Source organism: Thermobia domestica, chromosome 7 (genome assembly GCF_964235325.1).
Source record: "Thermobia domestica chromosome 7, izTheDome1.hap1.1, whole genome shotgun sequence".
Taxonomy (NCBI): Eukaryota; Metazoa; Arthropoda; class Insecta; order Zygentoma; family Lepismatidae; genus Thermobia; species Thermobia domestica.
Genome location: NC_137460.1, coordinates 126,251,631 through 126,323,719, shown reverse-complemented (window position 1 = coordinate 126,323,719; position 72,089 = coordinate 126,251,631). Strand labels below are relative to the sequence as shown.

The 72,089-nt window shown below is 37.4% G+C and overlaps 1 protein-coding gene and 1 long non-coding RNA gene across 2 annotated transcripts; one reads left to right on the top strand and one right to left on the bottom strand.

The window, feature by feature from the left end:
• Positions 1-34,026: 34,026 nt before the first annotated feature.
• On the bottom strand, positions 34,027-45,131 carry LOC145688939 (uncharacterized). Its single transcript, XR_014132021.1, has 3 exons — positions 44,919-45,131; positions 38,310-38,448; positions 34,027-34,173 (listed from the first exon to the last, which is right to left on the bottom strand). It is a non-coding gene; the product is annotated as an uncharacterized LOC145688939 (long non-coding RNA).
• Positions 45,132-59,492: 14,361 nt separating this feature from the next.
• Positions 59,493-67,627, top strand: LOC145689331 (glutamate receptor 2-like). Its single transcript, XM_081763476.1, has 3 exons — positions 59,493-59,510; positions 64,307-64,566; positions 67,426-67,627. The coding sequence occupies exons 1-3, from the start codon at positions 59,493-59,495 to the stop codon at positions 67,625-67,627; spliced, it is 480 nt and encodes a 159-aa protein (XP_081619602.1).
• Positions 67,628-72,089: the final 4,462 nt, after the last annotated feature.

Sequence of the window (72,089 nt, the reverse complement as noted above, 5' to 3'; positions counted from 1 at the left end):
ATGCCCTCTTCTCTACTGACTAAAGAGTTTAAACTTGTAATAAAACAAGGCTATGAAATTATCACTCATTGGATTTTAAATTTCTACGATCAATCACTCAAGCACCGCTCTATTACAATAACGGTGGATCTGACCTTTCTAATATAAATAAAATAGAGTTTGCTTGAGTGTCTGTCTCTCTATCTGTGTGCGGCCCGTGGACCAGACGAGTGGACGAAAGTTTTTAAAATTTGGTCGCGGGTATCTTGGTCTAGGCCACAGATCAAGACGAAGAGTTTTTTTTTTCAACCGGGACCGGCCTGGGAACCAGACAAGTTGGCAGAGAGTTACCAAATTTTGGACACGGATACCTTGGTTCAGGTCCCAGACCAAGGTGAAGCGTTTTTGACTAAATTCGAACCAGGAGGGTCTCAGGAGGGCGTTAACCCAGACATGTAAAAGTAGTAGAAAATGACCGATATTAGTGTCGTTTTCATAGTTTTCGCGGTCGCTGAGATCAATGGTGATACTTTCATTAGCGATGATTTTCTAATTCAGCCACCATTGTATGTGGGCCGGGAGTCACCGGGGTGGAGAATTGCGAGACATGTAAAAATAATGGAAAATGACCGATATTAGTCTCAAATCAATAGTTTTCACTGTCGCTGAGATGAATGGTGATACTCACACAGGCGTTGACTTCCAAATACTGCCCCCATCGGCTGCTGGCCAGAGGCATGGTTTTTTTTCAAAATTGGAACCAGAGGATCATAGGGGCTTTTATCGGAATATGTAAAAGTAGTAGAAAATGGCAGATTTTAGTGTCACATTCATAGTTTTCGCGATATCGGCTGGAGGCCAGAGGCGATTTTTTCACAATTCGAACCAAGGGGGTCTCAGGGGATCGTTTACCGGGACATGTAAAAGTAGTAGAAAATGACCAATATTTGTGTCGAATCCATATTTATCGGGATTGCTCAGATGTATAGTGACAACCCCGATAGTGTTTACGTTCAAATTCAGCCCCCATCGGCCTTCCCAATGAAAACACATGTATATATATTATTTTGTTTTCCATGTAGTTAACATTAATGTCGTAGTAGATTAAATGATAAAATTCGAATTAGTAATTCTGTTTTACATTGCTCCATACATACACAGGAGCAAATCCCGGGGGGATGAAGGGGACATGTCCCCTCCAATCTTGGAACTGGGGAGATTGTCCTCCCCAATAATCCGATTTGAAATGTGTTTTTTGGGAGAGAAATTTGATTATTTGTGTCCGATCGCTAGAAAGGAAAGTGAGATGAAATTAATGTCCACTCAGAATAAGCCTCAAATCTGCCCGCCTCCCAATGTTGAAGACAATTCTGCTCCCCTGATCCTCTACAGCATTGTTTCTCGGCTACAGAAATATTTTGAACATCGTTATATATGTATATATATAATATGGGAACGATCTTACCCGTCCCCCCCTCCCCTAAAGTTGAAGACAGATTTGCGCTGTTGCATACATACCTGTCGTTTCTCGTTTCTTTTTGTCCATGAACTCAAAATCCTGGACAAGGCTTGCATAAATTTCTCGCCGTGCTTTTTGCTTTTCAATCCTGTTCTTGAAAGAGTCTGTTATCTTATCCCATATGCAAAGTCTACATTCCACAAGTTCAATAACGGTTAAAATATCGAATGGAAAAATCCCTGCCATCTCTAAAAATCTAAGCAAAACTAGAAAGGTAAGAATGCAATAATATACAACCTTTTGATCCAGTCACTGTAGCTAAAATGCAGAACTCTATCAGGGGGTCGATCCCGGTACAAAGGGGAGAGGGAAAACTTGGATACATAGCTTTGGTCTTTGTTTTCAATTGCCATTCTACACATTATTTTTTAAAATGGGAGATTTGGGATAGTTTTGGAAGTGAGAGAAAAAATCTGTAACAAGTGAAGCATGAAGTCACATCCCTATTGTTGAGATCACAATCAAGAAAATGCCAAGTGAGTAACTTGTCCTTGGAGCTTGGGAAAGAGTGTTTGATTGTGTTGGTTTCGTTTCAAAATAATAATTCTACTTTGACTTGTCAAAAGATATTGTATTCAATCACTGCTTATTGAGTGGAACCGGGAAAAGTAATCTGCACACAATTCTAATGAAAATAAAAGGAAGTAATAATAATCAGGATTTTTTTCATATGCTTATGTTCACAGTGTATCAAAATTTGAAAATTACGCTTAAATTAATTTCCAGAATGTATTGAAATTTAAATGCATTAATAGATTTAAAAATATACCATCAAAGAGTGTGTGTGTGTGAGAGAGAGAGAGAGACAGAGAGAGAAAGAACAAAAATTAAAAATTAGTGGAAAATAATCAAGAACTTGGTTATCTAAATTTTCTATATTATATTTGGTAATAGCTATTTAGAGGGAAACCAGTACTCTTCAAACTTCCCACATTTTATACTTATTTAATAAAGGGAATTAGCTACTCCAAAACAGAGACCGTAAAAAAATAATAAGCTGTTCCGAAGTTGTTTATAGGACAAGATAATAATAATATTATTATACAATTATAATAGAAAAAAATGGAAACAACAAAATTCCAAAGACAAGAAACGAAACAAAAATATACAGCGCCTTGTCACTCACTCTCTTCATCTAACCCACTGGCCGGCCGACATTATCGGCCACATGTGCATCCAATCATAAGAAAACATTGCCACCGACAAAATCGGTGTCGGCGATACCGCCGACATTATCTGGGGCTTGGCCGACAGCATCTGCGTGTCGGAGGATCGGCCGATAATATCGGCGGCGTGTGTAAGCTACGATTTGAGTACATTGAAGTCGATTTCACCGCCAACATTATCGATGCTTCCACCGATATTATCGTTGCCGTGTGCAAACGCACTAAGACTTCTCTTTGATCTGTATGTAAACTTTTGTCAGTTGATGCAAAAAATAAGTGTGTTTGTTCTACGCTCTACATTTCGAAACTGATTTTATAAGATGAACAGACTCCCCACACTTGAAAACAACATAGACAGTTTTTCTGAAACTTTCGTACGTTGTTAGCTGCAATATTCCTGTACAGGTAATTATTCGCGGAGATGTTTACATAGAATCAAGGAAATCTTTACGATCTATGAACAGAAAGAAAACAGACTTTGTTCTTATTTGCTGTCAATCTGCATTCCATCGGTTTCTTTTTCTCCGCGGACAATCCTAAGTTCACGCACGTGACCTAGCGAGGGAAGAGAGAGAAAGAAATCTACCTGGTTAGATTCCTATCTGCTGTTCTGCACTGTTGCAAAATGCAGCCAATATCTTAAACAGCTTTTAAATGGAAGAAAATTAATTTTTAATTAGCGCGCTATAATATTACCTTAGCAAGAAAAAGTAAAAGTGAACATGCAATATTAATACTAATAAACATTTGGCCGAATTTTGAACTCCATAAAATAAATAGTTTTTATAAAATTTTGGAAATAAATATGCTATGTTATTATATATATTAGGGATGGCCAAAAATTTTCGGATCCGGATATCCCGGATCCAGTGAGATCCGGATCCGGATCTTGCCGGATCCGGACCTAGATCCGGATCTCGGATCCGAATCTCAGATCCGGATCTCGGATCTGGGTCCGGATCTCGGATCTGGATCCGAAATTCGAATCTCAGATCTTGATTCGTATCCAAACCTACATCTGAAATTGTGATCTTATAAAATTGAATATCTAAAATTCGTTAAAACCTTTTTCGGATTCACTGATATAGTAGGTTGCTGTGCTTTTAAATGTTTCCGTAACACGTTTGTGCTACCTTTGTTCTTTATTTTATTTTAACCTTGCAATATTTACATGTTGCACTTTCTGTCGAAGTCGCTTTAGTAAAATGTTTCCAAGTTTGATTTCTTCCCATTTCAGAGTATAATGAACTGTCTGAAAACTGATGTAAATGGTAACAAATTCTTCTGTTTAGCTCCTCTTCGAAACTTAATGTTAGCTTCACATTGATAATATTTATTTTATTCTCAGAAAATAAACTTTCTCCTTTTCTCAGATACAAATGAAATATCTTTTAGATAAGGCCCTTTTAATCGCAGGAATACTAGACAAAACAAACTCTTTATTAATAGTAGTTTCTGACTCACTAGAGTCCAACCATCAACAAATGTAATAATGAATGTCTTTCACTTCGAAGGTATATACAACAAAAAATATAGAATGGTTGGCGTGAGAATTTCAGGAGAGCGATAAGGTTGTGTTCGTTGTATGACTTTATTACCTAACTTATGGCTTGCCCTTCTGAGGTCGGTCGTTTGTTGAAGGAGTAAATATAAAAGAGATTTCTATTATTTTTTCTTCACCCTCCATGTTTCTTTAAACATACATTGCAAGAGGTAACCAAAAAATATCCATGCGTCGTATCATTGAAGCGTTTTGTGTTTTGTATATTAAAGTGTTCAAAAATATTTAACATATTTGCATTTGTTCATGTGATCTCAGGTTCAATTCTCGGTGGGAACATACATGAGAAAATTGAAAGCTGAAACAATATGAAAATAGTATTTAAAAGTCAGGAAATTGATATTAAAACTTTAGCTATATATTGGGACTGTAAGGCTGTAGTTAAATTAACCCACACGTTTCGTGAAGATATATAACATCGTTATTGTTTTTTCACTATAAGCTATCAGATACATCCTCAGAGGCTACTTTACACTGTAGTAATCAACAAATGAAAACATTGGAAAAGGAATGGAAGGAAGGTCTCCAGAGCCTTAGATCAAGGTACTAACCTAGCATTTGCCCAGTATAACTGAGAAACAACCCTGGAAAATCCTCAGTCAGAATGGCTGGTCTCCGAATTCGAATCTGGTATTATCCAATTGCGAAGCAAGAATCATAACAAGTAGCCTGAGCTCGCTCCGTATTATTATTATTATTATTTAATTAATGTAATGTTTTAAAATTAGTGCAAATTAAACCGTACTTTATTTATTGCTGATGTTATAGTTAATACGTCTACATGAGACATCAGTCCGCTATCAAGAAAGAATACTAGAACTGGAATTCAGGAAGCGGGGGTAAAGAGATTAATGAGGATGAGGAAACTATGTACGATGCAAAAACTGAGTAATTATGACTTCGTCACAGATATATTCACTTACATACGTCAATTAATATTTCTCTGATACAGTGCACTCTTACTTTCTATAGTGGCAGGAAAATGGCCCGCTTTTGTAAACGAACACACTAAGCACGTGGGTATAGGTGCAATGTCCGTGCAAAGAAATATAGGTAAAACTAGAAAAAAAATAGGGAAAGCGAGGAGAAATGATAAACCGCCCTTCAACTTAAAAAAAAAAAACTAAAAATAACTAAACTTAGAGTTACGAAAGACGCGAGACGAATTTTATTGAAAATATTGTTTTTCCTTAGTGATTAGTTCTTCTAACTATGAACATGAATTAAAAAGAAAACAAGTAGCTAGCTCCGAGTTTCGCAAACTAGTTGAAAAGAAAATATTGGATAAAATTTAATAATAAAGAAGGCATTTATGATAATTAAAACAAACTAAATTCTTGGCACGACAGTCCTTTGGTTCCTACCAGCGGCCTTACGTTCAAAGTGGGGATGTGTAGTCAATGCATCGACACCCGAAGTCCTTATGCCGGCTTTCTAGACTGGAGTCCGCTACCTCTTACTTAAGATAACTCCCCCACGATGCTGGGTCAACATCGAAATTGTTGAGTGCCTCTCCGGAAATTGAACCCATGACCACGGGCACCGAAGGCAGGCTTTCAGTCTTCTATAGACGAAAAGCTATAGTTACACACATTATCTAATACAGAAATAAGTTCTGATTCTCTAATAGCTGCTGATGGTGATAGTCAAGGTTCACCGAAGCATGAACCCAAACCCAAACTGAGATATTGATGTCACTGGAACGCCTGAAAAGTCATTGTGGGTAAGTGAATTGCCCGGATGTCCGGAATTGTCAGGATGAAGGGCGTTGGTGATGTGAAATGCGGGGCTGTCAGAGATACTACTTATGATAATTGGATTTATAATCTATGTTGCCATAAACCCTCTTCAAGAACATAACTGTTAATCTTAGCTTTGAAAATGTTACATCAGGAGTTTTATTGCTATTTTTAGGTTGCATTAGGAATTATCGGATTTATTTTAACGCTTAATTTTTACATCTCTTCTAATTTACGAATATTTAAATCGCAATTATACCCTTAAGGTCAATTAGTGATATTTTAAATCATGAAATGAAATGAAATCTTTAAGTTTAACGTCCCGCGGTTATGCCGGTTAGGCTAAAGGAGACGGTGATAATGAGAAATGAGTGAAATGGTGGAATGAAGGAAGTGGGAGGAAACGGGAGAACCCCGAGAATACCCACGAGCACGATGTTTGTCCACCACAAAGTCCACACGGCGCGTGCTGTGATCGAACCAGGAACCCCAATCACCGGAGGTGAACGCTCTACCACGGAGCCACCGCACCCTTCATTTTAAATCATTTCGAACCAACTTTATATACGGTTAGTCTTACTATATTTGAATAATTGAGACCAGAAGCAGTCTACACGCTAAGTCCAAACTAATCTTGGCCGACCTCCTGATAAACCACGTCTTTCAGAAAGGTGAATTGTGGCAATCCGATACCCACATGAGGAAATCTTCGGTTCAGTGTGAAAGCTTCCATAAGAACCAGCACTCTCATCAGTGAAATGTGCTTTGGTAATTTTTATTCAATGTGAAAGTACCTAACTTTATTGCTAAAAAAATGGCATTTATTTCAAACAAGTCGCCATTACAGTTTTCGTATTTAAACACAACACTCATGAAAAGTCATGTTAAAGCGCGACTTGCCCCTGAAAAAGAATATATATCTGTTTTTAGTTTCTCGTGTTCCCCAAAGTACACCCGGACTTAGTGCAAGTGCCTTCCGCTCGCACTACCTAGGTACAAACGGCTACGATCATGGTACTAGCACTTGTTTCGGTTTCCAGATCTCAAATATTTATCTTTCAGCCTGATTCTATGTATGAATCCGAAATTTCAAATCTAGATAAGGGGCACCAAAATTCATAGTTTATTCTCGGTGCTCATATTGTGATTTATTAAATAATTATTAAATCTAATTGTAAGTTATACATTTGATATTTTGAGCAGACTGAGCAAGATAAATATACGTAAAAACTAGTCAATACTTATCTTAACTGTTTATGTTTTCTTAACTGTCAATGAAATAGGTGTATTGAGGAATTTTAAATATTCGTGTTTTGTATTCCGGTTTCAAATATAAATATGTATGTATTTCATCTCGGTCCTGCAACCGGGTGGACTTAGATTCGACATTCGAACTCTCATCCGGATCAAATCAGATTATTTTTTAGTTAGGCAAGCATTTAATCGTTAGTGTAGATGGAAGGAGACAAATAGACTTGCCAGTATTCTTCTTAATTTTCTGTTTTCTTCTTCACTGTCAGGACTTCGTGAAATTTCTTTCGGCGAATTTTTGATATTCAAGTTTATCACAATTTGGGTGGGATGTGGGTTTGGATAAGAATCAAGATCTGAGATCCGAATTTCGAACCCAGATCCGAATTTCGAATCCAGATCTGAGATCCGGACCCAGATCCGGATCTTCGAATCCGACCAGATCCGGATCCGGCCATCCCTAATATATATAACGTTACCCTCGCGTTCCCCCTCAGTTTTACCCTTACTATATATGAGAATTAACATTTCCCTTTATACTTATTATGGACATAATAAAATGGATACTCAGAACAGTTTTGGTTTTCAAACACTAATGCCAAGAAGCAAGCATATCTCCATGAAACAAGCATATCGTTTTCTTTATTTCTTTCTTTCTTGACTCTTCGATCTAGTCGATCGCCTGAAGGCAAAACATCGCACAGCAAACAAGCTGCTTCGACACGTGCCAACGACAGAACGAAAGTCTTGAGTTTAGTACTCAAACTACACTCAGGCAAAAAAAAAGCAAAATGCCCGCACGCTTCTGTGCCTTGTAACATTGTGTTAAAAAAAACACAAGGTCAGCTGTCAGACACCTGATAAGACTTTTATACAAATCGTCGTTGTTTGAAGCCTCTTTATTCCTCATAAAAACAATATATCCAGATTCGCGAAAGCCCACAGAGATTGTATTAGAAAGTTAAATAAATATCTTTATCATTCAGATCATTTATTATTATTATTATTATTATTATTATTATTAGTAGTAGTAGTAGTAGTAGTAGTAGTAGTAGTAGTAGTAGTAGTAGTAGTAGTAGTAGTTGAATTACCACATAATATTTTTCGTTAGTCCTTACAGCAATTAATACTTAGCAGCAGAGGTAAAATTGCTTGGGAATGCAGGGGACGCCGTCCCCCACCTCCAAAAAATGTGTACGGCGTCCCCCCAGTTCCTAAGAAGCTACAATGGGCAAAGATAGGCATGGGGGACGGCGTGATGTCATGCCGCTACCTACCGTTCCCCTACCTTTTCAGATTCACTTTATCTTTGCTTAGCAGGAAATCGATACAAGAGTTAGTAGGACAGCCACTCTTTATTGATAAAAATCGTAATTTGGCGTTATTAAAAACACAATTTCTGTGTCTAGAGGTAGAAGAGAGGGGACCATGGAAGTTACTATTGCCACGTACAAAAATGAAACCTGTATTCAACACTGACTACGTATAATTCAAGGATTTTTTTTAAAGCAAAATGCTTACACCTTTTCAAAAGTAAAATTAAAATAATTACTAAGAAATACATTCATTGAAAAACTCAGGGGTGGCAAGTCCACCGTTTTAAATCTGCTGCAGAGCGTTCGAGTCCAAATTCAAGTAAAGTTAACGCATGGAAGACCCAGGCTCGATTCCCGGTGGGAGTTCATGTGATTCGGATTCGACGTTAATTAGTAGGTCCACGTTTTATATAGCTTCGCTGCTGAAAGGGACGTTAAGTTCAAAATCAACTCAAGAAAAGTTAAAACAATGAGAATGTTTTCTATTGTTTTGTCGTATGCAATTCTATGTTAAATAAAACTACATACACTATTTGATAATGGAAGCATCGTCAGAAATACAGTATCCAATAAATAAAACTTTTCACGGAGGGTTTATCTGAAGATACATACAAATATTGAAAATAGTTTAAAAAGGTGCATAATGCGGAAATACTATTTTATCGCGTATGAACTTAAGGCTTCTAGAACAGCAAGTTCTGACCAGATATTAACACCGCAGAACCAGAATATGATCAAGGGATGGACTAAACCAGCGTTTCCCAACCGGTGTGCCGCGGCACAGTGGTGTGCAGCGAATGGGTCGCTGGTGTGCCGCGAGGAAATCGGAACAAAATTATTAATTCTATAGCAATCAAATTGCAAGACATACAGAAAAAGTATATTTGTATTTCAAATTACTAGGCCTACTATGAATCTAAAATTTAAAGTTTCATACTGTGTTACTTTTCTGTAGAACATTTTTCTGTACATTTCTAATTTTGAAAAAAAGTGTTATCATTGTTATGACCATTATTGCTTCTTTATTGTTGCAGACTATTTCGTAACTTGAAATTTTAAAATATTATTCAATCCTTCCGGCAAAGTAAACATGCATACGAATTACCTATATTTGTGTTTTAAAAGTAAAAGAGGTTCGTTTGTTCGTTTGTTATTTAGTGATCCTCCTTCTTAATGAAAGGTTGGATACAGTTTTCGAAAAAAAAATGTATTTTTAACAACTTGAGCCCTATATCTGATTGTAATTGTTTTCTATTTTTAAATTAAAATGAAAAATAAGCATAATGATTTACCACGGGGAAAAAACAGTGGTCTAGCTTTCTTCTCTGTGAGAAGGATGTCAGTAATCAGAAAAAAATACTACAGTATTTTATATTTTCAAATAATAATAATAATAATAATAATAATAATAATAATAATAATAATAATAATAATAATAATAATAATATGTGTGCCGCGAGAATTCAAGTTACCCTGGTGTGCCGCAAGTTGAAAAAGGTTGGGAAACGCTGGACTAAACCATAGTTTCCAACTTTACCCAGTGTAAATAAAGTAGGATTGAAACCCACTCTATCCAGTGTACACCTGAGCGTCATGGGGGGAGGGGGGCTGTATCCCTATCCCCTATAAAATTCCTCTTGGATCCGCGCCTGTTGAAACTAATTCATATTTCATAACTTCATACACGGCACGATCAAGCACTGAATCTATTGAAATCTTACTACATAAAATAATTATCAAGTGTCTACACTTTTTCTATTAAAGCTCATAGTATATTCCATCATAATATAAATTGTCACTCATGTAGTGTGTGCTAATATAACTAGGGATGCGCACGAGACAAGATTTGTGGCTGTCTCGTCTCGAAAATGTGCTGTAAAAGTGATGTCTCGACTCGAAAAATGTATATTTCTCTATTGGAAGTGCCATGTCTCGACTCGAATTTTGTCAGGAAAATCCTGTCTCGATTCGTCTCGTGCGCATCCCTAAATGTAACTCATGACAAAAATGTTTTGTTTTAAAACAAAATTAAACGGTTGAAGTGGACTCTGCCGAGTAGAAGACATCCAATTTATTAAACCGCCTCGCAACTCACTTGGCAGCACACTTAGGTTACACTCTTCACCTTTTTCCCATGCTATCTAAAGTATCGGCTAATCTTAAATTCGCATTGCCGATTCGGGTTTTCTAACAAGAATTATTATGTTGCAACTTAATTTGGATGTGAAATCCTGACTTAATTAGCATTTAAGAACTTCGCAGTGTGCATTAAAATCATGACAGAAATATAGTTAAATATCAGTTCTAAATTTTATGTCTAGCTTGCATCTAAATACTGTGCTGTCATTTCTTTCAATGTTGGTAGGAGCCGAAGTTCCAATTGATCCCAATTTTTCGCTTTAATTCCCTCTATTTGTTCATAAAATTTTATAGAAATATTATTAACAAGCAACACTTCTGAAGTGTAACACTCCGATCTTCATAAAATTTGGAAGGTAGATACTATACATGAAATAAACGAATACGTTTTTCTTATTTTCTGCGGAGAAAAGGGTTTTAAGGGGCAAGAGACCCCACCCACAATTTTGAAAGTTGACGCCCCAAAGGCAAAAACCAAGGAAACCGAAGTAAACGAAATTTCACACACATATTGCAGATATAAAATGAGGGAACACGTGTTTCGTATTTTCCTGGAAAAAACGGTTAGGTGGGGACCGGATCCCTCCAAAACTTTCATCACGAAATATCGAAAGTGATGATAGCAATATGACAAATGTGTGTAAAGGACACAAAGAATTGCAACGAAACTTTGTGTATGAACAACATACCAAAAAATAAAGGCACACGGTTTTTTTTTATTTTGTGCTGAGAAACGATTTCAGGGGGCAAAAGCTATCACCCAAAATTTTGAAAGTTAAGGCCCGGAAGGCCAGAGGAAGTGAACCAAACTGAATGAAATTGTGCACAGATATTGTCGACATAAAATGAGGAAATACGTTTTTCTCATTTTCCTGAGAAAAAAAAAAAGAAAACCGTTTAGGTGGGACACACACACCTCCAGAACTTTGATCATGAAATATCAAAACTGCTAATAACAGAAGTGTTTGAAGGACATGACGAATTGGAACGACACATTGTGTAGGGACAATACGCAGAAATAAACGAATACGGTTTTTCTTTTATTTTCTGCGGAAAAACTGTTTTAGGGGGCAAAAGCCCCCATCCCAAGTTTTGAAATTTGAGGCCCAAAATGCAAGAAGAAGTGCACCGAATTAAATGAAATTGTGCGCAGATATTGTAGACGAAAAACGAGATAATTGGGTTTCGTATTTTCCTGGGAAAAGCGGTTGAGTGAGGCACGGACCTTCTAAACCGTTGATTACGGAATATCAAAAGTGCAAATAAGCATACGCAAAAGTTCCTAAAGAATATGGAGAATTGGAACGAAACTTCGTAAAGGGACTATTTGCAAAACAGTATATGAAACGTGTTTTAATTTTTGCGGAAAAACAGTGTTGTGGCCTAGGTCCCATCCCAAAAAAAAAGGAAATATTACCGTAATAGCTCAGAAAGGAGTGGACCCAAGCAAATCAAATTGTGTGTAGACATTATATGTAAAATAAGGGCTCTCGTGTTTCTCAAGTGTTCCTATCCGTTTTGCTTCAAATTTGGCATACCAATAGCAAACTGGAAATAAATCGACACGTGTTTTTCTTTATGCTGAAAAAACATTGCAAGGGTTAAAGGTGCCTTCTGAAATACTATAAAATGCGCTATACTGTTTGTGTTTGCTGTTACTTGATCTGCCAAATTTGAAGAAATCGGATGGAGACACGACACTTGTGAAACACGAGAGGCCATATTTTACATATCCAATATCTACATACAATTGCTTTCGCTTCGGTCCACTTCTCCCGCGACTCAACGCCTCGGTTCAATTTTTTTTTCTTTCAGGAAAATACGAAACACCTCTACAATATTAGTGGACATTTCATTTACTTCGGTCCACTTCTTCTTGTCTTTCGGGGTCAAATTCCAAAATTGTAGACGGGGGCTTTTGCCAACCAAAACCGTTTTTAACCAAAATTAAAAAATGTATTCGTTTATTTTTTGCGTATTGCCCATACTCGCAGAGCTCCTCCGTGGCTAAGCGGTTAGCGTACGCGCCTTTGGCGTGGGAGACCCGGGTTCGATCCCCGGCGGGAGCTCATGTGGTTCGGATTCCACGTTAATCAGTAGGTCCACGTCTCATATAGCCTCGCTGCTGAAAGGGACGCTAAACTAAAATCAACTCAACTCAACCCATACACGCAGTTTGATGCAATTCTTCATGTCCGTTACACGCATCTGATATACTGTTACTAGATATTTTGATATTTCGTGATGAAGGGTTTGGAGGGATCCATGCTCCACCTGGCCGTTTTTTCCAGGAAAATAAGGAAACTTATTCCCTAATTTTGTGTCTACAATATCTGTCCAAATTTCATTCACTTCAGTTCACTTCTTCTTACCTTTCGCGCGTCAACTTTCAAAATTTTGGTTTTGGGTTCTTTTGCCCCTAAAACCGTCTTTCCGCAAAAAAGAAAAACATATTCTTTATTTTTTGTCCACACAGAAAGTTTTGTTGCAATTCTTCATGTCTTTTACACACATCTAACATATTGTTACAAGCATTTTTCATTTTTTGTGATCAAAGCTTTGGAGGGGTCGGTGCCCCACCCAACCGATTTCTAAAGGAAAATACGAAACCCGTATTCACTCATTTTATGTCTACAATATCTGTGCACAAATTCACTCCCTTCGGTTCACTTCTTTTTGCCTTTCGGGAGTCAACATTCAAAATTTTGTTTGGGAGGTTTTGCCCCCCAAAAACCGTTTTCCCGCAGAACATAACAAAACCCGTATTCATTTACTTTCTGCGTATTGTTCATACACAAAGTTATGTTGCAATTCTTTATTTCCTTTACACACATCTGACATACTGTTATTTTTACTTTTGATTTTTCGGGATCAAAGGTTTGGAGGGGTCTGTGCACCACCCTACTGTTTTTCCCAGGAAAGTACGAAACTCGTACCCTCATTACACGTCTGCAATATCTGTGCACAATTTCATTCACTTCGGCTCACTTCTTCTTGCCTTTCGGACGTCAACTTTCAAAATTTCGGGTGGTGGCTTTTGCTCCTGAAACCGTTTTTCCGCAGAACAAAAAAAAAGTATTCATTTTTCTGCGTATTGTTAATACACAAAGTTATGTTGGAATTCTTCAAGTTGTTTGCACACATCTGACATACTGTTGGTAGCACTTTTAATATTTCGTGATCACAGGTTTGGAGGGGTCCATGCAGCACCCAACCCTGTTTTCCAGGAAAATAGAAAACCGTATTCCCTCATTTTACGTCTACAATATCTGTGTAGAAATTCATTCACTTCGGTTCACTTCTTTTTGCCTTTCGGGCGTCAATTTTCAAAATTTTGTGTGGGAGCTTTTGCCCCCTAATACCATTTTTCAACAGAACATAAAAGAACCCGAATTGCTTTATTTCTGGCGTATTATCCATACAAAAAGTTTCATTGCAATTCTTCATGCCCCTTATACACTTTCTACATACTGTTATTAGCATTTTAATTTTTTGTGATCAAAGGTTTGGAGGGGTCCGTGCCCCACACGACTATTTTCTCCAGGAAAATATGAAACCCGTATCCTTATTTTATGTCTACAATATATGTTCACATTTGCACTCACTTCGATTCACTTCTTGGGGCCGCGGTGGCTCAGTGGTAGAGCGTTCACCTCTGGTGCTTGGGGTCCCGGGTTCGATCCCAGCCCCCGCCAAGTGAACTTTGTGGTGGACAAACACCGTGTGCGTGGGTTTTCTCGGGGTTGTCCCGTTTCCTCCCACTTTCTTCATTCCACCATTTCATTCATTACTCATCATCACCGTCTCCTTTAGCCTAACCGGCATAACCGTGGGACGTAAAACTTAAAGATTTCATTTCACTTTTTTTTCGATTCACTTCTGTTTGCCTTTCGAGTTCAACTTTCAAAATTTAGTGTGGGAGCTTTTGCCCCCTAAAACCGTTTTCCCGCAGAACTTAGAAAAACCCGTATTCGTTTACTTTTTGCGTATTGTCCATACACAAAGTTATGTTGCAATTTTTCATGTCCTTGACACACATCTGACATACTAGCACTTTTGATATTTTGTGATCAAACGTTAGGGAGGGTCCGTGCCGCACCCACTCCTTTTTTCCAGGAAAATAGCAAACCCATATTCCCTCATTTTATGTCTACAATGTCCGTGCACAATTTGATTCACTTTGGTTCACTTCTTTTTGCCTTCACGGCGTCAACTTTCATAACTTTGTGTGAGAGCTTTTGCCCCTAAAACCGTTTTTCCGCAGAAAAACCCTTCTCCATTTTTTTTTTTTTTTGCGTATTGCCCGTACATAAAGTTTCATTGGAATTCTTCATGTCCTTTACACAAATCTGATATACTGTTACTAGCACTTTTGATATTTCCTGAGCAAATGTTTGGAGTGGTCCGTGCCCCACCTAACAGTTCTTTCAGGAAATACGGAACTAGAATTCCCACATTTTATTTTCACAATGTGTGTGAAAAATTTCATTCACTTCGGTTCACTTCTTCTTGCTTTTTCGGCGTCAAATTTCAAACTTTTGGGGTGGGTTCATTTGCCCCCCTAAAACCGTTTTCCTGCAGAACATTAAGAAAACGTATTCTTTCATTTTTTGCCTATTGTTCATACACAAAGTTTCGTTGCAATTCTTCATGTTCTATACACACATTTGACATATTGTTACAAGAACTTTTATTTTTCGTGGTCTAATGTTTGGAGGGGTCCGTGCCCCACGCGGCCGTTTTTTCCAGGGAAATACGACATTCGTATCCTCATTTTACGTATTCAATATCTGTGAAAATTTTTATTCACTTCGGTTTACTTCTGCTTTTCAGGGGCCGCCGTGGCTCAGTGGTAGAGCATTCACCTCTGGTGCTTGGGGTCCTGGGTTCGATCCCAGCCCCCGCCAAGTGAACTTTGTGGTGGACAAACACCGTGTGCGTGGGTTTTCTAGGGGTTCTCCGTTTCCTCCCACTTTCTTCATTCCACCATTTCATTCATTACTCATCATCAACGTCTGTCTCCTTTAGCCTAACCGGCATAACCGTGAGACGTAAAACTGAAAGATTTCATTTTTTCTTCTGCCTTTCGTGCGTCAACTTACAAAATTTTGTGTGGGAATTTTTCCCTCTAAAACCGTTTTTCCGCGGAAAATAAAAAAACAATATTCATTTATTTTTTTGTCCACACATAAAGTTTCGTTGCAATTCTTCATGTCCTTTACACACATCTCAGATACGGTTACTAGCACTTTTGATATTTCGTGATCAAAGGTTTGGAGGGGTTAGTGCCCCACCGAACCGTTACTTCCAGAAAAATACTAAAACCGTATTCCCCCATTTCATATCTACAATATTTGTGCACAATTTCATTCACTTCGGTTCACTTCCTTTTGCCTTTCGGGCATCAACTTTCAAAATTTTGGGTTTGAGCTTTTTTCCCTTAAAACTGATTTTTTCACAGAAAATTTAAATAAATGTTTTCCTTTACTTTTTGCGTGTTGTCCATAGACGCAGTTTGATTAAATTCTTCATGTCCTTTACACACATCTGACATGCTGTTACCAGCACATTTGATTTTCCGTGCCACGTTCCGTGCCCCACCTAACCGTTTTTTCGAGGAAAATACGAAACTCGTATCCTCATGTTACGTTTGCAATATCTGCGCTTAATTTCGTTCACTTCTTGCCTTTCGGACATCAAGTTTCAAAATTTTGGGTGGGAGCTTTTGCCCCTAAATCCGTTTTTCCGCAGAAAATTTAAAAAGGCCGTATTCCTTTAGTTTTTGCGTATTTTCAATACAAAATGTTCCGTTGCAATTATTCATGTCTTTTACACACTTCTGACATACTGTTACTAGCAGTTTTGATATTTCGTGATAAAAGGTTTGTAGGGTGTCCGTGCCCCACCCAACCGTTTTTTCCAGGAAAATACGAAACTCCTATTCCCTCCTTTTACGTCTACAATATCTGTGCACAATTTTATTGACTTTGGTTCAGTTGTTCTTGCCTTTCGGGTGTCAACTTTCACAATATAGAGTGGGGCTTTTATATTAAAACTTACGTAACTTTATGTAACTTTTTCTTTTTTATGAGATTCTTTTTTTGGGAGGTGAGGAGAGAAATGTTTTCCTCTGATATGTGTCTTTTGCCATTCATCTTTTTTGAACTGCTTAAGTAAGATCATTTTGTAACTTTTGATGTCATCCATCTCCGTCATGATAATATTATTGTCATTTTTAACAATTTGTTTTATTCCCTCATTTGCAGTCTGCCACACTGATATATTTATTACAAAATTGAGGTTTGGTCCAACGCCTTTCGAATTCGGAACCAACCCAACCGCCGAGCTTTTTGGGTTGCCTGCTATTGCAGGAAAACGAGAATTGCAGGTGGTAATGCACTTTTGGAGTCGTGTATACAACCTCATATTGTGGTATAAGTTATTTATCTGTGAAGAATACAGAATGGGTAAACTACCCTTGAAAGTGAGATCTTTTGGGAACGTTTCTCTCGAAAAGGATTCAGATGACTTTGTTTGTATTTCGTAAAAAAAAAAAAAAAAAAAAAAAATCATTATTACCCATATTATTAAATGGTCTTGAGAAAGAATTAGGAGGGATAGAGGAAGGTCGACTGGTATCGGACACCTTAGCTTTCTTTAGTCTGTCAGGCTGAAAAATAGCTATATCCAGTTACTTAATGTACAAAGTTATACCTTGATATCTTATACTTAACATGTTAAAGGTGCTTTGACAAGTAAAAACTAATAATATATATTTTTGTAGAAAGTAAGAGGTAACACAAATTAGCGTGCTTAAAAAATGGAGGGTGGTATCGGACAAACGTAAAACTATAGATAATTGGTGTTTCGAGGTAATGTAATAACAGAACAAATTACAATTTCTAGCTGTTTACTTTCAGCAGTTCTTACACACAAAATTACATATTTTCATTAGACTTTGAAACACACCGTACAATAAAAGTAAAAAAAAAATAGGTATTAAACCTTTTAGTCTCATCAAGAATCGTTATTTTTATTTTGACACAAATCAGGATAATAAAACAGTCTGTCTTCAACATTGGAACCAGTTTTTACATGTTTTGCACTATATCCAATTACCAAAAGACCCTGTAGATTATGATGTTCAGTTTTTCATCAAGTTTGTAAGTTAGTTTTAAAAATTCTTGTTTGCTCAGTGGCATTAGTTGATCCGAATTGTCAGAGGGAAAGATCGCCGAATTGTCAGAGGGAAAGATCGCCGAATTGTCAGAGGGAAAGATCGGGTCATAGAAAATAGTGCATTTTTAGACCTGGAGATTCGATTTATGTAAAAATCGACGAGGAACAGTGGCGGCAAAAGAGAAGAATCAGAGAAATGTACTGTATTACTATTGGAGCGTTGAGAAAAGGGCTAGGAAAAGAGAATTGACAGTGATTCAAAAGGACATAAGAAAAGAGGAGGATATTTGCCGGCGTCATGAAAGCTGTATAAATTCTGGCAAAATGTGGGAACTCAAAGTCAGGATATCACTGAAGGTTGAGAGCTATGTTAGGAAGCAGGATCCTAGGAGCAAGAAATATGTACGTAATAAATGACAAAGGAGTGACGTATGAAGTCGGATGCAACAATCGTACAATGCGTGTATGGTAATGTAGGACGACACATACTAAAGCAGACGACACATATAAGATTGAAAATTATAGTGATTAAAAGAGTAAATGTACTTACATTCATAGCAGGTGTTCAAAATGGCGTCCCCTGGTTTCGGTGCAGATAAGGCATCGCCGTAATAGGTTTTGTCTCATCTTCTCGAAGGTGCCTGGTTTCGTGCTAATGATATCACAGGCAGCGAGGATTTGTGCAAGGAGGGTTTCTTCGTTCTGTACAGGTGTGTCGTAGTTGAGAGATTTTACATAATCTCACAAAAAGAAATAAATCGGGTTGAAATCATCGGATCGTGCCGACCAAGAAATAGGACTTCCCCTTCCGATGTGGGAAGGAATAGTCAAGGCACTGGCGAGCAGCTACTCCAAAGTGTGCTGGCGACCCATCATGCTGAACCCACATACGTTGACGAACATAAAGAGGTACATTGTCTAATAATTCAGGAAGTGTTTCTTGCACAATGAACGCAGACAATGATGCAGTTAAGTGAGGTAGTAAGAGATATGGTCATCGATTTGGTCTTGTTACCGACGATGCCTGCCCAGATATTTACCCAAATCTCTGTTGATGTCTACGCACAATAGTAACATGGGGATTTTCGTCGGCCCACACATGATTATTCCGGCTGTTGAATATACCCTCTCTCGTAAAACAGCCTTCATCTGTGAAGAGTATCGCCGCATGAAACTGCGGGTCGTGCAAACAGTGCTGCACTGGCCATTCACTAAACACCACACGGGGTGCGAAGTCTGTAGGATGCAGGTCTTGAACTTCCTGTGGATGATAGGTGTGTAGTTGTTGTTCACGGAATACTCTCTAAACAGTGCTCTGATCAACCCCCACTTCATGTGCTAATGCTCTAGTGCTTGTCGAAGGTTGTTCTGTCACACCATCAAGAACCTCTTCTTCAAGGTCAGGAGTCCTGATTGTTTGTCTCCTTCCGCAGTCGTGACGTAATGGACGCAAGTGTTCCGTTTCCCGTAAACGCCGAAATAGCCTTGGAAACATGGAGTACTTTGGATGTCGAATGTCTGGATACCTGTTGTGATACAACTTGTAGCTGCATGACTGTTTCCATTAGCTACCCCATAAAAATCACCATATCTGCAAGTACTTCAAACGTGAACTCCATTTCACTCCCGTACTAATCCCGCTACCGACTAAGAGCACAGACAACGTACAGGTACAGATACTGAGAGACTACCCACGGAATAGAAATACGCCTTCTTCAGTTTAGTGAACGAAACACTTGCCTGCGAAACGATGACCTAAATGACCTCCGAGTATTGTAACACAGTGGGCGTACGGCTACAGAGACTCTTGTTTCCTACGTTGGTGTGCAACAAACAACGTAGGTAAAGTATGATATTCATGCAAGGATAGATGTCGAATATTGTTTTTAACAATACGAAAGGTGTTTTGGTGTGAGTTACTAAATAGGGCTTTCAAGAAAAGATTTATGTAAGATTGCGTGTGGACAATACTACTTGCCACAGTGTCAAGAAAGAGGAATAAAATGCAACTTGAGGCTATTGAAAGCCAGATCTGGTGATATTTACAATAATTGGTAGAACACGGACCTAGGAGAAACCCGGAGACACCAGCACACTATTTCATCGAACACGAATCCGTACATGATTTGGAATCGACTCCAGGACTCCCGGAATCAGATCTGAGTGCTTAACCACGCAACTACGATGCATCAATTCATAATATTAAAATGTAATATTTACATATCAACAATGTTAGAGCAGTAGGGTATAGGAGCTCTCTTGTGTCTAGTAGTAGCGAAGTCCAGTAGATGATGATGCTGATAACTCACCTTCATTTTTACTATCGGTAGCTAGTGCAACCTACTTCGATGCTAGTGCAGCCAAACAAATACCACTGTGTACAACCTGTAATCATATTGTTGACTCCCGATATTTCAAACGGTTCTACGTACAAGAATTACAACTCAGTTTCCACGTCGGATATTTGCCTCCGGCACGAAGAGTATGTCCACTTAATTTGTACATACCCTTACGCCGCCACTGTTCCTCATCGATTTGTATCTGAATCGAATTTCCGGATCCAATAATTCACTATGTCCTTTGGCCCGACCTTTCTCTGACAATTCGTTCTCTAGTTCTATTTATTTTTGTTCTATTTTGGTACATTTTCGGCGGGCTATAGCTCAGAACTGACACATTTTCGGAGAACAACTTCTTACCTCAAGTCACTTCTTTTGTCATTCTTTATCATCACATGAAGTTTGACCTATCATTAAAGGTAGATAGATAGATAGATAGATAGATAGATAGATAGATAGATAGATAGATAGATAGATAGATAGATAGATAGATAGATAGATAGATAGATAGATAGATAGATAGATAGATAGATAGATAAATAGTGATCAGAAAAATAGAAACACCTGTACTTGGCAAAACGTCAGATGTATGGGTTGGCAGTGGTGTCGTGGTGGTGGTGTGTGAGGTCGGTCTCCATACTACGTCAGGCGCAGTGGAACACCAGTATCCAGTTGCTGCAGCAGACGGTGGTAGTGTAAAATGGGAGACCTCTCAGATTTTTAAAAAGGGCAAATTGTTGGTGCGCGGTTATGTGGAGTGAGTGTGACGGCAGTGGCTACTGTGTTAGGTGTGTCGCGTGGGACAGTGTCGAAGGTGATGACGGCCTACACAATAGACGGGAAAACCACGTCGGGGAAGCGGAACAGTGGGCGGAAAAAATCATGAGTGACAGGTAACGCCTGGTATTAAAGCGCATTGTCACGCAGAACAGTCGTGCCACTGCAGAGCAAGTGACGGAGGAACTCAATCAGCACCTCCTTCACCCTGTTTCGACAATCACAGTCCGCCGCGAATTACATGACATGAACTTACGGGGTCATGTTGCACGGGTCAAACCGCTCATCATGGACCATAACGCTTTCGTACGCCGCAAATGGTGCCGCGACCATGCAACCTGGACCGTTGAGAACTGGAAACGTGTGATATGGTCGGATGAGTCATACTTCACCCTATTCCCAACCACGGGCTGTGTTTATGTGTGGAGAACGTCCAAAGAAACTTATGATCGGCAGTGTCTCCGCCCAACTGTGAAACATGGCGGCGGCTCGGTGATGCTGTGGGCTCCCATATCATGGGTTTCATTGGATCCTGTGGTCACACTTAGCGGACGAATCACTGCCAACGATTATGTCGCAATTTTAGGAGACCACTTGCATCCTATGGTCCGGATGTTGTTCCCGGACAATGACGCCATCTTCCAGGATGATAATGCACCCATTCATACAGCTGGCGTTGTTGCAGCGTGGTTTGAGGAGCATCGGGATGAAGTTCAACACCTCCCCTGGCCCGCCGAATCCCCAGATCTCAACATAATTGAACATCTATGGTCCGTCTTGGAAACACGACTCCGGCGACAATTTCCACCTCCATCCTCTCCCACAGAACTGGCCGATGCCCTGCATGAGAAATGGTGTGAAATTCCACTTGCTACCATTCACGACCTCTATGCCTCCATCCCACGTCGCATCAAGGCTGTTCTGAAGGCGAAAGGTGGCCCGACACCATATTAATCTGGTATGTTGCAATTTCGTTCAGGTGTTTCCATTTTTCTGATCACCATCTGTATATATATATATATATATATATATATATATATATATATATATATATATATATATATATATATATATATATATATATATAAGCAGCAAACGATAAGGAAGCATATATTTAGTGAGAAGATAAAGACAAAGGAGAAAATTGTGTTAGAATTACATTAACACCCCCACACACCCATACATAATTTCCATTTGTGACATAATCTCATCGTATCCCGGTCACCCCATCTCTGTTCGAATCACTTCAAGCCACGAGTCTGTGCGATTTAGTGAGTAGCTAGGGGTCATGGGTTTGTCTGAGCACTACGACTTGTGGATCATAGATGTGACCGTTCCCAGGCCTTTCGGATTACGGATCACTAACTTTCTGATTCTAGAACGAGTTTTATCAATAGATTTTAGTTTAATAAAACACCTGTAAATAAAACGTCGTAACTATTATAAAGTGATACTTACTAATACTAAAATAAAGACACAATATTTATCGTACCACAAGATTTTATTTTTTCTGCATAATTTGTTTCTTTTTGTAGGCCTCCATGCGAGGGAGTTTTGGTTATGAAAATGACTGGCTTATTATCATAAAACCTGGATGGAATTTGGAAACTTTATTTGCTGGTATTTACATTCCCATAGACTGTTTTGTGTTGTTGGGAATACAACCACTGTCGCCAGGATCTATTTTTACTTTCTTTGAAGTGTATCGAGTGAGTCGTGTTTACTCTTTGACCGTGAAAGAAGTTGGGACATGGTCACCGACAGGTTACCTTCAATTTACCAAGGAAACCGTATGGAGCAGACGGAGAAACTTACAAGGACTTGTCATTTCTGCAGCTTGTTATGAGGTAATTTGATATTTTTGTCATTCAAAATGTCTATTTCAGACTTATTGGTGTTTCATTTATATGTGGTAGACTATTTCAAACATGTAAATCCTCACTTTAAGAGGATTTGCATATCCCGTTTTCTAACTATGAAGATATTTGCGATCATCCAACGATCTTACCCTGATTTACGTACGTTATTACAAAGTACAATTAAATGTAACTTGTGCAAAATATACGATTCTACGTTGCAAGAGCTTTACCTACCAATTATTTGCAGTAAAGTCAATATTTTTTTACTGTAAACAAATGTTGCTTGGAAGCAGGAAACCAGTTTATACAAATGTTACTTAGTTCGTACACATAGTAACGTTATTTAGAATCCTTTATGCAGTTTCACTGGTCATGTGTAGTGGAAACATAGAGATTTACTTTGCGATGTTTTGAACACGAGTCACAACACATTCCATAGGCGTCAAAATGCCTCGCTGTTAAGAATGACTATGAAACAACGCAAAGCAATACTGTATGAGATTCGCCGTATAGACTACGCCGAACAAAATATTATCTGAATTCCGCATTCATTACGAATATTAGCGTACATCGCGTGATATACGAAGGCTCCTGATCTTGGAGATTTAGTTCCAGTGTTTTGAATAATAAACAGTAGTGTTTCCGTTATTTTCTAAGAAAACACACTGTTGCCTTCCTTAGAGAGAAACTTATCCTAACAGAAAGAGTGTATATTTATGCATGACAACAGCACTCTTCAACTTTTCGACAATCACGAGAGAAGTTAAGGGATCATTCAGAGTTCATTTGCATCGAATGACTCTTTCTATCTCCAGATTTGAATCCAATTGAACCTAAAAAGGCTTATATGGTTCAACAGTAGGAGGAGATGCGTCAGAACTGATACCAAATATTACTTCAAAAGATGTCATGAAACTGTAGAAACACTTTCTTGAAACAGTGTCTTATTGCTCGAGACATGTATTTAGCATTGCCTCTAAACTCAAAAATTTACTAACTTTGAAGTGACTTCAAGAAGCATTAGTGTGTTACTTTTCTGTGAGCATTTGCGTAAGTTCCACTTTTTATTGCATTTTCTGAAAAGCAACAAATTCACTCCTGACTTCTTTGATTAGTTATTAGTTACGCTACTGAGATCTAATGGGAGAGTAGCACAGGTGATCCAAAAATTTTTAAACACCCAAATAAAATCCAAATCGTTCACAATTGGGTAAAAAGGGAAAAAAGTGATAACAACAGATGAGGGGAAAATCTTTTGAGACACATGGCACCATCGACCACCGTCTTGAAATCCGCCATTGCGGGAATATTTTTAAATGGGGACCCTATCTTGTGATAGATCAAATAGAACTGAAATGTATCCAGTAATCCAATGGTGAAATGTTTTGGCTCTTCGGCCAACCGTTGCAAAGTTTTAACCGATTTTCTTTTGTTTCCGTTGACGTAACACGGAATGGCACTAACAAGGAATGAGCCGATGGAAATCGTGTTGATCTCAGGAGAGCGCAGCAGCAGAGAGATCGCAGACTATTTCAACGCTCGTCACCCAGAACGGAAGCCCATTTCTCATAGTGCACTGTAGAAAGTTATAGTGAAATTTAAGGAAACCGGGTCTGTGGAAAACAAACCAAAATCAGGCAGGCCTCGCACAGCGACGGACGAAGCTACATTCACTGTGTTGACATCATTCGCGAAAGTTCCTACCCGCAGTACCCATTGCCTATCCTACGAAAATGGTGTACTACGTAGTCCATCCTGCGAATCGAATATACGCATAAGTGGCACCCATACAAGATACAAGTATTCCAATATCTAACCGAAGATGATCCAGACCGTCGAGTCGAATTCTGTGAGTGGGCCGCGGAAAAAATCAGAGAGAATCCTCGATTCGCATATGACGTGCTTTTCTCGGACGAGGCCAATCTTTTCTGTCTGGCGAGGTGAACAAGCAAAATCACCGATATTGGTGTGACAACAATCCACATTGGTACGATGATTCTCGGATCGTTGGCTCTGACGAAGTGATGGTGTGGTGCGGTGTGTGAGGTTTCCGTGGGCAATCGAGGGCAATTTAAATGCAATTACCTACCTAACATGCTTGAGAATTAGATCCTTCTGTCCGTCGCATTAGAGGATGACTTTTTCAATTAATTCTATCAACATGAGGGAGCACCGTCTCATTTTGGATTATGTGCTCATGAGCACCTCGATACGCAATTCTCACAGAGATGGATAGGAAGGCAAGGACCTATGGAATGGCCACCGTGTGTATGCTACAAAGATCAGGGACATTGACCACTTTCAACGCAGGAGTATTGACGCGTGTGTCAGCATATCTGAGGACACACTAGGCAGGGTAATGGATGCCTGGCAGCAGCGGATACATTTAACAAATGCTCAGGAGGGACGGCACATTGAACAATTGTTGTAACTGACCAGTGGGCCACATATTTCGCAGTGTTATCTCCAGGTAAGTGCAGAAAATCGGTTGAAACTTTTTCAATGGTTGATAGTAGATACAAAAACATTTCATCACTGGATTCCTGGAAAAACATTCAGTGCTATTTGATGTATTATACGATAAGGTTCCCATTTAAAAAAAATACTTCCCGCCATTTTAAGATGACCGATTTCAAGATGGCAGCTGATGGTGCGATATGTCTCAAAAGATTTGAATCGATTTCTGTTATAAAGGCGGATGTGTATTTTTCGGGAAATGACAAAAAAAAATGTTTTTCCACGAGTCGGTGCGGTTGATGAAAAGAGGTAAAATTTGTGTAAATATATATGGTTACTGATTGTTTATTAGCTATGTAGGTTGTAACAGTGAATTATGGTTTACTCTTAAAAAAAAAGTATTAAACTTTGGACAAATACATCCTTTTAACAGAAAACATGGTGACATAAAATGTGAAACCAGGGTTTTTCTGAAATATATCTAAAATTTTAGACACTGTTAAATTGGCAGTATGAGATACTATTAATAATAATTAGTAATAATAATAATTTGAAAAGACATTTTTCCCAAAAATTATTTTTAAAAAAAATATTTAATCTCCGTTAGGATAAGTTTTGAATTAACTCTTGTCGTCACTGTTTACCTTACTCTGACTTTAAAGTACTTTGAATCCATATCGGAAAATACTAAGATTAATGTTGGAATATATCTTGGCCACCTACAAGCTAAATAAAAATCCTACAAACCTTAATACTGTTCCAGAATAAAAGGTGAAATTTTCTCACGGTATCTTTTACGGGATCTAAAACTGTGGCTACAAAGTTGAGACTGATCTTCACCCGGTATAACGCCAAAGTAGGCATTTATAAGTTTAGGTGGATTTTATTTGTGTTGTACGACGAGACATAATTCGGAATTCGAGTAAGTAGCATTGCATATGAAAATATTATTTTATTCTTAACCCTAACGAGTTTTGTTTTAGTTTTATTCCCCAAATTCCTGAGCGTTTGTCCAGATTCCAGTACAGATGATAGACCGACCAACGGGGCACATTAATATATTATAATATAGTTTGGGTACAAAACCTCGCGGACCAAAACCTCGCCTGGCCAAAACCTCGCCGCACAAAATCTCGCCGGGCCGAAACCTCGCCTGGCCAAAACCTCGCCGACCAACTCGCGAGCCAAAACCTCGCGTCCCAAAATCTCGTCATACCCAAAATTTCGCGTGGCCACAACCTCGCAGTCCTGATCACGTAACACAGAATCTCGCCTGGTCTAAACCTACGCGGAACGTAATCTCGGCTGGAAAGAAATATCATCAGTATAAAACGTCGTTACGACGATTTCTTCGATGTAGATTGCTCTATAAATTTTTATATGCATATATTTTGTAATTTTGCATTAAAATAATGAGAAGAAAAATTCTAACGCGTGCTTTCAAAATCTATCCTAAATAAAAATGAAAATGACTATGTTTGTGTCATACTTCTTGAGCCACCCGACCGATCTCGATAAAATTTTCAACATATATGAGGTTCGGACCTGGGATGTATTTTATAATTTCATTTTGACGGTACAACGGAGGGGAAGGTGAGATATTTAAAAAATAAATAAAACTTAATAACTCTTGAACCACGAAACCAATCTCGATCTAATTTGCCACACAGATCAGGTTAGAGCCTGGGATGGTTTTTATTATTTCACTTTGAGGGGAAGGGGAGACATAGAGAAATGCATAAAAATGAAAGTTTCTGCGTGTGTGACTTAATAATTCTTGAACCACTCGTCTGGTATCGATCAAATTTTCAACATACATAGGATTTGAGCCTGAGATGGTTTTTATTTCACTTTAACGGTGACCTTCGGAAATTCTAACAAAATCTAATAATATATATGAAAGTATGAAATGATATCTGGGATTTTACGTCAAACGGTTATGTCTTGTAAGTTAAAGGAAACGTAGGTGATCAGGATGAAGGAAATGATGGAATGAAGAAAGTGGGAGAAAACGGGAATACCCCGATAGAGCCCACGCTCATGATATTTAGTATCTTCTTCTTCTTCTCTTTATTGTTATTATTATTACTTTTATTATTATTATTAATAACAACAACAACAATAATAATAATAATAATAATAATAATAAGAAGAAGAAGAAGAAGAAGAAGAAGAAGAAGAAGAAGAAGAAGAAGAATGGTAACTTGCAATTGCATATCAAAAAAATGAAATGAAGTCTTTAAGGTTTACGTCCCACGATTATGCCGCTTAGGCTAAAGGAGACGGTGATGATGAGAGATGAGTGAAAATGGTGGAATGAAGAAAGTAGGAGGAAACGGGAGAACCCCGGGAAATCCCACGAGCACGGTGTTTGTCCACCACAAAGTTCACTTGGCGGGGGCTGGGATCGAACCCGGGACCACCAGAGGTGAACGCTCTACCACTGAGCTACCGCGCCCCCCGCAATTGCATATCAAGAAACTCATTGAGTAAATTTTAAGGAAAGGTTTCATTCTGCAAGGTTTTGGCCAAGCAAGATTTTGGTCCGCGAGGTTTTGGGCGGCGAGGCTTTGGCCACGCGAGATTTTGGGCGGCGAGGTTTTGGCCGCGAGATTCTGTCCGTATCCCATTATAATATATCATAGTATAATATTTGAGTATTTTCAACACGTTCCAAGGAATACACTACCTTTTAACAGAAATCGTTGCATCTACGTACTTCTAAAATACTCAATTTAAAAAGAAAAAGTGAAAATCGTAAAAAAAAATGTTACATACGCCCTTTCAACATAAATCGATTCATTTCTCCCCTCGTCCGTTATCATCTTTTTTTTTCAATTGCGAATAGTGTGAATTTTATTTATTATTCACACTTTTTGACCACCCTGTATATTTTCAAAACAGTATATGTTAATTTATTCTACAAATGTTGTCAGGAGCGTCGAACTTTGGAAATTAGAGGGGTCATCTAATTTATAGTCCATTACAGGGATTCTGGGGTATATACCCGAGTTTTAGCAAAGGGTCTTTACCTGGGAAATTTTGAACATTGACTCTCGTAAAAATGCAGTTCGAGGTATTTTTGAATGAAAAACTTTTTTAAAAAACAAAATTCTGTAATAACAATACGATGGCGTAACAAGCTACTTCTGGGGTTCCAAGGATCAATCTTGGAACTCGGCATGTCATTTTACACTCTAACCATTGGATTAAAAGGAAAGGAAGGATTTTCAAAGTGAAGTTAGTTAAATAGAACAAACTTGAGAGTGTATTTAAGTATAATGATAATATGTGTATCTCAGCTAATTAAAAAAAAAGTTTGTCATTAGAACAAAAATTAAATTTTTTTATCCCCTACTCCCGGCTTGATGAACAAGAACGGGTTATTAGCATTTAAGAAGTACAATGAAAGATTAGAATTTGCCTCTTTTTGTTTCTCTCTTCATTTCTTTTTCTTTCCTTATTTTTCTTCTCCTTTTTGTGCGGGTGCCGAGCACCCTCACAAAAATTCTAGGAATATTCGAGCACTGGAGCATCCCTGAAAGATGTAATTTGTTTGTTTCTCAGATCGTATTTATTTCCTTTTTTCCTTATATCACTCCCAATATTACTTTAATTTCAGTTCAATTATAATTGTATTTGTCGTGTCGGATAAAAATATTTCTCTATTATGTAACGATTACTTTTCTCTTGGTTGTTTAATTTCTAGCTTCGAGCATTACCTCAATTTGAATGAGCAAATCACACACTGATATTAGAAGTCGAAAATTAAGTATAATTTCATTTCTAGCACATATGTATTTAGTTAAGAACTAACAATATTCAAGTAGTTGTATCTATCAGTAGTATCATAGTGTCTTATTCATTATTATCAGTGGAGTATTATCACAGAATTTGATCAGGAGGTTCAACCTCCCAAGTTAAAATCGTTTCAGTGTTTTGTATTTATATCTTAATTGTATTTATATACAGTGGCCTTAAAACAGTTATTGCCCCAGAAAGAGCACAGATGACACAACTTTTCAACTTACCCATCATCGGAATTCAGACCCTTGTCATACTGTGGAATCATTTGTATTTCGAAGTCGTAAAAGGCAGATGCCTAAGAACTGGACCAGTGTCATATTTATCGACCTAATCTGGCACACAAGTTCTGTGTGCCATCCCAATTTCGTGCAAATATGATCGAAATTTCTGTGACAACTGGCTTCTAAATCGCGAAGTGGGTGGCCATTTCTCATGATAGAGAATATTGTGAACGTGATTCAGCTGTGAATTTTGGAGAACCGACCCTTTACGATAGCTCAACTGAGCAGCCAGTTTCCACAAATTTTCTTATCCGTATAGCACGAAACTGTCAAGACACACCTGGGTTTCTAGAAATTGTAGAAAATGATATATCCTTTTTTTGTTATTCTAATGAGTACACAATTTAAATAGAGTAGAGATAGCATTTAACATATCAATTTTATCGTTTTCAATGCAGAAAAAGTGGTGTATTCTTTTAATTAGTCCTTTATTTTTGTTGTTGACGACTACATTCGACACGAATTCTTCCAAACAAAACTACAACATTCCAGTCAAATATAGTCTGCATTAGTTTCAAATATAACTGTAAACTGTTCTAAATCTCAGTGCCTGTTCCATTACTGAGGTTATATGAGGTATGAATCTATGGCTTAGCGAAAGACCTGTATCCGATAAAACCATCACCACTGGTGTAATGGCTAGCGTGCGAACCTTTGATGTATATGCTTCCAGTTCGATTTCCGGTGAAGGTTTATTAAGATTTGAACACATTGTAGTAGTCTGGATTTCACCTTAAACTGTAGGTCCAAGCCGCATATAGCCTCGGTGTTTACAGGACTCTATACCTCAATCCAATCAACCAATATTTTGGGCTTCCACTCGTAATCGAACCCGAGTTTCTTGGGCTCAAGACACATTTGCTAATCATATAGCCAGGATGAAGCTGCATTAGTGTTTACCTGATTCAATCTACGAATGATTTTATTGTCCCCCTTCCTCAGAAAAGATAATTATAAAAAAAATCAGAGAACATGAAGAATGATATGAAAATAGTTATAATATTGCAAGGTAATATTGAGAAGTCGTGAATCGGGAAGTCAATTTACATTCAATATGACATTATATCACAAAATTGTATAAAGGTTAATGAATAATATGAATATTAAACTAACAGCTATACTTTGCTTTGGTTTTATTCATAGTGTGATTGCACTAACTTCATTGTTGTTCCCGGGTGTCAGAAAAAGACGCGAACAATCCAGTATATGAGTTCTAATGGCGAATACAAGCATTTTCTCTTACGCTTGGTCCATCCGCAAACTTCTGAGCGAAATTTTCCCAAATCTTTGAATCGGACCGTGGATTAAAACGGCTTGGCCCTCACTTATCACCACATCTGATGGTGCATTCAGGCGTATTGTGAAAGACGAGGCACGACAAACCGGATACACCGATAACGAGCAACTGAAAGTTCAAGTTCGTGTAGAATTTTAATAAGTCACCCTGATATATGTCACGGTTGAACAATCAAACACGGAGGCACATAAGAATATGCTACGAATATGAAAAAACCCACACGGATGTTCTGAATTTATAGGAGGTAAGCAGCACGTAATCACATTGTCACAAAGTGAGTGTAAAGAGATTTCCTGATCACATTGTACTTCAAAAGAAACTAAAATTCAGAAAGCTAGAAGAAGTTCGGTAATGAAATACAATGTACTAATACAATAATGTAATTATGTACTAATACAATAATGAAAGTTCCAACTTAAAGTATTGCTTCTAAGCCTAAATTTAATGTTAATTTGTCGTAGAATCCTCCAGCAACTATAGTCCGAGAAGTCAATGGTAGTCTCGAAGTGGATGGTCTTACAGGAGAAGTGTGGAAACTACTGGAGAATATGTTCAATTTTACACTGAGAAAAAAAATTGTAGGTGGCATACTTAAAAACGTAGGTTACATTCGTAATTCCTGTAGTTTCTGGACTTAACGTACAACCGTATATAACATCCTGCAGCAAACGTATAGCTGAAAAAGTATGTATTATACGTACTGTCTGCATAAGTGCAATGACGTCATTCGTGTGACGTCATCTGCAGTAACAAGTATATACGGAGGTGATATCTAGCTTTGTGACGTCAGGGTCGTATGTAGCATGTGGGTTAATAATGACGACATACACTGACTATCAGGACGGAGCATGATTTCAAGAAGTATGCAATATACGTTCTGTACGTATGTTTCTTGCGTTCAACCCCGAGACAGCATCTATATTGTACTTGTGCCCCATACGTACGACTAGATACAGTATACGTATTGTACGTATGTATTATACAAATTTTCCTTATGTCGCACACAGCTTGTCCAGATACAGCATACAGAATATCCGTATGCACCATACAGAGTGCATATATGTAGCTTACAGACTGTCTGCATGCAGCATATAGATTATACGTATGTCGCGTACAGGTTGGCCATATGTAATGTATAGATTGGATGTATATAGCTAATAGGTTGTCCATATGAAATATACAGATTTTACCTGTATCGAATACGTATTGCCTTCTTGTAATGTATGGATCGGACATATGCAGGATCTAGAGTGTACGTATAGTGCACCATTATTAAAGTGCTGCAACATACTGCAAAGTGCATGATACATTCTTACTGTAATGTTGTCAAATATTGTTTTACTCTGTATGAAAACAAAAATAGCTTAAAATATGGTTGATCTCCTTTGTGCCAATAATAATAAAATTAACAATACTACACTTTTCAAATCTTAGTTTGGAGCAGTGAAACTGTCCAAAGAAATGTATTTACCTGCAGGGTGTCCTATAAGTTTGGGCTTCCTGCTAATTCGTTGGAAAGCTACTGCAAAGTCAAGTGTTGAAAAGTGACAAACGTTAATTTTAAAATTATGGGCACAAAGCAGGGGCGGATCCAGGACGGACTTCTGGGGGGGGCGGTCGGCGGTAATACTGCTACTTTTAAGAGCTCCAAACTTGTTATGGATGGGTTTATTTATATATAAAATAAGAAAGTTTCCTCTTGTGGGGGGGGGCGATCGCCCCGATCGCCCCCCTCTGGATCCGCCCCTGGCACAAAGGAGGTTAACCATATATTAAACTATTTTCGTTTCCATACAGAGTAAATCAATATGTGATATATTACTGTAAGAATTTATCATATGGTTTGCAGTTAGTTAGTTGCAGCACCTCAATAATAATGCAAAATGCACAGCCTTATACAATCCTATATTCAAACTCAAACAAGATTTACGTACAATCATTTATTAAGCTGTTATCATCCATTGCTTGTACGATATAAAGATTATTTTACCTCATTCTTTTCCTTAATAGTATCTTCTACTAAAGTGCAGTTGTTACCACAAGAGGCCTGAATAGAATTTTCCAGAAATAACTTCTCTGTACATTTTAATTAACAGGTATTTTTTTTAAATGTCGCAATAATTAAAAGTGTGGTGTCAGCCGGAAACGCATTCGCTTACAATATTATTCCTACTCAGTACTCGCCATTAAAAATGAAACACCAAGAAGGAGACTGGGTAGATGCGCCAAAGTTCCCAGGCCGATACCTAATAGTAAGTGCAGAATACTCTTAAACGTTCGCTGTATTCGCTGTGTGACAACGTGGTGACAGCGGAGGCGTTGTGCAGCCATCGACTAAACATATTTATTCTTCCCTGCTATAGACATTCTGCAAATTTGGACTTTCCTGGATGCATCCTTCTTAGTGCAACATTTTAAGGAAAGAGCAATTTAACAGTCTCATACATTGCTTAAAGAAAGAGCAATGATTCTCAGAATTACTCGGAAGATATATATACACAATAATTTAAAACGGTTATTTCAAACTTTGCAATTCAAAGCACGAAAAGAACTATAGATAAAGGAACACTGATTTTAGCCAAATAGTAATTAGTAAACTCAATCACACTCAGTACCATTAGTTGCTTGGTGTTATCCGTAAGTCAGAGATCACGGTATCTCATTTCGTGTAGATTTTTGCATTTGTTTAACGCTAAAAATGTATTTTATCGCTAATTGAACCCAGTACCATATATATACCAACAGGACGTACCTTAGTCACAAGGTGACATGAGTGAAACACTAAACTATTCGATTGACACCTGCGGCCTTGTCAACACTAGAGAAAGTTACAAAGTGATTAAGTAAATACGGAACATAGTTCATACAAAGTATAGCGATGTATGAAGTCTCCGTTTCATACGACTTGGATAAAGGATACATCTGAAATAGCAACAAAGAAATATATAATGATTTCTCTGGATAATTTGGATTAGTCCAGAATTCGAACACACACACGCTGGTAAGTCCAACATTTTTTTTTTTTTTTTTTAACTTCGTTCTTCGGATTCCCAATAAAGTTGACTACTGAAAAGCTGAGTTATAGATTCTGTATTAAAACAACACCTTCGCTAGACATGTTCAGTATACACATTGTCTTACATACAGAACAATACATTAGTTATTAATGCATGTCTGAAATAATAGTGCTTCGTATAGAATTTTACTTCATCCAATCGCAATAGCACAAAGATAAAAAATATTGCTAGGGATAATGTTCTTATTACAGAGAAAAATAATTAAAATGACTTAACAATCATTTTCTTTAAACAGAGATAATATTTTATTATAATTTATGGAAGAAAGAAATAATTTGTAGTACAGTATCTTTATTAGGGTTATATATTCGTACAAAATAATGTAAGTACAACTGAGTCTGTCTTCAGAAAGGGCGTACTTTTAGCCACAACCTACACTGCTTCTTTTGACTGTCTTTCAAGCAGAATTCTGGTTTGATGCACGAAATACCTGCAACAAAAATCAGAAAATATTTAAAATGTTATATTCAGTGTGCTTAATTTGGTTGTACTTAACAATACAAAGTATCTTAACATTTTTGAGATTAAATGGACAAAATATGTTCGGTCAGGTATGGACTTTTGGGTTGCACGTAGAAAAACTATGAAGTGTTTATTGATGCTGAACAACAACTCAAAATGTATTACCATTCAAAAGTAAGTGGGTACCTCAATGGTGTTCGGGCTACCATGGGGTACCTAATGTCTGTATTTTTTAGATATATGAAAATATATGTCTCTAAAATGTAAGGAACTGACATCTGTTTACCGAAAACCTCAACTCGGTAAGCCTTATGGATATCGAGATATGGGAAAATAAAGAGCGACACTACAGAACTGTGGAGTTTGCGTACTAGATGGTGCAGTTTCGGAAACGTAATTACGAGGGCTTACAACAACCTCAAAAGTAGTTTCAATTAAATACACTACACACACGCCCTGATGGGGGTTTTCGGGTACCATGATATTCCCAGAACTCTCATTTCTAAATATTCTAAAATATGTCTTAATAACGTTTTAAAGAACGTTAGAGGTGTGTGTTTACCGAAACCGCAAGTCGGTACGCCTAACAGTTACCGAAATATGGTGAAATAAAAAGCGACACCATAGGTACGTGGAGCTTGCATATTAGACAGTACAATTTAGAAAATTAATTAAAATATGACTATCAAGATATTGTCAAATAAAGGGAGGATCCATATAGTTATGGGGTTTTCGTGTTAGGTGGTAAAATTTCCGAAACCGGTCATGTAAAGTTAATAAGCATCAGTAGCAATTTCATCTTAAAATAATTAGGTATTTCCATGGAGTTTAAGAACATCATGGGGTCTACCAAGATTAAATTTTAAAAGTTTTGTAAAATATATTTTGACATTTGTAAAGAGTATTAGAAATATGTATTTACCTAAAAGTTCCAGCTAGTACATCTAGCAGCTAGAGAGACACCATACAATAAAAGCGTATTAGATCTTGAAATTTCAGAAAACAATTATTGATCCTAACAAAAGTTAAATAAGATGGTACTTATATGGGTTAAGTGAGAACCTCAGACTCGTCAGTACAATTTCGATCGAAAGATTAATTCAGCTCTAAATTTTCTTTGGACAATTCCAAGCGTTCATCGGGCTCTGAAATAAAGTGAACATTTTTTGTCAATATCTAATATAGCAAGCGAGATATAAGGAATTATGTATTTTATGACGTCGTAAAAATAGAGACCCACATGGATTTGTACTTTTGAGTATTTGCTGTAAGAAGAAGAAATTTCAGAAAACAACCGTATATACCTTAATAGACAATTAAATGGGCGGGGGCACAGTGGCTTAGTGGTAGAGTGCTTACCTCTGGTGTATTGGGTTCTTGGTTCGATCCACGGCCAAGTCAGTTTGTAGTGGACATCGTATTCGTGGGTTTTCTCGGGGTACTCTCCTCCCACCTTTGCATTCCATCAATTCTGTCAACAACATTCACTTGCTTTAATCATAATCTCCCTGAGACTAAAATGCATAATCGTGGGTCGCTACACTGAAATATTTCCTTTTATTTAATTTTAAAATTAAATAGGGAGTTAAGTATGATCGTATCTCTACGGGTTAAGTGAATACTCCAATAGTTTCTGCAAAAAAAAAAAAAGATTAGTTAAACACCCTACCACTAAGCTACTGTGTCCCCGCCCATTGAATTGTCTATTAAGGTATATACAGTAGTTTTCTGATTTTTTTTTCTTATAGGAAAGACCCAAAAGTACAAATATATAAAGATCTCTATTTTTACGCCATAAAATATATAATTCCTTTTATCTTGGTTACTATCTTAGATATTGACAGCGAATTTTCATTCTTTTGTACAGCTCGATGAACCATTGGAATTGCCTGAAGAAAACCTAGGACTGAACTAATCTTTCGATCGAAATTGTACTGAGGTACTGATTTAACCCATAGAAGTACCATCTTATTTAATTTTGTTGCGACCAATAATTGTTTCCGAAATTTCAAGCTTTTATTTCACAGTGTTTCTCCAGATGTTAGATGTACTAGCTGGAAGTTTTGGGTAAATACATATTTCAAATACTGTTTACAAATGTCAGATTATATTTTCAAAAGCTTTTAAAATTTAATTTTGGTAGACTCCATGATGTTCTAACACCCCATGAAGATATCTAATTACTTTAAGATGAAATTGCTACTGGTGTTTATTAACTTTCCATGACCGATTTCGGAAATTTTAGCATCTAACACGAAAACCCCTTAACTGTGTTGGTCCTCCCTTTATTTGATAACATCTTGATAGCCGTTAGTCATATTTTAATTCAATTTCCGAATTGTAGCGTCAAGTATGCAAGTCCCACATACCTATAGTTTATTCCCCCCCCCCTAAAAAAATCAGTTCTTTACATTTTAGAGACATGTATTTCCATATATCTAAAATGCAGAAATTAGGTACCGCATTGGAACCCCATTGGAGTACTCACTTACTTTTGCATAGCAAGGTAAAAACGCCAGTGGTTCTCACTTTAAGTTTGAAAACATACTATTTTGTCTCTTCTCTGAGCATCGTGAATCTGTCGGAGCTGTACCATAGTTGGAAAGACTCACTGATCCTTCCTATAGTGACCATGTAGTCAGAATTCAAAAAGGAGTAGCCCTTGAAGGAAAAACAATATTTTAAAATCCTTGCACCAGTAGTCGTCACCTTAAAATCAAAATGTTCCAGTAGTAGTCAGGATTTTCTACCAGTGTTCATCACTCAAATAACTTGACAATTTATTCAAAAACGCACTGTGTATCAGTTTAGGGTTGAGAATACAATATAAAGTAGTAAGCTTAATAACTTTGCATCACTTTTAGCACTCAAGAAAGAAAATAAAAACGTTTTTACATACTTTTTAAAGCAATTTCAGAAAGAAAAATGTTAACTGAATTCAAAAGTTAACTGTATATCACTTCCACGTTAAGAGTACAATATTAAATACTATGTTTAATAACTATACGTCACTTTAAACTCTCGAGAATGAACATAAACAATTGTACATACATTTTAAAAACAATCTGAGAAACAAAATAAGTTAACTGAATTCAAAATTTAATTATACATCACCTTAAGCTTAAGAATACACTATAAAATGCTGAGATTAATAAAAAATGAAATCTTTAAGTTTAACGTCCCACGGTTATGCCGGTTAGGATAAGGAGACGGTGATAATGAGAAATGAGTGAAATGGTGGAATGAACAAAGTGGGAGGAAACGGGAGAACCCCGAGAAAACCCACGAGCAAGGTGTTTGTCCACCACAAAGTCCACACGGCGCGAGTTGGGATCGAACCAGGGACCCCAAGCACCGGAGGTGAACGCTCTACCACTGAGCCACCGCCCCCCCCCTGAGATTAATAACAATGCATTACTGAAGAATGAAAACAAAAATGTTTTAGCTACCTATATTGTATTTACATGTTATTTCTCATTAACATTTTTTTTTTTTTGATAACTCATGATCAAGTCTAGGGATGCGCAAGAGAAAAGATTTGAGGTTGTCTCCTCTCGAAAAGGTGCCGCGAAAGTTGTCTCGTCTCGAAAACTGGATCCGTTTCTATTGGAAAAGCTCTATCTTGTCTCGAATTTCGTAACAAAAATTGTCTCGTCTTGTCTCGTGCGCATCCCTAATCAGGTCCATAGCCAAAAACTTCATTTCGGAGGGTGCTCGATAGGGCTTTGGGATATCCGAATTTAGATATAGATAATCGATGTCGACAAACTATCGAAACTTGTTCGAAATATCGAAAAATACAGCAATATCGAAATATAAACAATATCAAAAATCGAAAATATAGAAATATGAAAGAGATCAAAAATATGGATATATCGAACAAAAATGGATATATGATCTTGGAATACGATTTGGTGGAATAATGAGGGAGAAAAATAATCATTGATTAAATATTAAATTGAAAAGAAATAAGAGCCTGACGCTCAAATACTTATCTATCCGGCACCCATCTTGATCCCCATAAAATATCATGAAGTGCTTCATTGATTCTAAACCCAATAATAGTAATTTAACAATAAACACAATATATAATTTACTACGCACCTTGAAATGTAGAAATTAATGATTGTAATCCCCAGCTTTCCAATAGACCTTTGATTTCTCCAAATGAAGATTCGGATATCTTGTTTCTTCTCAAGCAATAATGGGTTACAATAATCAGTTGCAGTCCAAAGCCAAGTCACTAAGTTAAGCATAAAAATAAAAGAATTCATTAGTTAGATGCATACAAAATCCTACGCATGTAAATCCGAATCTACTTGTATTAAATTGTAAATTTAAACAAACTAAATTATACTACAGTTATAGTGACATCAAATATACATTAAATAAGGTATACAGGGTGTCTCAAAAGTCCCCTGACATAGGGTAACTCTGTTATTATCAGAGTTACAACAGAATGTAGGAGGGAAAAGCATATCCAATTATGATGTTTTCAATCTAAAGTGAAGGAATTTTTAAAATCGGATGACCCGTTTGCGCTGTACACTCTCTATGCGCCCAATGTGAAATGAAAATGCAACGTTGCCATTTACCTGGACCCACAACAGAAGTGAGTGAAGTTACTGTCTTTTACGCTAACATGTCGATGGCCAGCCCCCGTTTCAAACAGTAACTTCATTCACTTATGTCGTGGGTCCAGGTAAATGACAACGTTGCATTTTCATTTAAAATTGGGTGCATAAAGAGTATACAGCACATTCATCTTGTCCGATTTTTTAAAAAAGTGTTCACTTTAGATTGAAAACGTCATATTTCGAGATGTTTTTCCTCTTACATTTTGTCGTAACTCTGATAATAACAGAGTTACCCTATGTCAGGGAACGTTTGAGACATCCTGTATACATCATAAGAGGTTCCTTTCTTAATTCTACACGGATGTGGTTTCATTGAATGTGAGGTGGGTGATACACATTAGGCCTTTTGGGAGTACGTCACACGGACGACCGTAATTTTGTGTTCAAAATTTTTATGAACTGGTGGGATATGTGATACATATGGCCACGGGCTAGAATTTTCTCAGTATGTCAAATATGCAATCAGATTTCATGCAGCTTAATTTGGTGAAAAGCTATTGCCAATTGAACGTTACATTTACCTCTTTCTTGCAGATGTTGAACCATGCCGTTAGCACGTGAGGAATGGATCGAAATAATCAAACTGTGGGGCGGGAGGAGTATATGTGCAGTGGTTGCCGATTGCAGAGTCATCCACAATGTGACTCTGTGTCACATGTTTCAGTGTCACAGTAATTAACTAAATTTGAGAAGACGGGCACATTCGTAAACATACATCGTAGCGGTTCAAACTCGCGGGACCTTGTTCCTTCCCCATTTTGAACCGGTACATGAAAATGCCATTTACTCCATGTTTGCCTGCGCCGATTTTGAAAATTCTTCACTAATCGATTTCTCCCGTTGAGTACTACAAGAACCAGTTAAAATCTCGCGGGCCCTTTATTCTTCCCCATTTTGAACCGGTACATGAAAGTGCGATTTTTTTTCATGCTTGCCTGCGCCGATTTTGAAAATTCCTTCACTAGTCGATTTCTCTCGACGAGTACTACAAGAATCAGTTAAAATCTCGCGGTCCTTTTTTCTTCCCATTTTGAACCGGTACCTGAAAATGCGATTTTCTTCATGTTTGCCTGTGCCGATTTTGAAAATTCTTTCAGTAATCTATTTCTGTCGTCGAGTACTACAAGAATCAGTTAAAATCTCGCGGGCCCTTTTTTCTTCCCCATTTTGAACCGGTACATGAAAGTGGGATTTTTTTTTCATGCTTGCCTGCGCCGATTTTGAACATTCCTTCACTAATCGATTTCTCTCGTCGAGTACTACAAGAATCAGTTAAAATCTCGCGGTCCTTTTTTCTTCTCATTTTGAACCGGTACCTGAAAATGCGATTTTCTTCATGTTTGCCTGTGCCGATTTTGAAAATTCTTTCAGTAATCTATTTCTGTCGTCGAGTACTACAAGAATCAGTTAAAATCTCGCGGGCCCTTTTTTCTTCCCCAAGCCAATATTTTTTTGTATATTTTGAATGTATTCAAGTATGGAACAAAAGTATTATATAATTCCCTTAGTAGGCTTCTCAACTTAATATTTTTCAACTTAAATTTTATTTATTTTAATTATTTATTTTCTTGTGACTCAATATTTAATTGCAATCGTTCATTGGGGAGAAGGGTGGCCATTCTCAAATATATAAATATAGTATTCTTAAAATTTATGTGTTCTCGTACTATTAGTTTCTTCCACTAGACCTGGAAATTGCAAAATTAATACCTGGAAAACCTGCAAAATTCAGGGAAATTGAGTTCCATATTTATGTATGAACACTGCTATTTACAATTTTTTTTTTCGAATAGGGAGAACTGTACGAAAGGGTGGTTTGAGAATAGTATAACAGTAGGTTTCTGGGAGTGTTGTTCGAAATGAAATCTTTAAGTTTTACGTCCCACTATTATGCTGGCTAGGCTCAAGATGACGGGGTGTTGTTCGGTGGGGGTCAATGTTGCCAATTTTGGGTAAAGTCGCTAAATAAGGGGAATTCGACCTTAACGATAGCGCAGGGTGACCATAAAATTTTCAGTTAAAAACGGGACAGGTTCTTGCAACACTAGACTTTTAGATCTACCTTTGTTCTTATCAGTGCCTTGATATCAGAGTTCCCCCTCTCTCTCTTCGTTACAGAGCGGGTACTTATGAAAAAGGAAAGACACGTTGAAGTTTGTTTAACACACAACCAACTGCTAAAACCTCTGCTGCCTTTCGAGCAGTACTGCGAACTATAGAGTATTTTTAATATAGGGATTTTCAGTTCAATTTTTGCCGCTTTGTTATTATTAATACTTTTAAAAGGAGTAAAGGTACTGGGTTTGTTATTTACTTCTTTCATTTACATAAAACGGGACGAATACTACTTTTTTCCATCTACTGACGGGACGGCCGCGACACGCCCCTAAAACGGGACTGTCCCGGTCAAAACGGGACGTATGGTCGCCCTACGATAACGACAAAAAAAAAATTCCGATTGGAGACTTTTTTGGGTGATTTTTAAATAACGATTTACCTACTTACACATTTAGCGACTTTTTGCTGCAAACAAAATGTTCATCTGTAGAGAAGCATTATTAGTTCAAAACAGTTTTTACGTTATTTTTTTCTGTTTGTTTGTTTTAATCAGCGCAAGTGATGAAGAGTTTGGAAATACAGCGTACTCACTACTCCACAATCCTGCATTGTTATGTTACCCTTGCCCTCTAACGAAGAATAACTACAAACTTGATGTCCTTTAGTTCGCAGAGTTTCCGTTGAGAGACACACGTAATACATCATTACCGATAGCAACAAGATTAGCTATAGATGCGTGAAAAAAGGCGAAGAAGGTGTTTGTTATATTTGTCCTCTGGGGTCTTTTAATTATTCTGCACTTTTTCTTTTACAAAAAATTGCTTAACGTAAGTACTGTAGTGTTAATTATTTCGGAACTATTTTGACCACAACATGAACAAAAGTACCCGAAACAACCTGAAATGATCCCTGAATTAAAGGATTGGTTGCGCCCTGTTTACAAAGATGTGAATAGAACCAGCGGCGCAAATCTGTCTTCAACATTGGGGGGGGGGGAGGGTAAGACCGTTACCATACTTTTTTTGGCGATGTCCAAAATACTTATGAATTGAAAAACAATGTTGTGGAGGATCAGAGTTGTCTTTAGCGTTAGGAGGCTGCAGATTTGAGGCTTATTCTGGGGGACATCTCACGTTCCTTTGTAGCAATCGGACAAAAATCATCAAATTTCTCCCAAAAAACACATTTCAAATCGGATTATTTGGGAGAAGTCCCCCTCAGTTCCAAGATTGGAGGGGACATGTATCCGTCATCCCCCCCCCCCGGGATTTGCGCCAGTGAGTAGAACATATTGTTTAGTTTACATCTACAACTTTTACAATGCTTATAGACAATGAATTTCTCGATTATTTCTTATAGCGACTTTTCACCCAAAATTGGAGTCGTCACCTCTCGTTTCGCAAACTTATTGCCAACATTTTAGAAACTGGTTGCGGGGAGAGCTACAATGGATGATTCAAGTTATTTCGTCGCTTCCGCTGTGAACCTAAGTACAAGATTCCAAAAGTCACATTTTTTTGGTTCCAAACAATATGTCTGCTGGGTGAAAGCATAGACTGGAATGTGTTGCCTTTCCTACCTTAACTTTAATCCCATAGTAGCTCCTTTCCCAAAGTTAAAAAAATGCAATTCTTCCTTTCTTAATAGTACTTATGACCCAAAGTATTACGTAAGCATTGTATGTTACTTATCTAGCTCACAGAGCCGAAGCTATGGGCAAGCAAGCAAAGCACGTGTCCCGGGCGCGTGGTTGGAGGGGCGCCTAAAAGAGAGGTTATATATTAGTACTTTTCCTGGCGGTATTTAATACTTTTCATCAGAGTGCGAAATCATGAAATCAAAGTGAGAGGAAAAAATGAAATGAAATCTTTGCGTTTTACGTCCCACGGTTATGCCGGTTAGGCTAAAGGAGACGGTGATTATGAGAAATGAATGAAATGGTGGAATGAAGTAAGTGGGAGGAAATGGGAGAACCCCGAGAAAACCCACGCACACGGTGTTTGTCCACCACAAGGTTCACTTGGCGGGGCTAGGATCGAATCCGTGACCCCAAGCACCAGAGGTGAACGCTCTACCACTGAGCCACCGCGGCCCTAAAAGTGAGAGGAGACTGGAGGAGTGAAGAGAGAGAGAGAGAGACAGAGAGAGAGAGAGAGAGAGAGAGAGAGAGAGAGAGAGAGAGAGAGAAGAAAACGCTCGCACTTTTACACTTCAAAGTAAATTAAGTCATTTATTTTTTCTGTCCCCCTCCTCCCCCTCCCCTAAGTTCTACTGTCAAAGTAAATAGCTAAAAACACTCCCAGGCCAGAAGCGCATCTACGTTGGAAATTTGATCGAGATCGGTCGGTCGGTGCAAGAGATTAAGAAAAAATGAAATGAAACCTTTGAGTTTTACGTCCCACAGTTATGCCAGTTAGGCTAAGGGAGACGCTGATGATGAGCAATGAATTAAATGGTGGAATGAAGTAAGTGGGAGGAAATGGGAGAACCCCGAGAAAACCCACGCACACGGTGTTTGTCCACCACAAGGTTCACTTGGCGGGGCTAGGATCGAATCCGTGACCCCAAGCACCAGAGGTGAACGCTCTACCACTGAGCCACCGCGGCCCTAAAAGTGAGAGGAGACTGGAGGAGTGAAGAGAGAGAGAGAGAGACAGAGAGAGAGAGAGAGAGAGAAGAAAACGCTCGCACTTTTACACTTCAAAGTAAATTAAGTCATTTATTTTTTCTGTCCCCCTCCTCCCACTCCCCTAAGTTCTACTGTCAAAGTAAATAGCTAAAAACACTCCCAGGCCAGAAGCGCATCTACGTTGGAAATTTGATCGAGATCGGTCGGTCGGTGCAAGAGATTAAGAAAAAATGAAATGAAACCTTTGAGTTTTACGTCCCACAGTTATGCCAGTTAGGCTAAGGGAGACGCTGATGATGAGCAATGAATTAAATGGTGGAATGAAGTAAGTGGGAGGAAATGGGAGAACCCCGAGAAAACCCACGCACACGGTGCTTGTCCACCACAAGGTTCACTTGGCGGGGCTAGGATCGAATCCGTGACCCCAAGCACCAGAGGTGAACGCTCTACCACTGAGCCACCGCGGCCCTAAAAGTGAGAGGAGACTGGAAGAGTGAAGAGAGAGAGAGAGAGACAGAGAGAGAGAGAGAGAGAGAGAGAAGAAAACGCTCGCACTTTTACACTTCAAAGTAAATTAAGTCATTTATTTTTTCTGTCCCCCTCCTCCCCCTCCCCTAAGTTCTACTGTCAAAGTAAATAGCTAAAAACACTCCCAGGCCAGAAGCGCATCTACGTTGGAAATTTGATCGAGATCGGTCGGTCGGTGCAAGAGATTAAGAAAAAATGAAATGAAACCTTTGAGTTTTACGTCCCACAGTTATGCCAGTTAGGCTAAGGGAGACGCTGATGATGAGCAATGAATTAAATGGTGGAATGAAGTAAGTGGGAGGAAATGGGAGAACCCCAAGAAAACCCACGCACACGGTGTTTGTCCACCACAAGGTTCACTTGGCGGGGCTAGGATCGAATCCGGGACCCCAAGCACCAGAGGTGAACGCTCTACCACTGAGCCACCGCGGCCCCCGGCCGGGAATCGAACCCGGGTGTCCCACGCCAAAGGCGTGTTCATTAACCACTTAGCCACGAAAGAGCTCATCTGTGAGGCAGTGTAAACCCCCCAAAAAAGAAAGAAAATAAACGCACACTGGATGTTTGCGCAACTGAGGATCAAAACATTCTCAATGGAGTATGAGAAATAGTAAACATCAATCAATGTGTGCTTTTGCTTATTCATTACTTCGTTAATACTTAATTCCTTCTAGAAATAGTGAAACAATACTATGAAGAAACACTAATTAAACTAATAACAATTACGTTGTATTTCTTACCATACCGTTTTTACCACCCATAGAATTTCAATCTAGCACTATACTGCATTATCACGCCGTAACGAAAGCTTAAATTCAAAGACATGGCACTCGTTAACTGTTGAAGCTGTGTTGTAGCTACCTGTATATCACGCGGCCTTCGTTGGTACTCCTCAACATAAATACGTCACAGCCCAAAGCCAGGAAACATCACAAACAGAAGACAGGGGCACAAGCAGTGCCTGACACTTCACGAACTCAAACCCACCAAGACTCAACTCAACATGACCTTCAATTACGTTCTAGAAACCAAACCAGTGCTAAGGCACAAACTCACCAACTTCCTATATGAAAACACAAGAAAAAAATCTAACGTTTTGCTTCCAAAGTGATGACATAACAATAATACTAAAAAGGTTTTAATTTTCAGTAACCCAAACATTAATTAACTAGGGAACATAACAAAGCAAAAATAAATAAATAAAAATAAATTAAATTAAAAAATAAAAACCTGACAAGTAAGCTCTCCCTGACTACTTTTTTTTTTAATTTCAGTGAGGCTGTAAAATATGTCAATATCTTCGTTATATATATATATATATATATATATATATATATATATATATATATATATATATATATATATATCATTGTAAACAAGTTCTTTAAACAAAAGAAAGCTCTGAGAGCGCTTACCTCTGACGCGGTAGGTCCCTGCACAGTGGTCCGAAACGCCGCAAAACCTGCGCAAAAATCCAAAATGTCAAGTACTGGAGTATGGAGTATGAGTATCATACACGTTTAGTCCATACAATAGTGCATTCAAAAACAGCATTAAGTATTTTTTAAATACGAATAGAACGAACATGTAGAGAAGTAAAGTTCGTGTAATGTGTAATTAGAAGTTTGCTGTACAGAAACTGGAAGCAATACTACAACACCACTCAGCGTCTCCGTTTAAGAACACAAGTGAACGAAAAGGGAAACCCCATGAAACAGAAACTGTAGGGAAGTAGCAATGAGAGGAAGTATACAACTGCTCTCCAGAAACGAACCTGGAGGAACAATGTCATATAAAATCTTAGCATATAAGTAGTAGGAGAAATTGACTGTAGTGGTGATAAATCGTTGAATTATAAAAAAAGTACCAAGAGGTACCAGTAAGATTCCTGCATAGGTGTGAAGGACAACATGTATAGGTAACGTACATAACAAAAATTGTTGCACATGTTTGCACATTTTCAGACTAGTCACCTGTTAACATGGGTCAGTACATAAAACAATGCATAATTTGACCCATACTATATCCGCATTATGTACTATCTTGACACGTTTCGCTTTTCATTTGGTCTTTATCAGAAGGAAGATAGGTGAATTACTAAACCGCACATCGTTCGCTGCACTTTCGAGGGAGAATGGTTTGAGAACAGTATGTATAGGACGTGCAATAGTGGAACTTTCTTTAGCTTCAGTTGCCAGCTCCACAAATGGTAACTTTGCAGGTGCATTAAGCCAATCAGAATATCGTTCAAGAAACCTATCAACCATTCTGGAACAACTATCTAGTCCCTGGAAAATCTTGGTGCAAAACAATTTGATAGCTGTCTTTATCTCGTTGCACTTTTCTGCATTATCCTGAATTCGCAGCTTTCCTATAATGTACTCTTCCAAGTGTCCTTTCTGTTCAGAATGATGTTTGTCAGCCTTTTCCCTTATTACGTTCAAAAGGTATCTTCTGGTAGGCCTAAACGCCATTATTCCTGTAAAAAGCAGAAAATAAACATCACTTTCTGAATTTAACAAGCACAAAGACTAATGTGTACAATATCAAAGCAATTAGGCCTGAAAAGAAAATCTACATTAGATTGCGATTTCCACTGTTGCACGTCCTATACATACTGTTCTTAAACCATTCTCCCTCGAAAGTGCAGCGAACGATGTGCGGTTTAGTAATTCACCTATCTTCCTTCTGATAAAGACAAAATGAAAAGCGAAACGTGTCAAGACAGTACATAATGCGGATATAGTATGGGTCAAATTATACATTGTTTTATGTACTGACCCATGTTAACAGGTGACTAGTCTGAAAATGTGCAAACATGTGCAACAATTTTTGTTATGTACGTTACCTATACATGTTGTCCTTCACACCTATGCAGGAATCTTACTGGTACCTCTTGGTACTTTTTTTATAATTCAACGATTTATCACCACTACAGTCAATTTCTCCTACTACTTATATGCTAAGATTGTATATGACATTATTCCTCCAGGTTCGTTTCTGGAGAGCAGTTATATATTTCCTCTCATTGCTACTTCCCTACAGTTTCTGTTTCATGGGTTTCCCTTTTCGTTCACTTGTGTTCTCAAACGGAGACGCTGAGTGGTGTTGTAGTATTGCTTCCAGTTCCTGTACAGCAAACTTCTAATTACACATTACACGAACTTTACTTCTCTACATGTTCGTTCTATTCGTATTTAAAAAATATTTAATGCTGTTTCTGAATGCACTATTGTATGGACTAAACGTGTATGATACTCATACTCCATACTCCAGTACTTGACATTTTGGATTTTTGCGCAGGTTTTGCGGCGTTTCGGACCACTGTGCCCTGGTTCGATTCCTGCTCCCGACAAATAGGCTTTTGGTGAACACTGTAGTTGTGGTTATTCTTAAGACTTTCCAGTTTCCTTACATTTTCTTGATTCCACCATTATCATGTATCTTATCGTCACCTTCTCTCTTACATTGATGTACAATCATGGGGCGTTAAACTAAAAGAAAAAAAAATCTTGCAAATATCCTAGTAAAAATGAGTTTTCTAAACTACACTAGTGGCCCCGCGTAGCGTATTCGCTAACGCTCTCGCCTTCGGTGCGAACGGCCCCGGGTTCGATCCCGGTGGGGGAACTCGGTCGAAAAAGTATCAAAAGATTTTAAGTCCAGCCATCCTGAATGAGGTTTCCTTGGCTTTTCCTCATTCACAGCAGGCAAATGCCGGAGTGGTACCTAACATATAGGTCCCAAGCCGTTTTCTCCCTTCCGAAATCGAAAAATGAAAATGAAATCTTTGAGTTTTACGTCCCACGGTTATGCCGGTTAGGCTAAAGGAGACGGTGATGATGAGTAATGTATGAAATGGTGGAATGAAGAAAGTGGGAGGAAACGGGAGAACCCCGAGAAAACCCACGCACACGGTGTTTGTCCACCACAAAGTTCACTTGGCGGGAGCTGGGATCGAACCCGGGACCCCAAGCACCAGAGGTGAACGCTCTACCACTGAGCCACCGCGGCCCCATTTTTCCCCAATCCATTCTTCCCTTCCTTTCCCCGGATAGTGTGATCACCGAGGGAAGTCATCCCTCATATGCGACGGGCTAACAAGGCCATTGATGCCGAAAGCCCAGAAATCTAAATCCTAAATCTTCACTACACAAGGGAATTTTCGCGCTGAAAACGGTTTATTAGCAATTATGTTAAGCAGCCCTGTAGTAAATCTGCACCAAGTAATAAATCGTCTCATATAAAACGGAATGAATAAACACATAACATTCATTTTGCTACCTTGAAATGTAAAATGTTTCAAAACATTAATATTCAAAGATTTCTCAAAATTCAGATTCACCCATTCCATTGTCCTCAATCATTAACGAGTTTTACAATAGTAAGAATTGTATTCGTAAACTACATTACTTACTTAGTACTATATTAAAGCAAGTTACACTAAAAGAATATATAATTAATGGAATATTTAACTAAAGTAATAGTTAACTAGTGTACTTACCCAAGCATTTTTCCTTCCTCTCTTCTTTTCCGTTTGTAAACAACCTCGTTTCGCAAGCAAAAGACGGTAGTTCAATGACGTCAGCCATGGCGAAAGAAAGAGGTGTCTATAGGCGGCCTGGATCTCACACACAGATGGACGTATATAACATATAGCTGAAGTATTTAACATACGTATATGTATGTAAAATACAGAAGATTGTTAGAAGTCAGACATCCTGCAGCGACATGATGTAATATCTAAGCGGGTAAAAGGCAGTACCTGTGTAGCATATGGATAAAGTACGCTCCGTACAGATTTCCTTAGTAAACATAACGAATCCTTGTATTTGTACAATATACCGCTGTCCGGATAATGGATTTTTCTCAGTGTACGTAAGTGACTACTTGAATTATTTTTTCACTCCACAGTTTGAGTCAAAAGACAGGTTGTAATCCGAAGTGTGATTTATCTATTCAATGTAACCGTCACTTGTTTGAATTCATGAGACCAGTTGTCCAAGACCTCATAAGTTAGTAAAATAGAAATAGTATAATTTGCAGCTTCTGTGCTCTTTCTTTCAGATAGTCCAGACTTTAAATTATTGTACATGACTTTTTAAGTGTCCTGGAAAATAAAAATAATTCCGGATTAATGTTAAAGTTAAATTCATTAAAATGATGGAATATTAAAAATTGCAAGATCAACAATATGCACTTAAAATTCATAATACGCTTCTTTGGTTGAAGTTATTCGATATTGTAAATACCATCAGCAAAAGCTTTTCTCAGAACTATTACTGGATACAGTTAAGACTACAAACTATTACGTTTGGTTCAGTGAAAGTTCACACCATTTTAGTACGTAATCCATACTGTATGTCTATCAGATATCAACGGCTTTATGGATGATTGGAGCTCAATCTGCATTCAATTTCGCATCAGTCTCTCTGTAGCTGCAGATAACCGTCACGGAAGTCATCTCTTTTTCATCGTCTTCTAATAGCATTATTTGCTTCAGATAATCTAAATGTAACCTTACTTTTGACTTAACCATTTTGAATTTTCATTTGCCGAACCGAAAGTCAGGACGGATTCAGGCTATAACTCGATACTGTGTTTAATATTATGAGAGCATGTAGCAATGGCGGTTCCTGAGAGAAGTCATATAATTAAAAATTACAATTTTATCACTACAAGGTAATGGAAGAACAATTGTCTAATTTCGTAGTTTTGTGAACAAAAATTAGGACATTAAGTATGTTTACTTCTAGTGTTAAAATTTATTTTTTCGATGAGACATTATATTGTTTAATATATTACATCAGTAAGTATTAAGTAACAGTATAAAACATAATTATAAGTCGCTTCGAGTCTTCGTTTACATTACGAGACAGTGTTACCATACCAGTAAACTTTTACTCACGGAATTGTAGTAATTCGAGATATCGATTGATGTCATGGGTGTCAGTTCAAAATGTACTATGACAATGTCAAGACAAGATATAGCAACCAAATTACAGTGTATGGTCTGTATCAATTTGATGCATTCTCGGTATGTCAATTTAAACGAAACGTTGAGTTTATTAAATCACAAAGTCAACACTGGCGCTGTCCCAAATGCTTAAAGAAAAGACGAGTAGTATGCAAGAGGTAGAAATGTCAGCCGAGTCTGTTCCTTCAATTATGGATATTTACGAATTATTGCTTGATATGAAAAACAATATTAGTAATTTACGAAAACCCCACTTGAAATGGAGCTGTGATATAGGAATATCCTTGGATTTTTATAATCCAGTTCCAGTTCTGGTTCTTCTCTTCCCATAAGGAGAAGCAAATCTTTTATACATGTGTGAAACTCTATTTTGTGGCGTCTTGTCCAATGCAATTGTTTATTAGCTTTTTCAAATTGAAAAGTTGAATAATGACCAAACGTTGCTCAGCAACCAACACCTAATTAAAATATAACAGATATTAATTCATACTTTTGTGAGTAAAAACAAAATTATTAAAAGGAAGAAATTATTGAGTTTCAAGTTGTGTTGACGTGCGAAGTTCCTGATCTTCCCAAGAAAATACCCCCGAAATTGTCAATCATTGGTAACGCTTGAAGTGTTGAAATTAATTAAACCTTGATTGATGCTTGTCATAGTCTCAAGAAACATAAGTCAGCATAATACGGGTATTATAGTAAAGTTTTTGTCCGAAGGCATCATAAAGAGCTATTTCTTTTAAGTAGGAAGGTAAAGAGATAAAGACTATTATTGACATACTGTAGGTATGGATGGCTATAATCTAGTTTGCATTAATTAATCCCCAGTTTCAGTTGTTCACTAAGGTCAAAGGACTTCGGAGTGAAAATAATGTAAGTACCTATGGACTGATTATAGTGGAAAAGTTAAAATTAGGAAAGGTGACCTTGAAGCTTTAGTCATACTATAATGTTAGTTTATCGTACTTTGGTTGAGTTTACATAACAATAAATTGTCATGTTACCTTTCTTACATACTACATAGCGTGTATTGTGCATGATGATATGTTGTTAATACCCTTAATTACACTGACGGAAATGGAAATCCCAACACCAAGAAGGAGTTATGCTAGGTAAATGAAACATAAACAGAATAATCACGTAAATGTGTTATTACATAGATTCAAGTTTGAAGTACAGAACTTAAAGAATGCAGGTGCCAGACGAAAATGGACGATATTCGTCTTTAGTATTCAATGTAGTTACCGCCTCGTTAAATGCAGGCGTCTACCAGCAGGCAATCGATCGTAGAGGTGTCGGATGTCATCTGGTGGAATTGTGTTCCACACCTACTGCACCTGTAAGGTCAGATCGGCGAAGGTCGTTTCTCGTTGAAGATGGGTCCGGAGGCGTCCTCTAATCATGTCCCACACATGTTCTATTGGATACAATTCTGGAGATCTTGCCGGCCAAGGTAACAAGTTAACATCATGAAGAGCACATAGAGTTACAGCTGTGGTATGCGGACGAGCGTTATCTTGTTGAAACAGGCCATCTTCCATATCGTTCACGAAAGGAAAAATAATAGGTTCGATCACCATTGTAATGTAGACGTGGGCTGTCATGGTGTTAGAAATAATCACTAGTGGGGTCCTGTGGTCATACGAAATCCCTCCTTATATCATAATGTCCGGACTTGGACCGGCATAACGACGAATAATGCAGCATGACTACAAACGTTCATCAGGTCACCTCCTGACTCGTGTATGTCCATCATTGGTACCGAGGCAGAAGCGGCTTTCGTCTGTGAATACCACAGAGTTCCATTCTGCCCTCTATCGCGACACCACTGTAGATGGTTTCGACGGTGGGTAAGAGTAAGCAGCAAACACTCCACAGGACGTCTAGAGTGGATCCCACACTCCAGTAGATGATTAATAACAGTTTTTGTACTGACGCCAGGTGTCACTGCAGCTCGAATTTCGGCTGCAGATGCCCTCCGATCCGCGAAGGCCACCTATGAATACGCCAATCCTCTCTTTCTCCGGTGGACCGGAAAGGCCCGGAAGCCGGTCTTCTAGTAGTAGTGCCTTCCCGGGACCATTGCTGCCAACAGTTGTATACGCTAGAAATATCTTGCCCAATTCTTGCGATGTCACGAAATGAAAACCACCCTCTCGCAACCCTACCACGCGGCTCCGTTCGTATTGCTTTAACTGCCGATAAACAGTTCGTTGTCGTCTTCGAGGCATTCTGTACACTCGTAGCACGCGTTACCGTAGACTGGAACAATGATACTACTGTTTCTCACCAGCGTGGCACGTGTCTAATGGCTCCACCCATTCCGCATTTACATGGCAGTGCACGCGTGTCCTTGGAGTTGTGACCTTATAACTGGTATCACTGGAATAAAACATGTAGATGAATATTCTGTGTAAGTTTCATTTCTCTAGCATAACTCTTTCTTGGTGTTGAGATTTCCATTTCCGTCAGTGTATTTGTGTGTGAGATGGAGTATGAAAATAGATTGTAGTTGTAGTATTAAAAAGTTCGGGTCTTCGGAATTAAATGCAATGCAGGAAAATTATATAAACACAACATTGATGATATTCACGGTATTACCAATCTTTAATAATCCAGCAACTGTACAATACAACGAACACTTAGTCAACAGGCACAAAAGATGGAACGTAGATCAGTAGAGAAATGAACGTGATCGCATGAATCAACCTTCACACGATTATACACAAAAGAATAAAGGTGCTATATTTATGGGCACAACACCAGTGCAATTGAACAATCCAATTCCAATAGTGAATCGACATGAGAGTTTTTTCTAATAATGAACCAACGTTAGAGCTCTTTTCCAATAGTGGAGAATGGTGAGAGTTTTCCCAATAATATATCAAAGTGATAGTTCGCCCAATAGCAATTCACAGTTGTAGCTTTTCTAATACTGAAGCATGGTGGTAGCTTTTCCAACAGTGAATCATTGAAAGAATTTCTCCAATAGTGAAACATGGTAAAAATTTCATTTCCAATGTGAAGTATTGTAAGGGGTTGTTTTCTTCAATAGTGAACCGTGGTGTTTCTAATAGCAAAACATGGTGAGAGTCTTAAAATAATAAATAAATAAAAAGTAACATTGTTTAAATTTCATTAAATATGTAAGGTGATTCTTCCTTTTATCTCAATAAAATGGTAATTCCATTTATAATACTTACTAATATGTTCTTCCCTACCCTCACTACCTTTAGATTGCCTGCGGATGGGAAATGCCGTTCAGTTGAGAACAGAAAATTGAATAAACTGATTTGGATAGTTAAGAGAAATGAAATCGATCTTGATGTCCCTAAGTCTGTTTTTACAACAATATATGTTGTGTTTTTCTTCTAGGACCACATATAAATTATCTATAGATGGAAAATGGGGTTCAGTGGAAAACGGAGAATGGAATGGGATGATTGGGATGATCCACAGAGGAGAAGTAGATGTCGCAGTGTCTGATTTTGTGATTACTTCCTTACGTAGTCAAGTTGTTGATTTTACACATCCAATTTTCGACTCAGGGTAAGTGACAAGATTGAAGCAATAACAAGAAAAACTAATTACATTTTATCAATGTAAGACAAACTTGGCTGATATACGTGATATTAAGATTTTTAGACAACCATGGTATAGAAAGGAAACGTGAATATCAATATATGTTAAGGAGGATACAGGTTATGAAGTACAGAGTTCACAGAACTAAATACATCAAGACAAAGAGTACAAACATTGAGAGAGGCTCTATAAGTTCCTGTAAATTCTATAACTACGGGTTATTTCGCAATACTATACTGCTAAATTCGTAATATTATATACTGGTTACTTACTTGTTACTTACTTGTTATTTACTGGTATCTATAGAGTCCCTTTCACGATAGCTTGTTTCAGTCTTCGTGCTTTTGCATGCAATCCAAAAACCACCCATCACATTGTAAACACTGAATACAATTTTCATCGTGCACATCATGGTCGTAAAGACCAGAGTAAGAGCGACATCGATATTAGTGAGTGTTTTGCTATACGTCACTGATGTATAGCTGGAAGGAGCAGGAAAAGCGTCGAGCCTCAGGTGCATCACTATATCCGTGCTGTTGACCCTTTTTCACTTGACGTTTAAAGCTACATGGACACCCTATTCCATTGTTTCCATCTACTCTTGTACGGAGCTTTGTCGTGGCTTTTAATAGCGCTTGACTACATGCAATTTCTGTAAAAGAGGCTTGTCTTCTCTACATTACAGATTCACATTTTTTTCAACAGTCAAAAACGAACTAAGATTACAGAAGTCTGTCCGAGAGAAGTCCGAAATTCAAAGCAGTGTCCCACAGCTAATTATTGAATGAAAATAGGTTGAAATCAAGCAACCTACCTAAGGACATTTTCAGAGCCTGTGACAATATATTAATTAGATATACGTGGATTGAAACAATGTCCCTTTTATTTACTTTTATTTAGTTCTACCTACAAATCCTAATTACAAAAATATTCACTCGATAACAAACTGTTCTTTGTACTTCACATTAAAGCGATAATGTTATCATTTCACGACTTCCACTACATGAACTAATTGCCATTTCTGAGACATTCATTCTTCCTCGCCTCGTTCTCAGGATAAATTCGAAATTTTCAATGAAGTGTAATTACCACGAAATAGCTCAAGGTTGCTTTATGCCTATCTGTCAAATTAAATATACTTTGTAACCTAAATGAGTGACTAACAAAGAGAAGCAGACTTTGGTAAGTGAACTTCTGGGCCATTCTCTACCTTTATAACATATTATACAGGGTGGTTCGGAAGTGGGCGTACCCCCTCTTTAGTTTAACAGTATAGTGTTAGTTATGGTAGAAATCTTGAAAACTTAAGAGTCATAAATATCGGTATGATCACCATTCATGTCGTAACACAGCTGATTTCTGCTCCAAGTTCTCGCAGATGTTTTGCGGAGATACTCCGGAGTCACGAGGGCGAAGACATGTTCCACAGCTGCTCGTAATTCCTGCGTTGTGTGATATCGAGTGTTTCTTACTTGTTGCTTTATGAAACCTCAGAGAGCATTGTCTGGTGTCGTCAGATCAGGACTTCTTGGAGACCAGGCAAAAGGAGCTGGTGAAGATGCACAACCTCTTCCAATCCAGTGGTCAGGAATTCATAGCAAATAACAGTTACCAAGCACAAAACAGCATAAAACAAATGAGCATGGATAGCAATGTTGCCAGACAAGGCCAAGCAATGTTACCAGGCAGTACCAAGCAATGTTACCAAACAAATGTGGATAAAACCTAAAACAGTCAGAAAACACCAATTAGGGATACGCCCACTTCCGGACCATGCTGTACTGAAGATGTTAACATAATTTTAATGTAAGATTATCCAAGTTGGAGTCAGTGAGCTAAGAATGCAAAACTAAATAATGAATTCTCCTGACAGATTATATATTCCGTTTAGAATATCACAATTAATACTGTTTAACAAATTCTTATTCAATTACTCAAAGGAGAAATACCTGTGCTTGGTAGAAAGGAGATTTGAATTCTTAAGAATATATCTTCCTTACATGAAAGTTGGTCCAACTTTATACTGTATCAAAGGATGAGTTGAAGTTGCACAAGAGAGTCAGTGGCGTCATTTCCGGGTATTGAGTTTACTCCTATCCCATTCCAGGAAGTTTTTAAGGGGGAGCTCACGAATTAATTGAGAATGTCCATCTTTTATACGCCAATATTTAACAGAAAGTACTCTTTCATAATATGATATAACATTGCCTAAAATGTATTGAGTCTTTGGATGTCAAGATTGAGATAACATTTATTGTGGTATGAAAATAATATTATGAAACTCATATGAATCATTTTGTTTCATGATCTATTGCCACTTTTCCGGCAAAATCTCATCACTACAGAACTTCTGTTTCCTTTTTCTTACGTGACATGTGGTTTCCACAGGCAGTGTTGCCAATTTGGGGGAAAAGTCGCTAAATCTAGGGGATTTGCCATCTAGGATAGCGACAAAAATTAATTTTTCCAATTAGCGACTTTTTTGGTGATTCTAGAATGACGATTTGGCGACTTACTTACAAATCTAGCGACTTTTGTGCTGCAAACAACTTGTCCTAAAATAAGTACTATTAGCTCGAATCAGTTCACATATATATGTCTTTTTCCTTTTGCTTATTTGAATCAGTACAGGTGTTAACGAGCTGGGAAAGTACACAACATTTATATCTATATTCCCACTTTGATTCCTGTTATCTCTTACCTTCTACCGGGAACAAACTCCAGCTTTTAATAAAATTTAGTTTACAGAGCTTCCGTTTAGAGGCACAAATAATACATTACCGATTGCAAACCGATTATCTGTAGAAGCGTGAGTAGAACTGGTGTTTTTTTCTAGACCTTTAATTTTTTTCGTTTTTCTAAACTCATTTTTGATTTCGTTGAAGCAAAATTGATCATAAAGTTAAAAATATTTAAAAGTGAAATTATTGTTAGTTATATATGAGTCTTTCATATACGTTCTTGTAGATAGTACTATAGCTTGAATTGATCACGCATATATATATATATATATATATATATATATATATATATATATATATATATATATATATATATATATATATATATATATATATATGAAAGAGGCAAAATTCCACGAAAAATATTTTAGCGACTTTTCACCCAAAATTGGAGTCATTTCATCTCCTATTTAGCGACTTTTAGTAACAACTTGTTGGCAGCAACACTGTCCACAGGCCTCTTTTGCAACTAACTTAACACCAGTCAGGGAGTCCTGTATGTTGTAACTTAAACCTTGTCAGTTGTGATTGGCTAAAACAAATATACAAAATTTAGAAACTCTTTATGCAATAATAAACTAATGTTCAATACAGTGTGTTATTTCAACCGTGGTTATCTATATCCACAACTTTAACATACAATATGCAATGTAAGTTATGTTTCAAAAATTAAATATACTACAATACTCTTGGATAATAAAAAGATAAACAAATTCATTCCCTTTATCTGGAACAAGGAATAATTGCCACGTGTAAATGGAAAGAATCAACAATTATTCCAATTCTCAAGAAAACTTAGTCTACCTTAGTTTCACAATATGAATAGTAACTCACTTGTTTTATATAACGTTTAGGAAATATTGATGTTAGAGTAATTTCCAGCTCCTAACACCTAAAATTGGACGAAAGTACAAAAGAAACGAAATATATTTGTTGTTGTGAACTGAATTTTATATGAAAAATAAATTCACTTCTTGAAATGACATACTTTCTTTCTCGACATCATAGTAAATTCGTTTCACTTGAATTTTTCATATCTTAATATATCGGAAGGAAGTGCAGTACTAGGGGGCAGGCAATCAGAAGTTCCGAAATCCAGGAACTAATATTGTGCTTGCATCAAGACACAGGCCTTGGTTACTCTAATGTCCGAAGAAAACACTTACTAACACCTGTTACTTTTATAATCTCCGTACATATAATATTGTACGTATCAGAACATAATAACGATATTTTTGAGGTAAAGGTCTGAATGGAATGGAATGAGTAGGAGGGTGAATGGGGACGTCAGCATCGAGACTATATGTCCCCGTCACGATGTGAAGGTGAAGGTCTCAAGTTATTAATTCGTCTTTGTGTCGAATTAGACCATAACTTACTAATTATTTTCCATTTCAGAAATCGCTTATTTATTGCCAATCCACTGAGTGAGAATTTGAGCTGGACAAGTCATCTAAAGCCGTTCGCCACTCGATTGTGGTGGACAATTTTGGGTGTTCAGATAATGTTCTCAGTGTTTTTAAGTGCATTTTATTACTGCGGACGGTATATAACCCTGCAGGAGCAGGAAGGACAATATATATATTCCCCCTCTAATAGTCTACTTTATGTTTACGGAGCGTTTTGTCAACAAGGTAGGTTCGAGCTACATTGTAAAAGTTTTAATGTGTGTAATGTGCTTTATTTGTTATCTGTAATATCAGCCTAACATTTTGAAATATAAGTGCCGTTTAGTTACATTTATTCTTAAGCATAATGAGTGAATGAACATAAAGCTTCCCAGACTGTCAAGGCACATATTGTTTAACAGAGCTCTCGTGTAGCGCAATCGCTAACACTGATGTCTTTGGTGCGCACAGTCCCTGGTTCGTTTCTCGGTAAATACAATTGGTCAAAAATCTGTAAAATTATTTTTCAAGGCAGTCATCCTGAATGAGGTTTCCTTGGTTTTCTCACATTCGCACCACGGAAATGACAGGTCGGTACTATGGTAATGGTCTCAGACAGCTTCTTTTCTTTCCCATTTCTTTCTTCCTCCCCAATTTCTCCGGTAGCATAATCACCGAGGAACGTCATGCCTTATACTTGATGGACTAACATGTCCATAGATGCCAAACGCCCAAAAATCAAATCCCTAATCGTAAACATATATTTAAAAGCGAGAAGCATCAAATTGAATTATACAGAGGCAAATTAAGAATCTTCACTGGCTGAAAAAAGTTGGAGCGCTTTGGAAATTTCAACTGCTCCTTTGAATTCAGATGAAACATAGACTGCTTGCTCTTTTCAGAATTCTCACATAATAAACTGTAAATTTAATTAGGAAATTTGGAGTAGCCTAAAGTTTTAGCGTAGCAGTGAGTAGCAGTAAAAGGTGTGGAGAGGTGAGGAATGAACATTGGGTGAGATTAAGAAAATAAAGGGGTAAAAAAGAAGGAAAGCTGTAGAGTGTAAGTTATAATACAGTTAATTATTTACAGGAATCAGATTTTTACGAGCAGTTTTCATAGGGGAAAAGGAGGGGAAGAGATACTAAAATAAGACGAAAAATGGCAAGGAAAGTGCAATTTCCGTCAATTACACTAACAACTGCTCATTTGTTTAATAGTAAATAATATACTCTAAATATCTATTTATGTACATCTATACTGTACCTATATTAGGGAGGGCTTTGTAATATTTGACACCAGTAAGCATCTTTGAATTTGTTAAATGTAAGAACTTTTCTATTTGTATATAAAATGTCTTTGTACGTGGACGCTAAAGCTTCTTTGCAGGACATAAAGATCAGTAGAGCGAGTTTTTGTTTACTCGGAGTATTATCTCTGTAGGCTGCCTATGCTACAAAATTCGGGTTCTTCCTAACCTCAGGCTTTTCTCTGGCAGGTCCACTTAACTCTTGCCTCACAGAAGTTGATATTCTACTGCTTTTTTCTACAGTAACGTTTGTTGCTCCACGTGTTTAACGGTAGCCATCACACATTTGTAACCTTAGATACAAAACCATTATGTCTGTAAATCAAGAATCTTCTCTAACCGAAGAAACTATAGCCTCTTGGAAATAGCACTGCCTTGTTAAGATTCAAACAAAGAAACAAATTTCTTACTCTTGTGTAAGAACACCACACTCAATCTACAATGACTGGGAAATTTCAAGTAAAATTTTAAACAGTAAATTGGGAGAGGGAAGAAAAAAATTCATTGAGTTTAAGGGAATAAAGTTACCAAAAAGAGGAGACAAATTGCTGAAAAAGTATAGGCTCCCAGTTGCAAGTAATTCTTGGTACATTCAGGTCTTTCGAAGAGCAGATTTCAGATCCAAAAAGAAGAAATACCTAATTCTATTATAGGGCTGGATGCTGAAGTCCCTAAGAGCCAAACTAGACATTTCGCAGACATATAGTCCTAGTTGTCATTTTTTAGCCATGGGACATTAAACCATCCTGAAACGTGGGTCAATCAGTGCCACCTCTATCAGTGATTTCTTGTGATTATACAAATCTGGAGTATTCTACGCAAGAATCTCTTACGTCACATCTAATATGAAATTATGAACGTGGTACATAGGCTACTCTAAAACTCAACCCTTCACTTATGAAGATACATGTTTCTATTACCTCCTTTCAAACTTTCTGCCACTGATCCTGTTTCAACAAGAACAGGTAGCTAGAAATACTCTTGTGCATGCAGCTACCAAATTTAATGTTTTCTTAATATATAGAATAAAAATTATTTGAAGGCAAGGAACAAGATCTATGTGAAATAAATATATTTTTGTTTGTGTATAAAACTACAATTTATTTTCTCTCCGTTTTCTGACTAACATTTTGGAATGTTGAATGGCTAGAATCCATCCATTGTGTAATGTATTCAAAATATTTTTCCATTCAAAGCATAACTTGGTAAGTCTGTTAATAAATGACAAAATTTTTGAAAAGACAAATCAAAAGGATTACTTATTATGTAGAAATTAGTTTAAGTAGAAATATCATATTTTGGGGACTCCGGAACTTGAAAGTTGATATCCCAAGATGAACCTGGCAGCATAAAGAAAAATATGATGGACAAACACACATACAAAAGTATATATTGAAAACATAAATACAAAAGTATATACATCTCTAAGCTATTTTCAGACCTGCGCATCCGTACAAGTAAGTTCAGATTGCTATCCTGTTACCAAGAAGGGATATAAGCCAATTTAAGAAGCTGACCCATGTAAAACGAGTATACCAACTTCTTAATACTACTTTAAAAGATAAACACATTCTATACTGAGACAGACTATACTGCAATTAGAAACATTACCCGTTAAAATAGTCAGGCAGACCAATATTAATGAGTTTGTAGTAAATTTTGAATTCTCATGCACAATAGAGTCCTTATTGGAAAGAATTACAAGATTTCCAGGTTTCAGTATGAAACTTCTGTTGTAAAACATCACGACAAGAACCAAAAAAGTAGTATCAACATGATCATTCAAGTCAGATTTCCTCAATTACCAATTGTGTGAAAGTGAAAAGAGCTAAATCTCTGAAACGATGGTCGGGTGGCACTCAAATGGTAGAGCATGAATATCCAAAATTCTTGTTTATCCAGATAAAGTTACGAGAAAGGCAATTGTTCACTGCAATCCTATTGGCAGGAAAGAAAACTACACATTGTACTATCATCATTCATAGTCGTATCTTTATGTATTTCATAAGTAAATTTTTAACATCTAAAACTGTTGTATTAGTTTTTGTTTTGTATTATTTTCAAATCGATAAGTACCATAAGCAGTACAGTTATCTGCTCTATTTAAATTTAAATATATTACTCGGAATATTTTACTACTCTGTCTGTTAACGAGAAAATTAGAGAAAGTACCTACTGCTTTTAATGACACTCGAAGTGTCTTGTCTAAACTAGAATCACTACTATTGTTTCTCTTATATGCTTCATGCTAGAACTATAGCCTGTTTCCTTACAGTGTCATAAACTTCAATCTTCTATGAAATTTGTTCTCATTACTTTTGATAACTTACTAGATATAAATAAAATAAGAAGTTTTTTCAATATATTTTAACATGAAAAAAGTTCACTCTTAAGAAACTAATAAAGTTTATTTCCCAAAAGTTATTTCGTAGATTTCATTTTTTAAATTTCATTTTGTTTTACAGGTCATGAAATAACTCCATACTCTACTTCAACACGAATTGTGTACGTTTTAATGTATCTGGTAGGGGTATTTATCTACACTTCATACTCTGCAATTTTGATTGCATTTTTAACTGTAAAGAAGAAATCATTTCCCTTCACTACTTTGCAAGGGTTATTAGAGGACGGGACTTATGAAGCTGGAGTGGTGGCTGGAACGGCAGAATTGAACATATTCAAAGTACGTCAGATGACAGGATGGCTTTTGATTATACATTTTTATTGATTCGTTGCTAAAAGTTTTACTTTTACTTTGCAGACCTCAAGAGACAGCTTGCAATGCTAATTTACTCTTTAACAATAATGATGATAAAATAGAGAAAATATTAAGAAAGGATCTGAGTACCATTCTGTTATTTGTTACGTAGGAAATAACAAAACAAATTCAGAAATTCTGTCAAATTAACTGGCGTTGGAATTTGAACTAGCTGTTCAATTTAGAAGCAAATACATTAAGATACAGTCTACGCCAGATGAGTGAAATAATACTATAATTCAGTGTTTCGGAATCTTTCTGATGTCGTGCACCTTGTAGCAACTATTATTACTCAGCTTCCGCCCGTAAAATAATAATTATTTTTAAAATGTATCTATTTAGATATCATTAATACAAAATGATAATTTTCAATTTCACAACCTTAAATGTGATATTTATGACAACTTTTATAAATATATTCGAAAACTTGCGATCGTACCGATTATCTAATCACCTAACCGTGTTCAGAGTTATGAATGTAACCTTACCTAATGTGGTGAATAATGCATCTTTCAGTTTATGTTGATAAGTATGTTTTTCTTCTTTTACCTTTCAATAATGTAGTTTTCTTAATTCGTTGAAACCTAGGTAGTGTACATTACTAATATCTCAGATATGAACAACATAATAACATGAAATTTAATGACAATCGATCGCTCCGCGGTACTCCTTACAGTATCTCCTAACCCTTCAAAGATTGCAAAATACTCTTATAGTTTACATGAGGACTATTTCGAGCAGTGAACAAAAGTCGAAAACAGTTCTAACAATATTTCCCTTTCTAAAGTGTTATTATGATTCTTTACTGACAGTGAGATAACGAAGTAAACCTAGTACGAAGTTAGATGGAAACTATTCAGGATTTGGTTCTGTGATCACGCAAACCAAAATAGGCATTCTACCTATACCGTTTAGCACTTAATTCTCAGTGCATTAAGAAAAAAATAAATGAAATCCTTAGCATCTAAGTGTTGTACATGATACACGATGTTAAAGGAAAACACATCATTATTCAGTTGTAGCGAATGAAGCTACAGGGCGCGGTTATTAACCATGTTCAATCTCCCGTCAAAACCAAACACCAATGTGAGATCAAAAGTGAAACGTGGAATAACACAAGTCTCGCGCTTCCTGTAATTAAACGAAAGGATGTCCATAATGTCAATGCAAATTCTAACCGTTCGATTGGTGCTAAGGACTGTTTCCTTTGACATTAATAAATTCATCACATACAAAGTCAGACAGCTTAAAATTTTCAGGTGATTTTGAAATGGCACTCCATTGGTGGAAATGAATAAAGAGAAATAAATATGAGAAACTACAATTTCAGAACACTGAGCTTCTTCAAGTCACTCTAGAACACCAAGATGTACTGTTAATCAATTAGTAATTTCATGTTTGAATCTACTGAACTCAACGTAAAAGATATTAAATCAGAACAAGCTTAGCAACATCTAGCAGAAGTAGCTTGCATTCAAAATAGGAAGTCAACTGAACTGTCTCCAACTTTTGAACTCCCTATTCACTCCTGGAATTTCAAACGGCTGTTGCTTAAAGTCCAACTCTACATTTATTCTCCACTTCATTATTTCAAGTGTCACCATTTCACACTCACAGCAAGTCGTGTGATGTGATGACTGTAGCCAGGGAAGTTATAATACAGGGTTCTGAAAAGAAATCAAGTTATATTGTCTAACTGTAATGGTGATTATTCTCGTTGATCTAGGAACTGCCAATCCTAGAGAGGGAGGAACAATTTCGAGAACTAATGGTTGTGGAAAAGATTTCTGGAGTGAAACATAGTATTAAAGAGAGTTTTTCCCTTCCTTGTTCCTTTCTCATACGTAGTCGACAAAGTATCTCCTTCTTACCTCCTACAGTTTTACGTCTAGTTATTGCTCATACCGAGCTGAATCCTTTATATTTCCGTAGCGCTAATCCTGAGAATTATAATGTTCCTATCATGAGTCTAAAGTTATACTATACTTCTGTCCTACGTGAGTCATGCATTATGCTCTTAGCATTGACAGATATTTTGTGATATATTGCGCAACGTCTCGCACGATGCATTGCTGCAAGTGTTTAATTGTACCTCGTGGGAGATTTTTTCCACCTTGATGGCGTGTGACTCTGGTCTTTCGAATCTTGCTGTACGAAAAGCGTTAAGGAGGTTTCAGTTTCAGAGCAAGTTTTTATATAAACATTGTCATCCAATGTTCAAAATTAGTAAATACTAACAAATAAAAATTCAATGTTAGAAAGGGTTTCTTATCTTCTTTAGCTGTGTGAATTCTTATGAGAGTCTTCTATATAATATTTTTGACAATATTCGCCGTTTTACGAACCTCACGGTTTTGGTATAATATATTTCAAACTTACGACTTAACTTGCAAGAGCAGTTTGCCTAGAATCAATTTGTATGGTATTATGATACAAGTAAGCAATTTGATTATGCAACTTGTTTGAACCTAATCTTAACGATCTTATCCTCATATAGGATTCAACAAACCCTTTACTGAAAACGATTTATGAGAAGCTGATGAAACCGAACCCAGTAAATTTTCCTACATCTGTAACTGAAGCTTTGGATATTATCTGCAAGAAGAAGTATGCGTTTATTTATGCTCATGATATTGTTAGTGGTATGCTTCACCTCGCGCCCTGTGATATTATTGCAGTCTCCAAAGATTATTTCAACAGTGGGATTGGGATGCCAGTAGCTAAAGGATTTCACTTTCGAAGAATAATCGATTTTGGGTAAGTGTAATTTCTTTGAGTAAGTTTATTATTGAAGAGAAAGAAAAAGTATTTTGAATAAATCTCAACCTCACAATGACACTTTTCGGAAGTATTTAAAAATTTCATTATTTTTGCAAATGCATATGCATCTGAAACATAAAATAAATTCATGTTAACAGCTGAGTTTACAGAGATATGATCGTAGTTTTTAAGGATCGAGTCAATTATTGTTGAAGTAAATCCTATATTGTGACTTCATAAATTGAACTTTTTGAGATACACTGCAGCAGGTTTATCAAGTGTCATCTTTTCCCCACATATGTCCTCGTTCTTGCTCTATGGAAAATGCGTTAAAATATAATACGCGTAAAAATGGTAACTGCTTCAAATATAGGGCCTAATAATATGTCCATTTTTTATAGTAAAATAATTAGAACAAGGTTATTCATTACAAGGAGGGATGCTAATGAACTTATGGAATTGTCGAACAGAATCAGCTCAGTGTTTAAACAACTTAGATCTTTTTCGGTTTTAAGATTAGTACTGCTGATGGCTGATGCGGGTGACTTAGCTTGTTTTATCTTTCAGTATCATTTTGTTTACGTTGAGTTTAATATTGCTATGATCATGGATAAAACTTACGGTGTAGTGATTTTTTTTCTTGCAGAGTATGTATATGATAAACCAAAGACAGCCTTTCCTTAACAACCTCCTTTAAGAGGCAGTAGGATTTTTCTCTACCGTTGCAACAATGATTCAGAATGAGAAATACGCTAAATAAATAAATCGGTCGTATTGAATAAAATTGGAAAAACGTTCCTAGTTATCCATAAGAGCAGTTGGAAGATCAGAGTATAAAGATTAAAATAATAACACTGGACAACAAATTTTAACTATTTTCATGCTTCAGAAAAGAAAAGTACATCTTCTTATGCAAATGAGGATGCTGAATACGAAAATGAAAATAAAAATGCTAAATTGGTTCGAGTTTAATCGACAGAAATATGTGTTACGTAGTGTTTACACTTTTAGATTCTTGAATTTTCTATTTGGCCTTTCACTTAAATAACTACTGCTTCAATTTTGTTCATTTGGGTATCGTGGCTCACATGTCATTCGCTTCAGAATAAACCAAGCTTGAAGTGGTAGTATCCGCATGTGTACGTGATGCATAAGAGGAGGGAAATTTCAGGTAAAATTGTAAATTTACCCTCCAGAAATCCTTTTTTTTTCAAATGTAGCACCTCCTGGTATGGCCCCAGCTAAAGGTACCCAAATATAATATACTTTTAAAACTACTGTAGTTTATACGTAATACATGGGTCAAGTTTTATTGCAATATCTACAATAGTTGTAAGGGAAAATATTTCTCAGTTCTGCTTGACAATATCAAATTTCATATAGGGAAAAGTATAATACAAGATAAAAATAATCCAAACACTACTATTTATTTGAGTATCATGACTTATGCGTCATTCTCTTCAGAATGAAATAGGCTTTCAAATGGTACCATGAGAATATATGTGTGTGTGTGTGTCTGTGTGCGTGTGTGTGTGATGCACGAGAAAAGGGAACGTTGGAGTAAAATTGGGCATTTACCATCCAAAGAAATCCTTTTTTTCATATGTAGTGCTCCCTGATGTAGCCCCTGCTACAGGTACCAAAATACAATATACTTTGAAATTACTGTGGTTTATACGCAATGCATTTGCCAAGTTTCATTTAAATATCGTGATATTCAGGCAGACAGGAGATAGTGTGTTCTTGAAAGAGTCGTATGAAAATGCACTATGGAGAACACACAATTGTGAGTGTCTTTTTCTCACGAATTCAAGTTGAAACATTCCGCACAGCAAGCTGAATAACAAAATTAACAGCACATTTAGGTCAGGAATAGCGACTGGACGTAGAGTTCGCCGTTCTTTTATCAAATGTCGTTCCGGTAACGTAGCATTGCAAAATTGATCACCGTAGATACTCATCAACATCATGCTTGTATAAGTTCCTCAGGAACATCGTGAACCGGAAACTCGGAAAAATATGTGCCGTTGTTGATGAATTAGATATACCATACTGCAGTCGTTTCGTAGTTTGCGTGCAATCAGTAAGATTAAAATGCTAGACTCATGGGTACAACATGACTTCACACCGGCTCGAAGGACCACTGTCTAGAGGTGTGCAGTTCTCTGATTGTAGGAGTAACTGGCAAAGTTTCCTGCGGCAGATTGTCATTTCAGGTGGGAAACGAATCAGCTTTGACAATCTGGTCAGAAAAATGGTAGAAATATGATCAACTTTAAGGACAATTTTCCCACTTCTCTATTTATAGAAAGTTTTGCTTCTCTTATAATATGCTGTCTATGGTAGGGCAGATAGATGTATACCTGAATTCAAGTAAATCCATTGCAAATTTTCTGGAAGCAACCAGCAACAGTCTTCAGACGTAGTGTGCTCAAGTTGCACTCCTACATGTTGGTCAAAGAACAGTGAAGGCTCTCAATGAATTGCTGTATGAAACCCTTACTCGATCACCGTATTCCCTCGATATCTCTCCCACTGACTACTACGTCTTCCAGCATATCGAACACTTGTTCTAAGGAATTACTTTCCCTGATGATTGTACGATGCAACGTGCAGTTGAGAACGTCTTCGCTCGCAGACTCAATACTTCTTCCACCACGACATACAGTAGTTGACTAAACGATGGAAAAGGTATATGGTTGCAGGCAGTGGGCAGTTTGATTAATTTCTTTTTGTCTTTGGAAATGACGCACCTAAAGTGGGTATTTTATAAGCACCAACGTAATATAACCAAAGAGATTACAGTTAAACTTATAATGCTAACTACTACTGAATGTATATTATTTTCTGTTGCAGACTACGAAGTCTTGACGAAACGGGAATAATGAAGAAGATACAAGATCGTTGGTTCGGTCGGAAGTCTGACGACTACCATGTCAATTTAGTGCGTGTGAGTCTTGGTCATGTGGCATTGCCGTTAATATTGTCACTTGGTGGTATAATAGTCGCCTTCATTTGTTTCATTTGTGAGCAACTGTACGTGTGGAAGAAGCAATAATAAATAAGAAATACCATTTAGTAAGACGACCCAAAAGAAAATATAGTTTTAACCGCAAAAATTCTCTAACTTTAAACCGCAAAAATTCTCTAACTTTAAAGCTTGAATCAATCAAAAATATTAGACAAGGATGTGATTGAAAAAAAAATTATGACATGCAAATACGAAACAGTATATAGATTTATATCATAACATATTTTCTAGCTTTCTTATTGTGGTGTACTTTTCTCTTGGGGTGTAATATTTAACTCTGTTAGCCATAACGTCATTAGCAAATGTAAACAAATTATCTTAGCAAGAGAATTGGCTAGCCAAAATACCTGTCACTGCTAAATAAGATACACCTTTAGTTAAATTATGGAAACGTGAATATTTAAATGATGTAAAAAGGGTTGCTAGTATGTTTACAATGATTTATTGAAATATGATAAGACAAATTAAATGAAGTTACAAAATTAATAACTAATTAATGGTGGTAACAAAAGTGAAAGCTAATTAATTGAATATTTACGAAAGTTAGAATTAGGTGGGAATATTTACGAAAGTTAGAATTAGGTGGGAGATATTTCCTATTACACGGTAAGAATCTTGAACATTTCCTATTGAAAATCACAATTCAACATTTATCCATATTATAGGATAAGTACAAGGATATTCACTTACAATACTATTCGGCAGAAGAGACCAGAAGATCCAACCTTTGATGGGCAGGAGAGATCCATCTCTATGTTCCGAACGATGGAGACTTCTTCAAAACAACTGTCTTGCCTCTCCACTCTACCAACTGGCCCCAAAACAAATGTACGGCAATCTTTTATATCAATCGTGTAACTGTGGTTAAATTCCTCTTAACCTATTTCTGTTGTGACCTACTCACCTACAGAAGTCACGTAGCATATAATAATATTTAGAATTTTACTGTTAGGTGGAAACTTGTGATCTCTTCTAACTCAATGAACATAGAGAAATAAATCAATCTCTGGTTTTTCAACCTGTATGAAAAATATTTAAAAATATAGAACTTTTTTTTACGACTGTGATTTCTACCACATTATATACCATGATTAATCTCACTTTATTGTTATTTATTGAATTTACTAGGTTGCTAAAACGGAAGAAGATATCCACTTAGTTGCCCTGGAGACGACTAGGGATGGGCAAAACCGGTTTTTATAAAAACCGGAAACCAGTTTCAAGGAAAACAGAGATCCGAAAAACCGACATTTCGGTTTTCTCCAAAAACGGTTCATTTTTCATCGAAACCGGTTTTGGTTTTCTCCCAAAAATCCTTTGGTTTTTCACCGACACCGGTTTCGGTTTTCTTCAAAGCCGGTTTCAGTTTTCTTCAAAATCGGTTCGGCTTTCACCAAAATTGGATTCGGTTAAAACTTTTCGGAAACACATAAAACTATTTCTGTGGAAACAGAATCGGTGCCCGGACAACAACGAAACATTATTCTGGTCAGAAATATAAGCAATTTTTTGAATAAAACGGAACCTGTTTTTAAGAAAACCGAAACCGGACAAGGTGAAAAACCGCACCGGTTTTGGAGAAATGCGAGTCCGGTTTAGGTGAAACTCGGTTTTTCAAAAACCGGTTTCGATTTTCTTAAAAATCGAAAAACCGGTTTTGGTGCCCACCACTAGCGATGACCATGTGTATTTCTAAGCAGTCATGCGACAGACATTGGAACAAATTTTAAGAAAGAAATTAAATCTATGCAAACTTGCTGGGGACTAGTGAACTCCACATTGTGAAATTACATGTATCCAGTATGAAAACCGGAAATGATAATTCTATAACATCTGACTTCAACCGATTAATAAGAGTCGAGACTGGACTTATTTTTGGTATGACAAATTCATATGAAAAAGTCTTTCGCTATCTATAAAGGTTTTAGAGTTTGGAGATTCAGTATCGAAACCAGAAGAAGTAGGTCTTCTAATTAAAATAGAGGATCAAAAGAAGTAGTGAAGCCTATTCTTCGATAGATGAATCCAAACAAAAACATCATTTGTTCTCTTAACGTTTTTCCTCTACGGACCGTGATGGAGCGACTTTTGAGTCACCGCACTACTGATGGAATGAATCGGATTATTCGGGTTACCGAGTCACTTGGGTCACGAATTTTGTCTCGCTTCTCAGACCTGGACAGACTCGGTGACTCAGACAGCCATGACTATCGAGACAAACCCGATGATCCGAACAGATCCGGTAAATCAGGAATAGTCGAAATATCATCTGTGCAACATTAGTGTAAAGTTTTATAATTCATTAATGATATTTACTACTTAAGCTCGAATATTCATTTAATTTTCAGAGTTATATTTTTAAATCAAGATACCATGTTTTGAATATTTCATGTTCATAATTATAATTTCATGTTCATTCGTTTTAACATAGTCTGTACAAACAAGAATTAACAAAACAGTTTTTTGGGCTCACCTATATATTTAATACTTTCAACGACAAGTTTCACATGTTGGTAAACCTTTTCGATTCCTCATAAGAAGGTCATAATCTTATTTTTTCTGTGACTCTGACACGCTTGTAGTCTGATTAACCTTGTAGTTATCTATCAGTTCAATGTCTGACAAACACCGGTGTAAACAACAAATGGGAAAATTTTTAGGGAAAAGACAATGAGAAAGGAGAGAATCATTTCGTTAGAATTGCATTAGCTGCCTTGTTCATTCTTTCAATGTGTATGGCCACATTTCGTCTCCAGGTCGTACTGCGTCATTCCGGGTCGAGCCAATCAGTCCGGATCATAGGTCTATCCGGGTCAGCGGGTCACTTTGGTTCATGGGTGTGACCCGGTCACCGGGTTTAGTGGGCCTTGGATCAGAACGCCTATGGATCTTCATCGAATTACTTGGGTCATTTGAAGCATGAGTTTTGTCAGATTCTGAATCTCACTTCTCATCTCTCTTTTCGTTTTTAATCTACTCCAGAAGCTGGGTGTGGGGGCTATATTCTTTGCCTGATACCTTATTATTAAATCAGGGCTTGTTTCCTCTTTTATTTCTTGATCTGAAAAATTAAAAACAATTATTATTGACAATATACATACATCAATACATAAAAGACACAATACAATACAATAATACACATAATGAATGAGTTGTTAATTTAATAAAATACTAAAAGCATTATTCTAAAATATCATGGTTTCTCACCTTTGTAAAATATTGTATCTATTATATATATACAGAGGGTGATCAGGAAAACGGAAACACCTGAACGAAATTGCAACTTACCAGATTAATATGGTGTCGGGCCACATTTCGCCTTCACAACAGCCTTGATGCGACGTGGGATGGAGGCATAGAGGTCGTGAATGGTAGCAAGTGGAATTTAACACCATTCCTCGTGCAGGGCATCGGCCAGTTCTGTGAGAGAGGATGGAGGTGGAAGTCGTCGCCGGAGTCGTGTTTCCAAGAAGGACCACAGATGTTCAATTATGTTGAGATCTGGGGATTCGGCGGGCCAGGGGAGTTGTTGAACTTCATCCTGATGTTCCTCAAACCACGCTGCAACAACGCCAGCTGTGTGAATGGGTGCATTATCATCCTGGAAGATGGCGTCATTGTCCGGGAACAACATCCGGACCATACGATGCAAGTGGTCTCCTAAAATTGCGACATAATCATTGGCAGTGATTCGTCCGCTAAGTGTGACCACAGGACCCAATGAAAACCATGATATGGCGGCCCACAGCATCACCAAGCCGCCGCTATTTTTCACAGTTGGGCGGAGACACTGCAGATCATAAGCTTCTTTTGGCGTTCTCCACACATAAACACGGCCCGTGGTTGAGAATAGGGTGAAGGATGACTCATCCGACCATATCACACGTTTCCAGTCCTCAACGGTCCAAGTTGCATGGTCGCGGCACCATTTGCAGCGTGCGAAAGCGTTATGGTCCCTGACGAGCAGTTTGGCCCGTGCAACACAACCCCGTAAGTTCATGTCATGTAATTCGCGGCGGATTGTGATTGTCGAAACAGGGTGGGGGAGGTGCTAATTGAGTTCCTCCGTCACTTGCTCCGCAGTGGCACGACGGTTCTGCGTGACAATGTGCTTTAATACCCGGCGTGACCTGTCACTCATGATTTTCTTCCGCCCACTGTTCTGCTTCCCCGATGTGTTTTTTCCGAGTGTTGTGTAGGCCGTCATCACCTTCGATACTGTCCCACGCGACACACCTAACACAGTAGCCATTGCCGTCACACTCACTCCACATAACCGCACACCAACAATTTGCCCTCTTTGAAAATCTGAGAGGTCTCCAATTTTACACTACCTCCGTCTGCTGCAGCCACTGGACACTGCTGTTCCACTGCACCTGACGTAGTATGGAGACCGACCTAACACACCACCATCAGTGGTCCGGCGCTGCGGGCGCCACGACACCACTGCCAACCCATATATCTGACGTGTTGCCAACTACAGGTGTTT

What these genes read in the sequence shown, in the direction of transcription:
- LOC145689331 (XM_081763476.1), top strand. An exon ending in CGAAGAATAATCGATTTTGG is followed by an intron (nt 64,567 to 67,425) that starts GTAAGTGTAATT and finishes TTTCTGTTGCAG; the next exon opens with ACTACGAAGTCTTGACGAAA.